We start from the raw sequence: 72,089 nt of genomic DNA, 5'->3' as shown, positions 1-72,089 counted from the left end.
TTTGCTTTGCAAATATTCTAGAGAAGGTAGCAAACTACATCATTGTCAGCTGCTGTTTGCCTTCTCCTTTGCCAAACAAAAGATTTGTTCCTGCTGATGGTGTATTCCCTGATAAAAATATGTTCTTATTCATTGTAATATTATTTAACATTTAACTGGGAAACAGACATGACATTTACATGATGGTTTTTTATATAACCTTTCTTACACTGCGCATAATCTGGTTGGTCTTGCTGGTCCAATTCATTTTCTCGTTTTATATGTTCTGCACAAGCTTGCCTGTTGATATACCATTTTGATTGCTAATACAATCAATTCTTGCTGTGTGAATCTTCAAGATACATAAAGCAGTTCATCCACCATATTTGCAGCGACAGTCTATTAAAGAACTTTGGCCTAAAACCAACTCCCTTTCATGCCAATCCATTCTGATATGGAGACACAATGTCTGGAAAAGCAACCTGACAACATGTACAACATGGGAGAACATACAAACTTCAAACACCCCAGGTCCCCCTCACTGTGAGGCACTACCATGCCGCCCAGATGAGTAATCATTTTAATGTAATTCAACTAAATAATAAATCCATCAAAAGGATGTCAATGGGCAGCAAAGTGTTGTGGAGGATCGAACTGTTTCCATATAGCTCTTAGGTCCAGAGTTCAATTCCAGCCTGTGACATATTGGTTGGTGGAGTTTGCATCTTGTTTATGTGAGTTTGCATGTTGGCTGGGTTAAACGGTGTCTTTAAACCAGTTTTGTTTGTGACTTGTGATGTTGCACAATCTTATTCAGCATGTAGTGCTTGCGGTACCTCCAGATTTCTCAGACTCTTATTGGGAGAAGCAGCTTTTTGATAATGGATGGCTGGATATCAGTGTCATGAGACTTGATGGTAATGATATTTGATGTAATTTTTACTCCTTATTTACACTTGACTCCAGCTCTTGATAGCCAATTAAACTGTGGTATCTTGGGAGCTGTCAGTTGACAGAAATCACACACATTCAATCAAGACATTATCTCACTTGCAGAGATGAGCACCAATCAGAGCAAAAGTGATTTTTGATTATAAAGTTGTTATTATTATTAAAGTTTTAAGAGGCTTACTATAAGAACAAAATAATTATCCTAGTTAAATAGAATTTAGCACAGATATATTTTTAATAAAATAGAGAAGTATATTTATTAATAATTTACATAATTTTAAAAGAGTGGCAATACTTGTGCCTACAACATTATATACCACATCCCTCTAAAGTCGTATTATCTTCAGCAGAATATTGAAGTACACAGAACTGTTTTCACACCCCATTTTAGGATTTTTACATAATCTGATTAATGTGTATGGTCTTTTGCTGAAAGAAACAAGCTACAATTAAAGCTAATAGACCTTTATTTTCATTCCCTCCCAGTGTTAGCAACATGTCAGATTTGAGGTAAATTTCTGTTTTTTAATCTATAAGTGTTTTGTACTTAGCTCTGTTTAATTACATTAATTATTGTGCTGTAGTATACAGTACACTCTGTCTGAACAGGCATCAAATGTGGCCCTTTATTGAAACTTTTGTCAGTTGTTTTGTGTGGTTGTCTTGTACAGAACAGCTTAGTTCAATTTACTGTATATTTCCACATTGTTCAACAATTTAAAATAATATTCACATCTGATGAAGGTTCCATGGCCTTTTCTTTTTTTCTTATTAAGTTTCAGCACAGAATTACTCTCTACACATTTGTAGATAACCAAGAGTGACAGGGTTGTTTATAGAGGTGACATATGAGTAGGCTGTGTCTATAACAGAAGAGCAGACACAGAAGACAAATGAGAATTAGCACAGATATGCTGATTTATAACTGCCACTGTGTTCCTTGGCAGCAAATAGACCTTTGCACAGAGCTAGCCAGTCACAACAGTGTTTCATTTATCTGCAAGGTTTATATTACTGTTTGTTGTTGTTTTCTACATTGGTGCTTTTTTGTTTACCATATACAAATACGACTGAAACAATGTACAATTTAAAAAAACAAAACAAAATTTAGACCTGTTGCATTGTTTTTTTGTAGGAATATTTTTTTCTTTTTTAACTACTTACTGTTACCATTTAAAAGGAGCAGCCTTGTAAATGCATAATAAGCTTGATAACTCATATTGAGGAAGTCTTACAGTATATAACTAAGGAAAAGCTATCCTTTTCATTAGTCCTTTTCATCTGTTTCATTAAAATGTGGTAATGTGTTTTCTAAGGAAATGTATCCAATTTTAATGTTATGTTATAATATGTTACAGTATGATAAGGTAATATAAAGTATGTGAAAAGGCTTGGTCGGTAGAAAAATATAGCATAAGAACAAAACAATGTGAGCAGTCTAAGAACAGCAATGTTACACCAAATTCCTTCAGGTCTTTATAATCTCTTTGGTTACTGTCTCAGCACAAGCAATCATGTTGTTCGGTGGGGTCCTGAGAGAATCTGAAAGGATGTCAAGACAAGTTACAACTCTGATTCTCTGAAGGCTTTTTTAAGCTAACAGCAATCAAATGGCAGGTCAAACATTGATAATATCTTGTTGGAGTTCTCAGTTGCTATGGAAATATGACTCACATTAATCCTTTTTTTTGGTTTTTGATTTAACCTATGACTGCTGAAAGCATTGCCTGACAGTTCTTATTCCATTGGATTATCCAGTGTAGTGTGCTATATTCTGCAGCTCTCTTTAACTTCAAAACAGAAAGCAGATATCAGTCAACATGAGCCTAATGCTAGCACCAAAGTAGTATCAATAAAGTACTTTATTTCCAGTGAGTCTCTTTAAATGTCTTTGTTAGCAATACACAAAAGAAACTAACCCTGTTAAACAACAAGGAAAGCAATCAATGTCTCTCAGAAAAGACATACCTGTAAAGGCAAAGGCTGAAGGTTGTTTCTTGGTATTCCATGCATTATCATGAAGAAAGGTCAAAATTATTTTTAGATTGTTGATAAACATTTTATGTACTGAAAAGCTTCCTTTGAATTACAGAAGGCTGTATGTAAAATACTGTCTTCAAGGCAAAAGCTGTAACAATAATGTTTTATCTTTTATGACCATTCTCCCAAAATATAATACTAATACAGGTACTGTATAGGAACAAGTAATAGGTTTATTCCATGCTGAAAAAAAGAAGAAAGAGAACACAACGTTTCGGCCGTGGATCCTTCTTCAGGTGTGAGCGGGTACTGTATATGGCAGGTACTGTATATACAAGTTCATACTAACTCAAACCCAAATTCAATTTTTTCCTGCTGACCGGAAGAGATACATCCTGTATGAAGGCATTATGGTAAGTGTTTTTATCATCTAATCTAATACTTCATGAAAATATAATTGTTTTGGACTCTGTCATTATGATGAATTTAACTCTGTGTAAAGTACGTTTTTCAATGTGGCTTGAAACATCTCTTGAAACATGCATTTTAGATAATGCATAAATACTCAGCAGCACATTGGAAAGGTATTCCTTTATTCAACTAATCCTCTTTCTTTCACCACATTATTTATTTTGATTAGACAATTATATTTACATTCAAACATACATGTAGTAAAGCACACACACAAAAATGCTGAAAGACAGGAAATGTTCTCGGCAGAGTTCTGGAGAAATGCAGAATATTCATACTTCATATTCTGTGCTTCACCTAAATAGAGAAATTAGATATTGAGCATAATTAAAAACCCTGATTCTGCTTAAGGCAAAAACTGTTGTTTTAAAATACAACAACAGTTAAAGGTGGTACTGTTCAGCTTTTAAAATGCACTAGTTTTAATTCATTTAAAATACTTTTTAAAAGACCATTGCAGCCCTAGAAAGAATTCAAATAAGACTAATCGAAATGATTTTATCAGGTAAGTTATACACCAATAAAAGAAATTATTTGAAAATCTTTAGTCCTGAACGAAGGAGATCATTTGTTAAAAGTATGCAAAACCCTGAAAGGTACGGAGTGAACTCAATAAATCACTTTATGCTCTGCAAGGAGACAAAAACATGAAGCACAATTAGAAGTTATCAAGAGGTGTATTTAAGACAGAAAAGGGACTTTTCTACTCTAAACATGGTGCATGCCAGGAAGAAGTTGGTAAGGCATGTTTTTGAAGAAGATTCCATGGCAGAGATTGCTAACCTTTTCTTTGTTATAGCAGTCAGAGCTATATTTTAATAGATATTTTAATAAAGGTACATACTGTAGACTACCTATCTCTTGTAATTGATGGATTCAAGATTATTAAATATTTAAACATGTCCTGTTTTAATATTTTTAGGTTAGCAAGAGACTTGAAACAGCATACTATCTACCAGTCTATTGTAATTTAGGGTATAACCTGAGACGGTTAAGTCTGATGGAGACATCCAGTTACATATTTTTAGCAGGTATTTTAAGTGAAACAGTGAATCTGCTTTCATGGCCACAGACCTTATACTTTTGTACTTCTCTTTTTCCACAAGGCTTCTGAAATCTGTGTCAAACTGATGTGACCTCAATTGGATGTCACTTTAAAGGGTAACTATGTCCACTTCTAGGGGCACAGAACTGAAGTAAAACTGCACACCATTCCACCATTCCACAGGTTACAGCTGTACAATGAGAGTGTAACAGGAGATGGTCCAGGCTCCTGTGAGACGTAGTTCAGGACCCTATGCAGACGGTTTAATATGGAAGTAAGTGGAGAAGGACAACAGGGAAGAGACGTAGAGGATCAGGACGGGTTGACAGACAGGGGGCATGACGACGGTGATCAGGTGCTCGGGGGGGCATGGCACAGGCAGACAAGTCCAAACAGTCCAAGGGCGAAAATCCGGGGAGCAGTCCAGTGTCCAGGTACCGGTGAGAACCATCCAAGACAGACAAAGGTTAAAATCCGGAACAGGATCTGGAACAGGAACAAAAGGTAAAAACCAGGCTAACGAGGCCAGGTGCTCTGAGCCCCGGTCTCAGATGGTCAGGACGCCGTGATGAAGCCTATGCATCTGGTCTCACCTGGACCCGCTGGTAGGTGGGCTTCCAGGCGTCTATCTCCCAATGCTGAGCCAGGCATAGCAGGAGCACCAGCCTTAAGATGCACAAACAGGGGACCGGAGCATGTAATGAGCTAAAATATGAAAGGGTCGGAGCGCTTTTAAGAGGAGGGATGAGGATCGTGACAAAGAGAGCTGGAGAGGAGACTGCTGTATCCACACCAAGCCTGCAGCTTTATTTTACAGCAGCACCTTTAGCACAAAGTGGAAATGCTGCATTCTTTTCTTCAGCACTTGTTGAAAAAAGAGGTTCGCTCTAGACTTGAAAGCTTTCACTGCACTGATCATATCTGTGATTGTCCTCTCTTTCCCTGTAATTCACAGATGAGGGTATTTATTTCCTCAATTACATCTGTTAGAAATGCCAAATCAATAACCATGTAGTGTCTGGCACTTTTTAGACAAAAGTGAAAGATACCCCTGCAGGACTCTTTGATTTGCAGTGTGCAGCAAAAGATTGCTATACTCAGTTTATATTTACTTCTGAATTAGCTTGAAGCTGCAATATTGCTTGAGTTGTCCACAAATTAAATGAATAGCACTAAAGACAGGTGTCATTGGACGATGAAAACCCATCACCTTGGCTCACATTGCCTGCTGGAGGATATTTTTAACAAGTGCAAAAATAAGATAAGTCTGGGACTTTGCGATTTGCATGAAACCCACTTGCCTCTCGGTCTGGCTGGTGCGCTGTTGATTGTTATTGAACTTCTTAATTGGCACACTCTTTTTGATTAAATACGTCTTTTTCACATCATTGATAAAACTTCTGGTTGTTATTTTTAGAGGCAAAAATGTCATAAATTCCTCTTCGATGGTGAGATACTTAAACACCATTTGAGTCCAGAGATTCATTACACTGAATGGAGATCACTTTGTAACTGTTCATATGACAGTTCAATTGGCATCTGTCCCATTTCTACTGCTTCTTTACATTGTCCAATTGCACAGAAATGCTTCTAGCCATGGTGCTTGCTCCAGGCTGCATGTCTGAAACAGCAGCTCTGATTCCGGGACTGTGTATAGTACTGTATGTAATCCTTGACTAAAGTCCAATTATCATTGTTCTCCTAACAATTTCACAATCTGTAAACAGCTTCATGTTGTTAAATATTGTGCTTTTTTAAAATATGTTTGTTGCTAGATTAAAAAAAAAATAGATTTGGCGAACTAGAATTTCTGTCTTTGCAAAGCAGGTTTTAGCTTGTTAACCTTTTCAGACTGCTTCCAGTGGGATAATCCCATTTGAAGTTCTTATGAATTGTAGTGAAGTGTCTCTTTACATTCCTGCTCACACCACAGATTAAATGAATACACTTGTGAACAAAAATTATTCTCCCACTTCTGATGGAAATAGTAGGTCTTTTGCTACATTATTGATGGACCTGCCTCAGTTTCAAATGGATGAAAAAGTTAACTTTACTTACAAATAACAACCCAACTAACAGATGGTGTTTGGATAAAATATCTATGATAAAACTAAACTTTGACCTTGTTTAATATCTGCTGGAATGTAATTGGAATTTATTCAGTTCAATGATTTATTAATGAATTTGGGTTAAACAGGGGTGTCATATGAAGGCTTTGATTTAATAGTCTCTGGGAGATCTCATTAGTACATTTAATATGAATGAAATTAATATACTACTTGGATATTAATGGGATTTTCAGGGTCATTATGCCAACTACTCACTGACAGGCAGCCAGGGACTTGTTGCTGTTAAGTGAAACGTTGTTGACTCCTGATCTACAGGAACCTTTGATAAATGGCTTGAGGAGATCCTCACATCATAAGTTACTGTACTATCAAACACAAAATATTGAATGTTTCCTGTTTATAACCTGATTACTTTCTTATTATGCTTGACTGTAGAAATGTATTGTTCTACATCATAGAATGTGTCACATTCAGACATAATGGTGTTCAGATTTTGAGGCAGTTATTACCAAAATCCAATTAAATACTGCAGTGCAGGTGATTCAGCTGCTTGACTTCAGAGATATCAGTTATCTCATGTGCTGTGTATGGCAATTGTGTACAGGTAAATGGTTGTAAAGCATTAGCACAGCTTCAGTCAGTGCTCCCCTATTCTTCTATTTAATAGCTTGTCTTGGTTTTATCACCAAATGGGCAAGACACCTGTTAGAGTAGTTTTAATGTGGCATATAATCAATAAACATGTTGCAAAGCTCAGAAAATGTTTGGCAAGATCTAAGTAAAAAACACCCTGGGTAATTCCAAGTGAGCAACAAGACAAGAATGAGCACTGACTGGAAAAAGGGTATGCAATGCCCTTCAAAAAAAGTTATGTTACTTTATATTTAAAACTGTTAGGCTTTCCTGTTAGGCCTTTATTTTGTGTTTGTGATCATGAAATTAATTTGGGTAATAAATAGAATATAATATATGTTGTATTTATGGTTCCTTTCATGTATTTGATCATATTAAAACAAACACAAAACCTTTTTGTGGTCAACTCAGTGATTTGTAGCAAAAGTACTGGTGAGGACTGTCTAAAATATTTGAATAAAGCATAAAACATTATTTTTCTACATAGGGAGATGAAATGTTTCTGTAAATTTCAAAATGAATTCTTCTGCAGTCATCGATAAAGATGAGTGAGGCAGTTCCAGAGGCGGAAAATGAATGTTGTTCAAGAAAGAATTGCAGACAACACCTGGAGTTCATTGAGAACCTGCCTCTTTTGGTTTATTTATTAATGAATGTTCTTAGTGGGAGGATGTAGTGGGCAGGCATGGTAGTGCAGTGGTCAGCAATGCAGCCTTGCAGCAGTGAGATCCTGGAGTGTTATGTGTGTTAGATAAAGTAGTTAGAAGGAAAACTCAAACTACTGTGTTTATAAACTAACCTAATGTGAACTCATACTTCCTGAAGCACATTCCATTTTCATTTTTTGTTACAGCTGCCACATACATTGTACATGAACCAAACTAGTGACACATAAGTAGGTTGTAGTGAGGTGGTGTGGCCTTGAACCAAGTTGGTTTACTGTTAATTGGGGAAAGCTAAAGAATGTGGCACAGCTGGTCTAAATGAGTCTTTGTCCATCAGAGGGAGTGCAGATACTCATGAGGGAAAGGAGCAGTTAGGACAGGCTTTGGGTGGAACCATTCTGTGCTAATTAAGAAGCTTATAAGACTAGATTTATAAAAAAGGGTTTCAATCTGAGTAGAATGAAAGATCCAGAGGAGGGTTGATAGATTAGTCAGATCTACAGGCTTGTGAGACTCCACAGTTCAAGAAAAGACACTCAGTGGCTTTTCACATACTGTAGGCGTGCTTGACCAGGTCTAAAGGAGATGGGTTATAATACTGAACTAGAACTGACAAGAGCATCTGAAAGAGCATGGTATGCGCTGCCAAGGTATCAGCATATGTTTTCCCCATATCTGATGGTGAGAAGTCTAGATAGCACAAGTTGAATCTCAAGTACTCCCTTTGTCTGAACTGGAGATTGACATACAGTACGTATGGTCTCACAGAGTGAGTAGTAAGGAAACCGTAAACCCCAAACTACAACAATAGGAATAACTGGAAGATGAGTCTTGGTGAAGAAACAATGCATAAGCGAGAAGGGAAGTAATGATGTTATTAAAGAGTATGTACTGTATAAAGTATTGGTGAATGCACTGGACTGGGAGACGTGGAGTAGAGTTGAATATTCCCAGGCATCCATTCTCTAATAATTTCATCAAATTCCTGTCCCATAAAGCAACAAGCACATGGTGGATGGGATCCCTGTCCAGTGGTTGATGATTTCTGGAAAGATAATTTATAGAGAAAAACAAGAAACTGGTCTCTACTGTACAGAGAGCAGGTAGTGATTAGAATATATAAGAGGTTATGGCGAAACCATGAGCTGAGTAGAAGAACTGACAGGGATGCCTAGGAGATAGAAAAGGTCAGCTCTGTCACAGGGTAAATGAAGATAAATGTCAGTGACAACTGCAAAGAAAAAGATGCTATCTGTGTCTCTGTGAGGTTCTTCAGCCAGGAACTGAATTTCAAGCAATGGTTCAACCATGAAGATCAAGGTGTTTTTATCTAGGAGATAAAACTATAAAAAGGCACAGATATTCAGAGATCCTAAATAATCCTTTCAGCATGGTAAAATCAATCATTAAGACATGAAAGGTGTGAGGTACCACCCCGATACTGTCTAGACAAGTCTTTGGCTCCTAGATGAGCCATTGGGCAATGATTAGAGAAGCTACAGTAAAACCTACAATGGCTTTGAAAGAGCTGCAACCCAAAACCCAACTGCATGGAGGGGAAAAATGTCAATGCTCAAAAAATATTCCTCCACAAAAGCTCCACAAAAGGGGCTTACTGTATATGGAATGGAAAAAAAGCATCTCAGATCCCACATTCTGTTTGCAACTTAGTACTGTAGTTAAATGAAATTGTAATCATGTGGCAAAACAGTTTGTGTTCTGTTGAGACAAAATTGGAATGTTTTGGTCTAAATACAAAGTGCTACATTTGATAATATACAAATCCAACATAATGTATCACCCAGTGAAAACCATTCCTAATGTCAAGTATGATTTCTTTCTAGTTCTGCTTCTCTTCAGCATAGACTAGGACTTTTGTCAAGACTGTTAGAAAAATAGATGGAGCAAAATACTGGCAAATCCTGGGGGAATGCCCGCTTCAGACCTAGAGCTGGGAAAAAAACTCACCTCTCAACAGGACATGATCCAAAGTGAAAAGGTTTGCAGAAGGTCAAGACTAGACTGAAATGGCTTAGGAATAAGAAAATTAGTGTCCTTGAGTGGTCCAATCAAATTGCTGACTTGAATCATATTGAGAATTTGTGAAAAGTCTTGAAACCTGCTGTCCTAGAGCGATTCTCGAGCAGCTTAGGAGAGCTGGAATAAATCTGCCATGAGCAAATGGCAAAGACTATATGCAAGGTTGATAGAGACTTACCAAAAAATTGAATTTTGACTGCTGTCAAAGCTGCTCCACCAAATGTTGAATTCGTACAGTAGGTCAGGATAGATTCTGACATTTATGGTAACTTATCTTTTCCTTAAAAATCTTTAGGTTTAAGTATTCAGGTTATAAATCAAATAATATGTTTAAAAATGTTTATGCATCATTTTGTAATTTCACAAAATGTGACACCATGGTTTTGGTCTGAGAACTTTTGTATGGCTCTGTTTGTGCATAAGATTTTAAAAAATCATAATGAAAACTGGAAAGCTAAAATGATGTTTAATCTGAAATACTTAATTTAGTTATAAATTTAACAGATTTAACAATTCAGTAAAGGGTGAATCTCTGATGAAAACTGGTAAAGCCTGGGGGCTTTGTAAGAGAAGGAAGACACTCCCTTCTATGATTCACCTTAGGAATCTGAAATAAGTAGGTATTAACAAAGGTTAATGCACAATTTGTACATTCTTAAATTAATTTCAGTAAAAAAGCATTCAGCACTTTAATTACAGTACAAAATACTTTAAGGTCAATAATACACTGACAGCCAATGCACTGATGCCAACACAGGGACGGTGTGGGTGTTTTTAAAAATTTTTGTTAGTATTCTGCACAAGCTACTGATGAGATAATGAATGACCTGGCAGATCAGAATAAAATACATTACTATAGTCTAATCTAGGTGTGATAAATGATGCATTCTTTTTGCACGGTCATAAAAAGGTATGATCTAATTTTAGCAATATATTGCTGATGACAGAAGTATAATTTAGAGATATTTTTAACATGTGACTCAAAGCATAATTCAGAGTTAATGATTACTCCCACATTCTTCACCTCAGATTTCTCAGTTTTATGACTATTTTTGTCATTTGTATGTTTTAGTTTATCTCATTTTGGTTTGGTAAATGTTCTTATTTTCTGATGCTCTAATTTTATCTTATGTTATGAAATCATTACATATCACGTGAAGAGGAATAAAAATAATGATAGTTCAGACAGGTTTAAAAGAATTGAAGACATTCAAAGCACATTATTCAATTCAGTTCAGTCTAGCACATGCATAACAGATAACATGCCTGGGTAGCTAGCAACCAATTAATTAACTGATAAGAAACCACATACAGCAATATCAACAGAAACATATTTTCATTTTGCTGTGCTTTCAAATCAACTCTTATCCAACATCCTCTTTTTATGTTTCACACCTTCTGCTTTTCTGAATATTACTTTTTTTGTTGTTTTCATTATTATGCTTTAATCTAACACATGAAGATCTTAATTTCATATAGGATATCTGAGACGAACCTGGTTCAGTTTATTTACCTTTTGGATACTTTAGCTAAACGGTGACCTAATATGAGCATACTTTCTACTTTTAATTTACATGGAGCCAAGGAGCATGTTAGTAATTTCGTTGTACATTTGTACAGAAAATGGCCCTTTTCTGATTCTCTATTCCTAATAACATTTTACATGTGAAAAATATCTGTTGTGGATCAAGAGTTCAGCTACTTGTTCAGCCATGTGTTAAAACATGAAAAAACATTAAGGCTTTGAATGTGCGACAACTGCCGAGATCTGAGAGAAAAAGAAAACATTTCAATCAAGTGTGTCGGAGAGTGTCCTTCCACACAAGAATAGGTGTATAAAAATAGGATTGGAATTGTGTGTTCAAGTACAATGACGTCTTTTTCACTGTTACATTGCTTATGTGTAGTGTATTTCACACCAAAGTAAAATAAGTATTTTGATGTTGTTAAATTTTATTTTTCACTTGTTCTTTTTAAAAAAATGAGAACATTTCTTTAAAGAAAGTTTAATTTAAAGACTGGCAGGAGCAATACGTAAACATACTGTAAGTATACAGAAACCTGCAATACATTCGTAATGTTCTGGAGGAGGATGAAAATGTAACTCATTTCTAAATCAAACTAGATTAAAAAAACGTTAGCTGTAAATCTGTAATTGGGGTGGAAAATATCTGCCGACCCATTCACTGCCCATTTCCATGTTATTTATGGACAATGTGGGCGTGAAATTAAATTTTGAGATTTTGAAGATTTTTTAAATTTTAAGATTGTGTTCTGTTGTGTTTGAAAGATTTGAAATAGAGGACAGAAGTCCAAGACAGAGTAAAACTTTCTTGCAATTAATACAGTCTAAAAAAAACAATATACTGTATACAAAATGGAAATATAATCACATTTAACACATGTGAGCCTACAGGAGGGAATTCCCTTTTTTCTCTGTAGAGCAGATGTGGTCTCCCTTAAGAAAAAAAAATACCTAAAGAAACCAATGTACCCCTAGAAAAATGCCTTTGTGCCACGGGTACATACTGTAGGAGCAATACTTCAGGTGCATTAGCCAGCAGTACTACAATTCCCTTTTAGTAATGAATGAAGGTTTAGTATGTACTGTATAATCCTATGCTCTTTGCCTTTGACTATTACAGTTGAACCCCAGTGGACTGAAACTGTTGATGACAAATGTTACTGAGCATACTGAATTTATCTACGTCATGTCTATTCAATAAAATATCAGTATACCTCTTACAAAAAGACTGTGATTTTCCTGATGAGAATTTTAAATTAATTCCAGTAAAGCAAGTCCTAAATTCAGTTTGATGCTTGGTTTAAATTATTATAACCAGTTTGGAATTAAAAGATTGCACAACCTGTATATGAAAAACCCTGGTGGGTACAATTAATGGATTGTGACCTCTAAATACAGAATACAGGAGCTACAGTATGTTTGCTTTGTACACCCTTAGCAATTAGAAAGGGTGCTAGGATCCTTATTCCTATGCCACAGGTTCTATTAATCTCACAGAATCATCAGTGCATGCACAGGCCTGCAACAGACACTAGTATTATATACTGTAAGATCCTTTTATTATTTTGTAGTGACACATTAAAAAAAAAAAAACTATAAGGGACACACATCTCATATAAGTACCCTGATGGACTCTCATTATTTAATGATGGACGGTGTGGTGCTGAAAGGGTGTGGTGACTCTGTAACTAAGGATCTGGACCTGTGGCTGGAAGGTTGCTGGTTCATATCCCACAGCCAGCAGAGGAATCCTACTCTGTTGGGCCCCTGAGCAAGGCCCTTAACCCCAACTGCTCCAGGGAAGCTGTATAAATGGCTGACCCTTCGCTCTGACCCCAAGCTTCTCTCCCTGTCTGTGTGTCTCATGGAGAGCAAGTTAGGCAATGTGAAAAGACAAATTCCTAATACAATAAATTGTATGTGGTCAATAAAGTGATCTTATCTTATGTATTACCAAACAAACTTTTTATCCAGCATTTCTGTCCTCTGTGAAGATGTTTTTGGTGGTTCTTAATCTTAATCTTTGGGGTCAGGTAGGGTGAGAGGACGATGATGCTGAAGCCTTCCTTAGCTGCTCCCTGTAGAGTCCCTGATGTCTGAGTCATCACCAGGGTCACATGCTGTAGACTGACCACCAAACGCCTCCTTCTTGCCAAAAGGTCCCTGTTCTCTCTTGACTGGGGCTTTTGAAACCTTCTTAACAACAGCTCTCAACTCCTCCGGGGGGTGGAAGTGTCTCTGTGTTGTTCTGGGTGGGGGCAGGGCTAACCGCACAAGGCTTGTTCAGGGAAATGGCTGTACACAGATGGCAATGTGTAATGATGCTTGCTCCCTCCCATCCTGTTCTTGTTCTTCCTTACTCTCACCTTGATGGAAGGTCCAGTGAAACCAGCTTGCCCCCCACATTACCCCTGAGTGGTGTGGAGATTGCCCAGCATCAGTGTTAAAAGGGCCTTTGATCAGGGCAGAAATGTAGAGGATAAGGGATGAAACTACTTCAGCATTAAGGTGTCACTGACCCATCAATGCAACTTAACACCAGGTGTGCCTCGATACCTGGTGCCCAAACACCCATCCTTTTCAACCTGTGACACAAGAGCATGAAAACACGAGAAAGGTTATAATATAAGGAAGTGAGAGGAGGCGATGTGACTCACTGTTTGGTTGAAAATATCTACGTTAATCAAGGATCTCATGCAGATGTTTAGTAGTAACTGATTGAAAAGGAATGAACAAACAGAATGTTTTGTTTCATTTGAAAATCTGAGAGTTTCACTTACTTCTGTGAACAGAAAGTACAGTATGTCAGATGTCACTTTATGCCATTATAACACCAATTTTATGTGAAGTAGATGGAGCCCTATTCATTAAAATAGCTCATTTTCAGTTATATATAATCCCAAATATTCTTAGAGCATAGGACTGTAAGTCTTTGAAGCTTCTTTGTGCAATTATCTTTTTTATAAATTTATAATATCAGCCTTTTGCAGAAGGTTGACAACTTGGTTAAAACCAGTTTCCTCTGCTCTGAGTCATTAACTCCCAATGGACACCTAAAATTAGTAACAGCTTAGTGGAATCACCTCATTATTTTTACAGCTGAATAGCTGCAGGGCAATGGCGTTCTAAATAGTTACTTTGTACTAATTAACTCTTTCTCCTTCATTGTTATTTCTAATTAAACTATTTTGGGCTAAATATTGTCAACAAATAACAAGAGTTTAGATTGGACTACTAATACTTAATCTACAGTCAAACAGCATACATAATAATATTGTATTGAGACAAGACAAATCTTCCTGCTTCAAAACATGACACTTTCAATACTTTACATAATCTCACTAAAATAGAACACTGCCTGTAGTCCCCAACTGGTTACAAAACAAATATTTGTGCAATTGTTTAATTCTCTTCAACATATTGTAGTGGCTCTGGATTGTGTGAGAGCAAAATGTAATGCAAAGTACAACTATGCAAGAATCATGATACCTGTACTTTCTATACAGTAGGTTAGGGTTTGATTTCCTACAGAACATTAATATACTGCAAAACTCAACAAAGTAATCAATTTGAGAGCAAGAACTTACACTATACTTATATAGCATGAGTGATTCTGCCCTGGAAGTAGCTAAGCATGAAAGGCATCATGAAAGGTGCTGATAAACAATATGTTCTTCTACAGTATATCTTCATTTAGCCAATATGGAAAGCAATAACAAAAGCAAGGATAACGCTTTCAGTAAAGTGTGTAGCATTTAAATCAGGTTAAAGTTATCCTTTGGCTTTATGATGCATCAGTAAGTCCTTATTTAGAATACGTTGGTAACCATATTTACAAAATGGACACTATTGAGTAGGAAAAAATAGAATGAGACCTGGTGTCTGGCAATTGTCATATATGGGCAGGTTAAAGGGGGAAAGTCTCATATATATATATAATAAACTGAGAAGAGGTTTGATTGAGAAAATAACATTCTAAGCAAAAAGAAAGAGTCAACATTTCACACTATTTCACACTCTGTAGTGAAACATGCACAGGGGGTCACATTTGGAAACTACAAGGAAATGTATTTGGGGCAGAGAACAGGAAACATATCTTTACAAAAAATGTTGTGGGTATCTGGAACAGCCCAAATTATGAAATGTCTGAAAATGGATGAAATGTTAGATTCACTTTATTGGAAAACTATCAAATGAGCCAGTTGAACTGAATGGCCTCCCACATGCAAACTGGAATTCTTACCGTATATATTACCATATTAAAAAGGCAACATTCTTACAGAATGTAAGTTTTACAAATGGTGGGTTACGATAATGGTGAAAATCAGGATTTGACCGAGCAGTTAAATAATAATAATTGCTTACACTTATATAGAGCTTTTCTGGACACTCCACTCAAAGCGCATTACAGGTAATGGGGACTCCTCTCCACCACCACCACCACCTGCACATTGTTTAGTCAATAAGCAAAATAATTATTCATAACACTCAACTTGTAAGTGATTTTCTAGCAATATACCTGAGTCGCTGGTATAATTAGAGGCATGTGAATCCTTTGTTCTCCAGCACAGCTTTGTTGAGAGGAGTATCCATATCACCCTGCAACTCACAACTGGCAACCTACTGAAGCTCAGCAGGTATGAGCCTGGTCAGTACCTGGATGAGAGACCTCCTGGGATAAACTAAGGTTGCTGCTTGAAGAGGTGTTAGTGGGGCCAGCAGAGGGTGCTTACCCTGCGGTCCATGTGGGTCCTAATGCCCCAGTATAGCGACGGGGACAAGATTACTTTGCACAGAATAGCATGATAAAAATGGAAAATTGTTTAAACAAAAATATTCAAACACACAAATACTAGGCAGACACAAAATATTGGAGGAAAGAGTTACAATTAATAAGGTGAAAAACAAGATGATAATACTAGAAACTTTAAATATCAGAGAGGAAAAGCTAAGAAAATATTCTGACTGACTGTAGAATATGAAATTCACATTAGTGCAATCCTATTGAGTACTGCTTTCTATTTTTGTTCATTTTAATTCTGCTCTTTTTAACCTGACTAATTATGCCACACTATTTCATTCTGCCTTTGCTTTGCATATTAATTAAAATCACTGAATTATATCTGGTGTCTCTGCAGCCATTAGTTAATAATGTCTATAAAACTTTTCATTTATATGTATGCATCCCAGGAGCTACTTTGATCACTTTTATTTGGTATTCAGCAGTTCCTGTATATTTATAATATAATAATAAGAGAATTAGGTTGGCTGAGTGAACAGTAACCTGTCTTTAATCCCAAAGTTGTCAGAACCCCAAAAGAACAAGTAGGAGCTCCCTTACAAAATCCACCAATTTATTTTGGATGTGGGATTGGAAAGCATAATCAGTAGTACAAACAGAGATATTCAAAAGAACTGATTGCAAACTGATTTAAAGAAATAAATGAATGTTCCTTCTCTTGTTTAGACACTTATTTCTTTGGAAATGGAAGGTGATCGTATTTTGGGACCAGTTAGAAATTTGATAAGCATGGAAATTGTAAGAAGACTGAAATAATACAACAAATATCAGTTTTGCATTACTGAATATACATTAATCATAAATCAAAGCCCCCTCCCTCTGACATTTGCCCCTCATACAAGTTGTATAATAATTTGATCAAAAATAGATCACAAAGCCTGCTCTTTTTTCTGTTAAAGTCAGATCACTGATTTTTTTTGTTTTTATTTGTGAATATTCCTTCAATTTTTCAACATTATTTGATGCTAATGCATTTAATGAATGTGTAACATCATGTCCTCAGTATGGAATTGATCAAAACTGAATTGATATTATATTGTGCAGTTTCAAAATATATTTTTTGAAAGGGAATGTTATATTATTATACAGAATTACCCCCTTCACCAAATGTACCTTTTTTTCTTTTTAAAGTAATTCATGTTGAAAATAGCCAGTTTTGTTCATGTAGAAAGGACACATTCTGGAGGAATCTTGTGGAACAAATGACATATCCTTCAGTGCTTACCAGGTATGTAAAAATTTAATGAAACAATTAGCCATTCTATAAGGCATTGTTTGACATCACAAAAGCCTTCTGAAGTACAAATGACTCCCAGAATGTGTCACTGTGGTTCACCTACTGTATGATAATATGCAATTGATTCATCGCAAGCCTCTCAATGCCTCAACACCCTTATCAGTAATTGTGCTTCTGATTATACATTGGGCCAATACCTACTGTAGCTCCAAGATGGAGTGGAGTACAGCTAAATTACCAAATGGTAGGTAAATTAACTTCAGCCATGTCCAATACAGATCAAAGGCCAACCTAATTTAAGCTGTCGAGCTCCATTGTGCTGTAGTGTGGGCTGACTTTCAGACATTTGTTGGCATAGAAAATTGAATTGACTCTTAATAGTCAGAAAACAAGTGTCCTCCATGAAAAAGCTTTCAGGCTTTAGCATGATGATATCACATCTGAAACAAAAGTCATGTTTTTTAAGCTGTTATCATCTTCACACCACTTTAGAGATCTCTGACATCGACAAATTCACAGAAGATCGAAATGAAATTCACCTCAAGATTGAAAAATATCACCAATGTTTCTTTTGGAAATTTGAATGCAATCTGAAATTTAGCCAAAGTAACATTAGCATCCTCTCATGAACAAACACAACAAGCACTGAGGCAATGCCCATCTGACATTAATTTGAGCCATTCAATACAGATACCTAATTCCAGGCTCTCAAAGCAATTCAGCTCAACCATAGCATACACCGAAGAGAAGGGAAGAAAAATCACTCATATTCCTACATGAAAAAGTACAATATCAACACCAACATGTAAGAAACTATTTCACAGGACTGCACTATTGGACAAATTGAGGAGGAATGTGCTGCAAGTAACTCAACACAATATGATAATAACCCAACATAAGATGAGAAAGCTATCTGGGTCATTAGGTAGCTAGCAACCTTCTGTAATTTGATCCAAGTATCTCAGCAAGCCAGGGCACTGGCTTCAACAACATGGCTGGGTAGCTTGTTCTGTACTGCCGCATCTCTATGGGAAAATAAGTACTCCTTGTTTTCAGTTTTAAATGTGCTTTAACTTATTTTACACTTGTCTCCTCTGATTTGTGTTTCATTGTTCATACAACTATGATAGAAGACAATCATTTTCATCCATGAAGGAATCCAAAATGGAGACAGAGATGATTCCAAAAGTAATCTAAAACTAATCATACTACATTACTAAATTGGGGGTAATGAATCGTTTAAGATCGCAGACTATTTCTACAAGTAATCATCATTAATCCTCACGATTCTGCATGTCCAGCTTTTAATTTTATTTTTTTTGTTTAATACATTCACTTCAAGATCATGCTCACAATTAGCTCGATAGTTACTGTAGTCTCCCACTTTCATAGCTAAATGCTTATTTGAAATGACTGACAAATTCACTTGGCTCACATAGTTCACAGGCTGCAGACTGAAGAATTGGATTGAAAATCATTTTCAATTGGGTCACAGGCTTCACAGAATGAGTTTAGTATGACAATTAAGTTGCAAAATTTCCAATAATGTGCAATTTAACAGTGAATGTATTGGGATATTGCAAGATGTTACCTGGTCCAGAATCTTTTTTGTTTTCTCCAGATACCTTTTTAATCCCAATTTAAGAACAGAAATTTAATTATTTTCAAAAGCATTTTAATTCTGTATATTAAAAGGTTGGGATACAAACGAGCAAATAATACCTTAATGCAGTAAGTCCCAGAGCAGTATTCCTGGAAATGTAGATGGGCCAAATGAGCTCCTGTTAGTATTTAAACACTACAAACAGTGTTACAATCCAGAGTTCAATTCTATGCAGGTATAATTATACAATGCACCTTATGTAGCTGGAGCGGAATACGTATTTTAATATACACTTTATAAATGTTCTATTTACAAAAGTGAATGAACTACATTTACAGTATATAGAGGCACACCATGTAAAATGGACTAACCATTGCTATTTAAATAAGGCTTTTGAATATATACTTTTTATTTTTCACTATTTTAACTAGAAAAAATGTCAAATTGCTTCACAAGAAACTAGTTTATTGACAAGTATTATCTTTAAATATTTGTTGCATTGCTCATTCTGTGACAATTCTCTCTTATCACCTAGCAACACAGTCCTCTAAGCCAAGTAGAGATAAAGGTTTTCTGATATTTTGAAATGTTTTTCAGGCTGATAGAAGGAGGTTGCATTGATTATTGTCTTCAGAAGCTCTGAAATGAATGAGTGCATAGCAAAAAGACACCTCATTAGTATTATATCAACAAAATACATGTTATTAGTACATTAAATGTGAGGGTTTCTATTGAGATAGACTGTCAATGAGTAAAAACTAATAATACAGATGAAAGAAATGTTGTCTTGTTCATGAAGAGGCGTTCAACAAAATGAGATCAATACAGTTAGTTTTTAGAATAGAATATAATAGGTTTATTCAGTATCAAAGATTATGAAACCTAGAACTATTCAGGTTAACTGTAATATTTTAAATAACTTAATTAACAGTAATGAAAACCCCAAGTCAGCTTTGTTAGTCTGCATTACATATATTACGTAAAATACAACTAAAGGTAGATAGTAAAGGAATTAATTGGCAAATAAAGTGTGACTGCAAAAAAGGCAAAACAGAGGAACACAAGTAAATGTATACAGCATTATGTATCCTTTATAAAAGACACCTGGGTACATAATGACCAAAAGGAAAAACAAATGATGGTCATTAAAGCTGCTAAGTATGATGAAAACAGTTTTCCATTGTTTAGCAAAACTGTCAGACGGAAAGAAAATATTTTCCAATGTCTTGTATCCATTGTTTTAAAGAGTAGCTGAAAAGAATCATATCTGAATGGTTTCTCTAATACCTACAAATAATCAAGCTTTGAAACCATAGGCGCCAGTATGTCAAGGTGTGTGTATATTTTGCTTTGAGGAGGGTAAAACTGGCACAGTGGAAGAGTTTGAAAAGAAGATTAAATTGTTTAAATATTATGACTAAAATAACAGTCTTTCCCGAAACCAGTAACTACAAGCAATTTTTAAGACATAAATGATACCACGCCTCCACCAGTCATGAAATGCTGTGTAAGGATATACAGTAGGCATATTAACAAATGACACCAAAGTTATTGGATATTCCTGAATCTTAGGCCTACAGTAGTTAAGGCTGAAACCATGCTTATTAAGAGCACCATTCAACACAAAATGTCCAATAACAGAATGCTTGTTAAAAAAAGTTAGCAATTGTTGATACATTCTCTTTGGTTTGGTGAGGTGCCTTGGTCATCTCAGACTAATATTTTGATATAGAGAAATCTATGCTTTCTTCAGATGAGTGGAAGGTTGCATTAATTCTTTGAAGAAAGTCTGAACCCTAACCACAACCTAATGCAAATCCTAAGCTAGGGTTAGGGTTAGGATTCCCACAAAACAGAAAAAATTTGAGGTGGCATGGCTGTGTTTTAGGACAGAAATTACATTTAAGAAAGGTGATATTTCAATTTTATCTCACATATTTGTTATGACCTATATACCGTATAGTATCTATACAGTATGCATTGCATTGCCCTGAAAGGGGATGTTGTCTAAAATGACCAAAAAGCAACAGTTAAAAATTAGGTGATTACGCTTTTCAGACTCTTGCATTTGGTATTGAATGCACACCCATGTTATCAAATGAAGACAAAGTTTATTGGGCATTCTTTGTCGTAAGCCTAGTTAAGCCTGTAACCATGCTCATTGAGAACAACATTCAAAATGAAATTTCCAATAACAGAACACGAGACAAAAAATTGAATTTTTCCAGTGTTGACATGCTCTCTTTGTTGTGACTAGGTTGTTTATTCATTTCAGAATAAAATTTTGACTAAACAAAATCTATTTTCCACTGAAATGAGTGGAGGATTGAGGAAACTATTTTTAAACCCTAACCTAATTCAAACCTTAGCTTGGGTTAGCATTCCCACAAAAGGTAGACAATTTCTGATGGTATGGTTGTGTTTTAGGACAGAAATTAAATGTAAGATAAGTGATATTTCATTGATATATTCAGATTTTTTTCCATATATGGCTATGTCCACTGCTTTGCCTTAAAATGGGGTGCTGTGTAAAATTCCCTGAAATGAAATGTTTGCAATGACGTGATTATACTTTTCGGTCTCTTGCATTTGATATTAAATATACAGGCATATTAATAAATGAAGCTACAAATATTGGGTATTCTGGAATCTTAGTAATAGTTAAGCCTGAATCCATGCCAATTGAGAACACTATTCAACATGAAATTTCCAATAGTAGAATGCTTGTCAAAATAAAATAAGTTAGCAATTATTGATATATTATTTTTCGTCCTGTGAGGTTGCTTGGTCATCTCAGACTAATATTTTGATATAGTGAATTCTATTTTCCCTTCAAATGAAGGTTACATAAAATCTTTGAAGAAAGTCTGAATCCTAACCACAACCTAATAATAACCTGAAGATATTTCATTGATACCTTCACATTGTTTTCTTCATACTGTATATGGCTAAAGTGGAAGTGGACTTGGAAGTGGACATACATTTTTATAAGTTTAAAAAGAACAGCTTCATATAACAAATCTAAGCAGGTGCATCTAAACAGATGCTAAAAAGGAGACAAAAGTTTATCCAAATAAACGAGAGGCTAACAGTCTGGTGGATTGAAAATTAATTCCTTCAGAATTAAATAGTTCCACAAATACAAAAATGTATGGAAGCTTATTGTACAGAAACTTATTAGCAACACAGAGGAAAACAAGACACTTTTCATGTATAAATGAGATTCTATCTCATAAAAACAAGATGTTTTTTTTCTCTGTGGCACAAATAAGCTTCCGTAATAATGCCTTCAACTTTTTTCCACGAAATGTAGTCTAAATTCCTTCGGTGACTGTTATCTTTTTCAACAAGTGGTTGTTGCAGCGAGCGAGAGATCTCAGCCCACAGTTTTCTCAGAAACTGTGCGCATTTGCTCAAGGGCCTGTTCAGTTGTCCCAACTATCATCCTCCAGTTAATGGGTGTTAATTCAACTTTATTTTCATAACAAAAGGAAAAGGAATCTAATGTTTTTTTTTCCGTCTCTCAACCAGTATGAGATTGGTTTGGCATTCTCGTCTTTTTATGCCTTGATACAAATTAAGTAAAATATCACTTGGCTGGTCGTCTTCCTTCTTTCACTCAGGAGGTATTCATCTGTGACCTCTGTCGATCAAAAATATTACAGTGGCAGAACACAGTTACATGTGACACCCAGTGAGGGCCTTGCCTCAGGACTAGTGGTTGTTATGCTTGATTGATTTAACACTCTCAATCAAGAGGTGCAAATGCTCTTGCATTCCCTATCTTTACAATTAAAGGCAAAAGCTCTACAACAAAGAACCCATGATGCTCAGGCAAGGCTTTCTGAAATCCAGGAGTCTACAGCTGCACTAACTCAATAATTGCAGGAAAAAGTTCAAACCATGCAGGAGTTACGCTAGCAGATGGTGGATTGGATAATCTAGGCTTAATCATGGCGCCCTGACCATCTGAGTCTGGGGCTCAGAGTGCCTGGCCTAATTACCTTGGTTTTATTCCCTGTCCCTGTTCCGGATCCCGTTCCGGATTTTAACCATGTCTTGGATGGTTTTGGACTTTGGACTGCGCCCTAGGATTTTCCCTTGGACTGTCTGAACTTGGATGCCTGCACCATGCCATCCGAGCACTGGATCACTGTGTTCACACCCCCCTGTCTGTCAACCCATCCTAATCCTCTTCGTCTTCTCCCTGTTGTCCTTCTCCACTTACTTCCAGATTATACTGTCTGCATAGGGTCCTGAACTACGCTTTGTGGGAGCCTGCACTGGCTCCCATTACACTTTCACGGCAACACTTGAGCGAGACCTGTCTGTAGGCAAGCAAGGAAGAGACCTTGACAGATCAAGGACTATTTTTTAAGTGGAGAGCAACAGAGGCAAATAATCACTGGGGTGTGTGATACAGATAATCCACAAGGATGGTAATTTCACTTCAAGAGTACAGAGAAAATATACAACGTTCGGATACCTACCAGCACGCCTCTGAGAAATGCCAGGTCTTACGTGTCATGCCTACCGTCTTCTTCAGTCACAAATCCTACCCAAATAACAGTGGAACAGGATTTTTATTTTATATATTTATGAATGTATCCTGTTTATTTAACAGGCCTTATTATAGTTTTGACAAAGTGTTCTTGTCAGAAGTTTTGTATGATGGAATCCTGCAGTGCCCCTAATCAGGCAACGGGATGGAAGAAATACGGAGTTAGCTTTTATTAACTGGTACATCTTATACTAAGCATCAACTAAAAATACTGAAAACTCCCTTTTATGTTGAAAACATTTACTTTTAGATCTCAAACAACATTATTGATGTGGAGAGGTACTGTACATAAGCAAGAATGCTTTGTAATAAACAGGCTGGGTTGACTGACAGGCCTGAGAGACTCAGTGAGCTATGGATGAGCTTAATAATGATTTATATAATGCTGTATTGAAGTGTGCAGGTCCTGGACAATTGGGTAATCCACTTGCTAGGCTAAATGGTAAAGAAGTATGCTGCTGAGGAACAGGAATGATTTGTTGAACAGGACTGACAGGAGGCATTATCACTGAGTGCTACAAAGCAAGTTGGATTGAAAGCTCTATAGCATAGTGAAGAGAAAAAAAAAGAACCGGGAATCATGGAGTGAGTCAGAATGAACAATCCATTCCCATGTGTAGAAGAGTTTGTGAGAAGATCAAACGGTTGAGAAAGCTTCTGGAGTCACACAATATGTGTGTGTGAGAGACAGAGACCAGAGAATCTGCATCAAGATATCTGAAGGACGAAGGAGTTCACTCAAACTTCCCCAGAAGGGGACCAGTGGTAGAGATAGAATTCCAGAGGGAGTCCAAATGTAACAGTTATGTGAAGACAGACCAATGAAAATTCCAAAAGATCATCTGTCATACTAGTTTTTAAGGCAGAGATACAAAGGTAAGGCCTAGTGTTGTTACAAACAGCTAAAGTATACTTCCCATATAAAATGCTCATAGAATGAACCATACTGAAAAAAATGGTCTCATTCACTTACTATTACCAGAAGTATATATAGGTAAAGCATATTTAAAGCTATTGATTAGCCTGTTAAATTAATTTTTTTCTGCTTAATGAACATTTGTTTCGCAAAGAAGATTCTCTACAGCTGAGGAATTTGCTCAATTGCTTCAATGTTTTGAGCCTATTATTTTAAATTGTGTTTTAGGGTGTATACTTATTAAATTAATGTGTATTATGATATAGTAATTGAGCATTCTACTGTGTACCAAAAGGTCAATAAACGGGGCAGTAACCAGAGTTAAACACAGATGGAGCCTACGTCAATCTGAGAAGCTAAGGGCAAACTGGGACTGTTTCAAGTATTCTCAGTAATTATCCACCAATCATTAGTCTTTTGCAAATCTGGAACTAGGGGATACACTGAGAGGTAGTTGGGGTGAGCTTTGAGGTGGGCTAGTAACAGAAAATTGGTACTGACAATCCCTGACTACAATATTGAACTTGTTCCTTTGGAGTGGGAGGTACAATTAAGTGGAGGCTGGTGTGACAAATGGCCAAACATGGTACTGGTATAGCAAATGGGTGACTGGTCCAAGTAGGTAGGCTTAGTATTAGAACTATGTTTGGCTAAAGATCTTTTTCATCCAATGGATTTGAAGAAAGAAACTTCGATTGAGTTCCACCTTCCTAAAGAAAAAGTACCACCATCTTAGGTTTAATCTTCAAGGCCTATAATCCTGGGCTTAATTTGTGTTGGAATTCACAAGAGCTCCGCTCCAGTACCTCACAATATGAGACTGTCCATGCTCCGTGCACAGATCCGGCACCTGTTCGTAACAAAAAACATAATACTCTTTGGAACACTCCTCACACTCTACGCACTAACGGTGTATTTTGTCATGAATCTTCATGTTTTTGTCGTTATATACAGTATGTTGGCATTATGTTTTATGCATTAGGGATTCCACAACAATCATACAGTACCAGGGAGATATAGAGAACATGTAAACTTGGTTGTTTTTTTTCTAACTATACAGTATGTATCTTCCATTTTATTGTTTTATGAGGTTTTAGCTCTCTAATTTTACATATCACAAGGAATAACAACATCCAAGAAACAGATGCTTTGCGAATCCATTTACGTTTAATAACTTTTGGCTTAACCTACTATGTTACGACGTAGCCTGCAGACTGTAACAAGGGGAGTCTTGGCCTCCATTCAGAGAGAGGAGTTAAGCAAGCAGTAGTGGCAAAGATGGAGATGGGATGGAGGTAAGATGACTGCAAACAAATGTGAGGTGTGTGCAAGAGTTACATATACAGCAAAAGTCTGGAATGACTGGGATTTAGAAAATCTGGGTGGGGCTGACTTATCTACTGTTATCCCTAATGAACTTCCATTAAGAATTTCCATTTATACAACATCCTTTATGCTACAATATCCTAGTATTATTCCAAGAATTTCCACTAGGGTGGAATTTTCTAACTGTTCTAACATAAAGCTTAAACTAGAAGTTTCAACAGTTGCTCTTTATCTTCAACATACAAATACCAGGAAGACAATTTGTGACTGATTAGGAGTGAGAGGGTTGACAGTTGTAGGACAAGGTGCATTCCTCAGGCTTTATTAACAGTATGAATTTCTGATAGTAAAGCTGCACTCATCACATATGTGTGTGTGGGAGTGTTTTGAGTTATGTCAGAAGTCTTACATATTCGACAAGGGAGCGATTCCCAATTGAGGTCACACATTGAAGTCTTACTGTTGCTGTTGAGGATGGGGATGGTAGCACTACCCTTTTAAAGTGCAATTTTGAGGGTTTCAATTTTATTGCTTTTATTCTGAGTCTCCATTCTCACATAGCAGTTGCTATTTTTACTTTACTCATTCAATACATCATTCATTCCTTTTCCGTTTTTGGAATTAGTCTCTGATAAACCATGATTTTTCTGCTTTGTCCTGGAGCATAGGGTATATAGGTGTAAGAGGAGATAAATCTCCTTAATAAGTGAGCTTTTTATGTTTGTCCTCAAATGATAAATGTAGCACAGTAAAAAAATGTCATCATTACCTTGTGCCAGTTCTTCCTCCTATTTGCTACAGTGTAGTATAAGACTAGATACTTTCCATTAGGAGAGTGGAATAGGGAACCTGTTACTACAGTAAGTCTCTTAACTTAATTAAAGGAAGGGCAGTGAAGGCAATCAAACTGATGGTCTCCTCTCTGTATTATTTTACTTATAGTATATGTCAATAAAATATTTGCTGAAAATATTAATTTCTCATAGGAATTTCTTACTTTGCTGATCTACAGTATGTGTTGTATGGCATTTCTTTAATATTATACACTGTAAGTGTGTGAAATTCTTCTCATTCACCTCCAGTGTCTGTTAATTTGGTGTGTACAGTATCCTGAAAATGCCTTCCGATAATGTTCCATTTTGCTGAATTGTAAATCATGTAAAACATGTTTTTAATGTGAATATTTTTATTCTATGCTCTAGTGTCCCAAATGAAAATCAAAACCTATTATATTTGGATTGAAATATTCACTCTTTTTGTTGAATTTTGGAATAATTACATTGTATTGCCATTTTCTTTTGTATGTTTTTCTACTTTGGATTTACAATCATGACAAAAACCTGTAAAAGAGTCTAATGAGAGAGTATCCACATTCAAACTGCTACTTTGAGAAATCTTCAGGAGTGAAGCAGGTTTTCTTTTTTTTATTGATTCAGTATGCTGTGAATTCTTCCATACCTCCATTGAAGTTTTAAACACAAAATGTGTTTAGTGAACTATCTGTGCTATGCATCTGTTGTGGAAATGCTTGGTATACATTGTTGGAATCTGCAGTTATATTATGTCGTTTGTGGATTCTAACTTTATGACTCTCAAAACACTCTACTAGATCAACCACATCAGATGTACATCCTTCAGCAATGATTATGCCCCAATTAATGCCACCATATTCAATTTAATGTCCATTTCTTCCAAAAGCTTGGTTAAAAACCAATGTATTTTGAATAATATTTTGTAACAGAAAACCAAGTGTCACCCTGTGTTGTACATGGCTCAAAAGGCATCCAAATGATTAGAGAACAGGCTTCCTGTTAGGCTGCGTCTCTCAATGTTTTTTTAAACATACTGTACATTCCTTTTTGAACAATGTTTAAAGTTCTTTTCACAGCTGCATCAAGCTTGTCAGCTTTCTAAAAATTAATGCATGTGCTCATACTGTACAGTATGTTACTTGCAAGAACTAAGGAATCTGACAACAGGCCTCAATAAATGTCATTATGTGCCTTGATCATGCAACTGACATAATCTGAGACAGACCCAGCCATGTATTTTTAACATTCACTTAAAATACACTTCAACATTTCATGATGTCCTGTGTCACTGAGAGTTAATTCTCTGTCAGATAAACTGTATCTACTAGATTAACTGGCGCCAATTATTGTGTACAGTCAATTACAACAATGCTTGTTTGTCTTTGTAAAACAAAAACAGAAAACATTTATATCTTTAGATTCATTAGTAACTACTTAAATGCTTTAAAATTATTATTATTTGATTTATTGAGGAATGCACCTACCTTTGAATGGACTTTGTACAGTATTATAAATCTTTGCTCCATTTTTTTTATTTTTTTGCATTTTTTAAGAGAACTTCCTCTCACAAGTGTCAAGCTTCGACATTTCCTTTGTATGTTATTGAGAGTTTGCAGACTATTGCAATCTTTTATCTTTTGAGTGCAGTTCAATAATAACATGTAGGTTTTGCAAAATAAATCAATCCAGTACATCTGGCAGACACTGTTGCACTAATTCACTAAATGAAATGTTTTTTCCTAATATACCTGTAGATCATATATGAATTTTTAATTGTCTTTCACTTACATTGCATCAACATATTCATTTGCACATAAAATCTATAGATTTAGTTTCTAATTGTAGAATCTATCACAGTTCCTATGCTGATTAATTAATGATTTCTGAGATTAGAGAACTTACAAGGATTCTCTGCTCTAAATCTCTAGTCCTAACTGACGGCTGATGGTTGTTTAGACTTTTTTTTTGCTTGTCATTTCTGAGTTTCAAAAATTGATTACTTCAATGAGTTCCATTTGTAAAGCGAGTTTATGGAAAGTCAATGCACTGATTTGTTTTTTCGCTGTCAAACTGTCTCATTTTTGCAATCAAGAGGAGATCCCATTTAAATCAACATTTGATTCTTTGAAAACATTCTGAAAACATACAGCATGGCTGATTAACATGTGCAGCAGTGCTTTGTGGAATTAGCCGGCGCTGGGGACTGGTTAGAACTTTTTCTGGTAACAGGTTTCTGATTGCTGGTCGTATCAAGCTCAGCCTGCATAGCTACTGTAGTTCATTAACAGACAAGTAGGAGCGCTCCTCTTTTCTGCACAGACCACTTGCAAAACAGGCAGTGTAAACTCTGAATAGAACAGTAACATGTGGACATGTCACACTTGCTGCTTTCCTCATTTCAACCTCACTCCACCATCCCACTCCACTTATCCCTGTGGAGTCCACTGTGAAGCATTCCCTTTCCACTTTCAGTATATAGTAGGCAGAGCCATTCTTATCTCCATTTCTCTCCAAAAATTGGTCTTCCTTTGATTCCATTTTCAATGTACTGTGCCAGTTTGTTGATGGTGGCCGGGGAAATGCTTGAATTCTTGGGATGCAGGTAGGATATGATTCGTATCTGATCTCCAACCAATCATTTTCTAACATCCAATTCAGGGTCGCGGAGGAGTAAAGATGATCTTAAAAACAAGAAACACTGAGCTTGAAATGCTAGTAATAAATGTTAATAATAATAAATACATTTAATAAATCTTATTAAACATTATTGACAGGATAAAGCTCTTAAGATGAATAATTTTGTTTCAAGGGGGATCTGTTAGAATATGTACTATATACAATATTTATACAACAAATAAGTGTTGTATTAAAGTGTATAATTATTACAAGAACATTGTGTTTCTAAATACATTATTAGTTTTTTTAAAAAACATACTGTACCAATTAATCTTTGTGATCTTTGTTCTTTCCTACCACAAGATGTACTGGAGGAATGTTAAACTAATGTTTTTCAGTTTATCTTAAAGTTCATGAATACATTTGAAAGGAAACGGGTATTGGGCAATTGTCACCTGTTGAAAAATGATGACCATTTAACTTTTTTGTACATTTAGCAATGGTGAGCAATGGTGAGCTCTATATGAACATCCAAGAATAAATTGTTATAGATTATTATAGGCCAGGGTGGACAGCTGAGTCTTAGATACATTCCCTTAAATTCTGTCACTAAATCTAATAGATTTAATAGATAGGCAACAGTTACTGGGTCACAGGTGTATTTCTAATGTTCACCGTAGAACAATCTTTGGACCTAATAAGTATCCCAAGTGGGATAAATATTTTTTTTATGATAATCAATATATTTTAAAAAATATAATTGAAAGTCAGTTCTGAAACTTAAGTATTTTATGTAATCACACTTTCCAAGTGCTGAGCCATTACTGGTATGAATGATAAACATTTTTAACAGTTCTCAGCCTTTGTCTTGTACCAAATAACATGTTATAAGATTTTTCCTTACCAAATCAAATTATTTATAGACAACAACTTTTGAACCAAATCCAAATCAGTTTGTATGAAAACGTGCATACAGTACTGTATGTGCTAAACTGGAGATGGCAAAGTAAAACATGGTATCATCTGCATATACAGTACTATAAATGAATGCTCATTTTTTTCTATAAAAAGACTAAGTCTTTATAACAGTAACGGACAAAGGATATGAAACTGAACCTTATGAGATACTGTATGTCTATGTAATTCAAGAAATTTGGATACATGTTCAATAATTGCACTCAGGAAAGGTATGCATTAAACCAAATCAGACAAATCTAGGTAAAAAAAAACTTTGGTAAAAGTATACTATGATCAATGAAATCTAAATGTTTTGAAAACTCAAATAAAATGACTCCAGTTAATTTACCTTTATCAGGAGAGGATTTAAGTGTCATTAGTTAATCTCTGTAGTGCTGTCATGGTTGAATAGCTTGAAACCAGACTGGAAATGTGCTAAAAATTGAACTCGTTAAAATAATCAGATATCTGGGAAAGTAATATTTACTTATTTAAATGACAAGAGTTATCACCTTTATAAAGGGGGGGTTCTGAGTCTAACACATTTCAATACAGATGGAATCTCACCAGTTGCTAGTGACAAATTAAACTAAACTGTAATAGGGCACATTAATTTATAATCAGCTCATTTAATAACATTTGGTTCTAGTCCATCTAAACTGGGTCCTTTATTAATCCTTACTTAATTCTTATTTTTTAAGTCATGAAGAAGACACAAAACCTGTATTTGCTTCATTATTTAAAACTGAAATATCATTTTTTTATGACTGGTATTCTGGTGATGAGTACTGTACATTTAGAAAAAGTATATTAAGTTTGATCAGAAGAAGAAGTGATCTCAGATACAAAATGCTGAATAAACGTGTCAGCTACTGAATGTGCAAGGGCTCAGCAATGAAACTGTCATTGACGGTTGTCTGCTGAATAAGCTTATTGCTGGATTTGTTAAAGGGGTTATTTGCAGATTTCTAGAAAATGTTTAGATTTTTAATTTTTTTAAGGCAAGACTTTAACATCTTTCAAATAGAAGGCCTTAGCATTTCTTGTTTTGGTTTTGTAAAACAAGGTTTGGACGCCTACGAATCTCCCAATCAGAAAAGTGTATTAAATTCTTCCTTTGACTTCGAATGTCCTCCAAGGTGCATGTCTGTCACAGACTATTGTGAACTTCTGCATGTGCAGAGATAGTCCCATGACTCTTTGATTGTTGGTAGTAACTGAAATCTTTTTCAATTAATATTAATTAAATCACAAATGAAAGACTTATTTTGTTATTTCTGTAATGTTGTTGCTGTTATTGCCAGTTTTGGTGGTACTTTTGGTGGGATCTTAATTTTCCAGCAGCAGTATATTGTAAAATGATTTCTGAAGCAATCTATGAGGATTCACAATTTTACAATTCTATCAGGTCTTGTCACCAGTATCCAGTGAAGTAAAGTTCCATTTTGAGTTTGAGGATTGATTCTAGTCAGTGTTTTAACTAGTTGGGTTAAAATAAAACTCTTCTGTCTGTATCTGAAATCTTGTTTAACCAGTCTCTATTACAATCCCCTGAAATTATCTAATGATTCAATTGAAACGTACCTACAGTATGTAAGACTTGTGTCAAACATTGTGTACAAGCTTGGTCACCATGCTACACAACAGATATTACTGCTCTGGAATCAGAAAAACAACATACACTTTCTGGGAATTAAAGGAATGCCCTACACTGACAATCTAAATAAACAACCACTTTAGTCTTCAGCAGAGAGCAGCGATTATTAAAGGGGACCTGATTAAAGTATTAAAAAACCTCAAAGGAACTGACAAAGTCATCCCAATGGACATCTTCAGAAAAAAAACAATAAAACAGCAACCAGTAATCAAGGACATTAAGAGGGTGCACATTTAAAACTGCAAACAGGAGGTGCTTCCTTTGCACAATGGGTTATAGGAATGTGGACTAAGCTACCAATCTATGTTGTTGAAACAAATCTTGTTGTTCTTTTGTTTTTTTATGTTGTTATGTTTTACTATGTTATAACTGCTCTTTCTAAAAACTGGCCATTGAACCTTAAACGTGACAGGTGTCCTTGCACAGTAGCTTCTACTTAGTTCACTTGTCTTACTTAAAGTAGTGGACAGGAACTTGCTGGGAAGATTCTGAAAGTACTTAGTTTTCTATGTATTGTATTAATACATCTATTAAACTCTGATTTTCGCTTCAGAACGTGTTGAATCGATAGATTTCACCCGGTCGACCAGCTGTTTAGCGCTGTAATGTATGACAGGTGGTGGATTTCTCACACTTCTCCGTCGTCACAATAGGATCCTATTTTTAACTCCGTGCAGTCAATGGCGTCTTGTTTACACTAGGGAAGGAAAATGGTTTTAATGACATCCAGCACCCACATCTGCACACAGCTCAATTCATAGTCGTGTTTAAATGCAGGAACTATTTTAGCACATTTAATAGTACATTTTAACGTACTATTAAAATCATGTAAATCAAATTTCTATAATTAAACGAACGTTGTTGATTCACATAAAATGAATGAACGGGGCACTATCTTATTTAATGTATTCGTTTGCTCCTTTTTCATTTCGGTATGTCAGGCTTTGTTTTTTGTATACTAATTGCAAAAGAGTCATTTCACATCAGCATACTTTTACACTTAAAAGTGATCGGGTCATTAAAATTTTACAAAGATTTGTCATGTCTGCTGTTACCCTATTGAACATCTTTTGCGCATGACCCGTGTGAACAGGCGCTGATAAACGTGTCACAAAGCTTTTCTCGGGCTTTTCACACTGAAGAAGTCACAGCGGCAGAAGAATGTGAAAAAGGCACCAGGTCTTTTATTTTAAACCAGAAAGCACTTTATACTTTGATACTCATGCAGTAAATATTTGGACTAAACCGGTACCTGCTTGAGAAAGGAGGTGACAAGCTTCAAGAACTTAATGGTTCGTCTGCACAAAGGAACTCGATTCTCTGTGTTCAGCACGCCGGACAGCTCCACCCGAAAGCTGAGTTGCAGGAGTTAATTAAGAGTATGAGAAGTGTCAAAGAGGTACAACGGAGGGGCATGCAGGAGATAGCGTTCGAATATTTGTTTTCAACGACTGAAGACAATCCTCTATTGTAATTTCGGATTAAGAAATGGACTTGCCAGAAATTCTTTTGGCTTTGTTTATTGTCGTGGTAGTGATTGTTTCTTTGGTATCGAACTTACTAGTGTTGTTATGTTTCATCTACAGCACCGAGATTCGCAAACAAGTCCCGGGTATTTTTATCATGAACTTGTCTTTTTGCAATTTACTTATTACTGTTTTCAACATGCCGTCCACTTTACTCGGGATTATCAAAAACCATCAGCCCTTTGGAGATTGGATCTGCCAAACTGTAAGCTTTCTGGAGACTTTCTTGACTACAAACACGATGCTAAGCATGGCTGCTTTAAGCATAGATAAATGGATTGCTGTAGTGTTTCCACTGAGTTATTCAAGTAAAATGAGATACAAGGACGCAGTAATCATGGTGTGCTACTCATGGTTTCATTCTCTTACCTTTTCTCTCATCTCGCTGCTTTTTTCTTGGGTTGACTATAACCAAATCTATGCATCTTGCACCTTACATTTAAAAGAAGAAAGAGAAAGGAGAAAGTTCACTGTATTTACCATCGTGTTCCATGCCACGAGTTTCATGCTTTCCCTACTAATACTGTGCTTCACATACTTAAAGGTTTTAAAAGTTGCAAGGTTTCACTGCAAGAGGATAGACATTATTACCATGCAGACTCTACTCTTGCTGGTAGATATTCACCCAAGGTATTTATGCAAGCTTACTTTTGGTGTATTTAGTGTGTTTTCAAAAACTTTGGCAAGCTTCAAAGCCTGATGTTAGAATCGCCCCAAAAATCATATACAATACCTCATTGTCAACTTCACTAATCGTAGCAACTATATATCTTCGTGATTAATTCATTTCAATCTACGGGACATGCAGTAATAACGCGTGTGTATATGGATGAAATACGGAAAGCTAAATTACTGTTTAACTGTATATAAAACGATTTAAAGCATTGTGTTTTTTAACCAATATCTGCACCTCTGTCTTTCCTTATTTAAATTGGACGAAGACAATATTGACTTTTTTACTGTTTAATCAAACGCTTGCCTAAAAAAAAAAGTATTTGTTCACGTTCAAACATATATAAGCAGAAATTATTTCATACTAATAACATGTTCTAAATGTTTTCAGTGTTAAACAACGTTGCCTCGTTGAACAAAAAAAGAGGAGACAGCGTGCTACTAAGAAAATCAGCATTTTTATAGGATCGTTTATTATCTGTTTCGCCCCATATATTATTACAAGGTGAGTAATCATTTCAAAGACTTGTGGCAACGGGAACAAGTTACTTTTGCTTGTGTTTCTATCAAACTAGTCTACACTGTTAAATTAATTGTGTAAGGAGTCTCCTTTTGCATAATGAGTTGATTAGACGTTCTAAAAAAAAGTAAAATAATAGAAAACGTCCACATAATCAGTAATTTTGAGGGCGCTGTTACTGCGTTATTATTAGTTAATATGTATCACCTGATAAAACATTCTAATATGATTGTATAAAATAAAGTGGACAACTGTGAGTGGAATGTATTGATATGGGCATTACCAATTGTTGATATGAATGCCCCCAAAAATATTGCCCCCAAAGTATATTTACTTGAAAGCTTTGCATAACTGTTTTTCCTTCAAGTTTTCTTTCTCAATGAAAACAAGTATTTCAGATTCAGATTACATTGTTTTAAGAATTAAATCCAATGCCTGTTCACTCAGCTTTTAACTGTTCAATTGTTTAATTATTCTGTGGATCAACTGTTTACAAGCAGTTTTAAAATCAACAAAATTTACTTTAGGGGGAGCTTATTGGAATAATTTATCTTCTGCAAAAATACACTCAGCTAGAATTCAAGGCAATATTTTCAGAGAGATTTTTGTTTGTAAGGTATTCAATTTCAATTAATACCACAGTACTTTCAAGTTAAACCAACATACAAACAGTGCCTTCAAACATGCACATATATAATGATTATAATGAAAATGTGATATTTTCTGATCAACATGAAGTGGCAGTATTTCAGTACAGGGACTTAACAAGGATTTCAAATACTGTATATGGCATGGAGTGCAAATAAGGTGTGGTACTTTCATGTATATTGTATTATAGAACTTGCTTTTCATGACTTCTTGTCACATAAAATATTCTATTTAGTGCTGCTTCTTGATCTGTGTCTATATTTCAAAGTTCTAGCAGATTAATACAGTATATCTTACATGCTTTATTAATGTAGCTTTTCTTTTATGCTTTTTCACAGACTGATAGAGCTCCTTCCATTTATAACAGTAAATCACCACTGGGGAATTGTAAGTAAGTGCCTCACATACAGCAAGGCTGCATCAGATCCATTTGTTTATTCTCTTCTGCGTCAACAGTACAAGAAGGTCTTGGTTAATATTGTCAACAGGATTCTTAAAAGAGATCTGTATCCTTCATCTGGGCACAACAGCTCTTTGGACACAGAGAATGATTACTGTCTCCAAAGAGTCAGCTAACAGAACTGTAAAAGGATAAGCTACTCAATACAGAAATATGGTGATAGAGATGGTAGTGTACATGGTCTTTGAAATAATTACAGAAATGCATTCTTCATATTTGTTATGAAACTGATTTAGAGAAAATGATGTGAAAATGCCAAAAACAAGGTGTATAACACCTTGATTCAGATTTTTTTTCGCCTAGTTAAAATGTTTAGAAGGGCAAGCATTCAGAATCCATGAGTTTTTCTTGAAGGAAAGAGTGTGTCATCTTGCACAAGCATCTGAAATGCATGTGCCATTTAAAGTTCTCAATTACAATTCTGGATGATTGCAAGATAAGCAATGTTTAAGGAAATATAAGCATTAAATATCTGTCTGGAGCAATCCATTACAATATCATTAATATACAGTAATAGGCGATTCTTATTAAGTGGTCAAAGGCTGAAGCCTTTTTGTCTTCTGCCAGTTGCGGATCACTTGAAAATGACCAATGAGGATGTAGATCAAGCACAAATACAGTACAGTGCTATAGCTAAGTGTGGTGCTGTAGCTTACAGCTTGTAGCTCGAATCTATTCAACTGCAAAGATAATACATGTATTAGTATTTTTTGTGAAAACAGTCTGCTTGTGTAGGGCAAAACTTGTTGTTTTATATCTCCAGAACATTCTGCTTATCTGACAAAACACATACTCTGGATATCCCCCTATCTATTTTCTTTACTGGATTTCAATGCACTTTGTCTTTCAGAGTCAATACTTGCAAGAAAAAGCCAAAGGCAAATATTAGTTTTTCATTGTATCAAAGCTTATGTTAGAATCGAATGTAATGCCAGATTGTTAAAACTGAAATGTATTTGTATTCTTATTATTTTGCTGAAACTTAAATGTTTATACAATGATGCTTATATGCTGTATAAAACATTAGGTTATCATGTTTGCACTGAATTGCGTGAAAACAATATCATTTATTTGCTTAAACAGTTATTATTAAGGAAAGAATTAACAGAAGAATTCAACGATTGTGTAGGAAATATTGTACTATTAATTTGTTTTGTTTTACATATATTTTGTGCCAGATTATGGTAATCTCTGTACATTTATGTACCTTTGGTTTGTCAGTGTAATTCCATTCAACTAATTTGCAACATATCCACTTTGCTGCTTTTGAGATATAACATTAAAAAATATTTGAAAGCAAAAACAACTATGACCTTGAATCATATGATGTCTTCTCGTACATTTCAAGAGGAAAACCATACAAGTACAAGTACAATAAAGCTTTGTAAATATCCTTGTACAGATGTTCACTGTTGTATTGTTACGACCTTGCTTACTGTAGTTTGTTCACATATCTGCTGTGTTTCTTTTCTCAGGACTGTGGAGGCCTTTTTTAACAGCTTACATTGTTATCATACCACCACTTCATCTCCTAAGTAAATGGAGGGCCAAAGATAACAGAGCAACTGTAAACTCAACTCTGGGTTGGTCAGAGGACACTTTGCCTATTTTGATATCTATTGTAGGGGTACCCTGGCTAAAATGATTTGCTTACAGCACAGCAGCTTTCTGCTGATTTAAAGATCCACATACAAAGGAATCCAAAGGAATTAGAGACTAGGGAAGCAGCTCCTATTTATGAAGGGACTTTTCTTCCAAAGAGAAGATACAGTATAGTATTTGTTATTATTTGAACATTGACGTTTCTTAGTTATGAGGACCTAAAACATTCTGTCCTTTATAGTATTTTATTTGGACATATCATCTTAAAAGACTCTGCATACTTTTGTTTATGTAATTGAATGTACATCTCTCTTCAAAACAAATTTATTTTAAAGTGTTTAGTTATTTGTGGACTTTTTGGTTGGTTTAATGCAGTAAACAACACTGAAAACAACATAAAATATGGAATTAATGGAATAAATCATTTTTAGCTTTTGATTTTAGTATAAATTTGCAGTCATTTGCAATTATGACCATAATTTATAAAATAAGATCAGCTGAGTAAAGACGTATTTGGGTATGTATTTGGGAATGATGCAGAAAACAAGTTAGATGTACTGTAGAGTCTTGAATATAATTAAAGTCTCTGTGGGAAATCACTGTTGATGAGCTTGGTGCAGGGTGTGTAGCCATGAGTTTATTTGCAGTAGGTTAATTCCAAATAGAGCTACTGTACAAGGTGAATTCTGAATCTTGAAAAATTGGTGAAATGGATGTCCATTTAGGTTGTCAGAGTAGTGCAGTAGATATCATTGCTGCCTCACAGCGTTAGGGCCTTGGGTTCAGTTCCGGACCTGAGGTGCTGTCTCTATGGAGTTCGCATGTTCTCACCCGTGCATGCATGGGTGCACTAGATTCCTTCCACGGTACAAAGACATTGTAAGACTGTGTCTGTGTGCACCCTGTGATTGGCATCCAGTCTAGGGTGAAACTGTCCTTGCACCTAGGCTCCTGCTCCCCCAGTGACCTGTAATGGTTAAGAAAGTGATTAGAAAATGGATGGATAAATGTCTATTTAATGCAATATGGCACCAACACAAGTTGGAAGATGATAAGGGCATCACAAGTAAACTTTGTAACAGAGTGATAATATCAAACATCTGCAGTGTGACTTACTGTACAGTAAGTGTTGGAATGAAGATTTCACAGTTGAGTGGGTGAGTGTGCATTAACTGAAAGCCACTCTTCTGGTGGTAGAATTTACAGGATAGCAGAAGCTGATATTTTCCAAATTGAAAAGCTTGGTTTGGTTTTGCCAGTTAATGTCATTCAGATCAAAGTGCCAAACTTTGCATGATTCTATTTCTTTTTGCATCCATGTCTGATCTTCAAGCAAATGTGGAATTCATCAGTGTAGGAAAGGCACAGGGGACTGAAGTGTTGAATCAAGTTACCTGAAGGAAATCACGAGGTTACACATTTGAGGGGCAGGGATAGAACCCCATGAGACGCTGCATGCAACATTCTTTCTTGCTAGCCTTGTTCAAAGTTGACAGACTGTAAGTGCTAGGACAAGGACAAGGATGAGCACTTCAAGATGCAGGTTATACCAAACAGAATTGGATGACTTATTTATCAGGAAAATCTAGGAAAACTACAGTACACGATGGCTTTAAAACATGATGTTAATGTAGATCCAGAGAGGGTGTGTCTGACGAATTTGACACATGAATAGGCAAATATTGTGCCCAATGCTTATATTTATTGACAAAGATGCCAACATGCATCATACAATAATAAAACAGTAAAATACTTTCGTGTGTTTTCTACTGCAAGGTCAAAATCTGTTGAGCACACTCCAGGGGAAACAGGATTCTTCTTAAAAGAGAATCTTGGAGAGACATACCCAGCAATTACATTACCACACTCAAGCTGTGTGGAGGTTTGGTTCCTGTTTTTCTTTCTTTGTTGTGTCTGGACTGTCAAAAGCTGTCCCGTACACGGCTCCTGGTATAATATTCTAAAAAAAAAACTATTTCAGAAAGAAAAGAAAAACATGGAATTAAATACCCATGTATTTTTAACTTTTAACCATTGTTTAAAATACATGTTAACACTACATTTCACTCCTCTTCCGTCTAGCACGTCTTGGTGTAATATGATCGGTGACCGTAATACTTGTAGTAAAGAGACATTTTTTTGAAAGAGAAGTCTGTGAACTGAAAAAAAAAAGTTTCTGCAGTAATTAAAAGCGTAGAGTGCATCCATGTGAGTGCCACATCACAATGCATATGGGATACAAACGGATCAAAATGAACTCAATTGTTTTTGCTCTTAATTTACTGGCTTCAATTGTTTGGAGTGCCCCACCTCGTTGCGAACCTGGAGACGCAATTCTTGGTAAAGTATATGTGCTTCAAAACTTAACCGGGCGCTGGTTTATTTTATTTGTAGGACTCAAGTTAAAACGAGAAAGAAGACAGGGTTGTGGGACGCGAAAAACAGATGTTACTCTCATTGTCAGAGCATAGTGCTGTAACACTTTCTAGATTTATTAATAACACATTGTATATGCCCGTGGGTGATAGACGGAATTAATTAATTCTATATGCAGGATTAGCAGTTTAATGTCTTTACAGAATCCAAATGACAAGAATACATTTAGCTTCTTATTAGAATATCAGTATCGTCGTGAGTTTTAATTACTATATTTTGTCGGCGAACAAACGCCCTTAACTAAGATTATAGAATGATTAAAAATAACTCTAGGAGATGTGATCGTGTACATTTTTATACGTCACGTACAATTAATTGTATTAACACTAAATTAATATGTAATCAGTTTCTTTTGTTATTTGTCCAGTATAAACGATTATTCAGATATACCGATAGGCCCGAATAAATTGCTTGATGAAAGGTATAGTGTAGATGCTGTGGAATAACTGAATTATTCAATTGAATTGATCATATCTCGTCGATTATGAGGAGTTAAGTAAGTGAAACTGGTGTGTGCATTAAGCAAATTTAAAATTCAGCTCATCATAGTGTGTTTAATTGTGTGAGATAAACGTAATAAAAGAACCAAGGTTGCGTTTCCTTTACTAGTGTAATCGTTTAAAACAACCATTTTAATTGCATCAATTAATAAATATGTCAAACGTGGAATAAAATGCTGTTGTAGAAGGATGTGATCCCTTCCAGTTCCATTGAGCTAGTTCTTTATATGGACCGTGTTGATTCTGCATTTATTACAACATTTCTGTTGATGTAATCACGTTCCACAGAAGTGCGATTGTGATGCACAAAGTAACGGGTACAGTCCATCCCTGGCATAGAAGTATGAAGCAAAAACCGCAGAACTTCAGCGGGAAGAAACGAACCGAGTCAAGCCACAGGAAGGAATCACAAGAATTCCTATATTAGCTAAACAAATTAGAAATCTTATAAGGACTGTCGGTATCATTTAGTTTTCTGTCTCCCTATACTGTATTCGATCAAAATGCAACGAGGAATATATTTTTCAATTTCTACAAGAGGTTAAAGTTGTGATCCCTCCCACACACACATACTGTACACCTTCATCGACTCGATTATTTTTTCCTTTTGATTTTACATGCATATTTTCAGCTGACCCCAGGACAGTCTGGGACTAAGGCTGTGAAAAAGAAGAAAGAAGAAGAAGATTTTACATGCATATTTTCAGACATTACAGAAAATTAATCAAAAAGGCGTTTTGTAACAAAGACAATTTTCTGTAAGCATGACCTAATGAACTACCCAGCTTCAAAAGGAGATTGATTTCAAAAAGTCAATCTCGCCCAGATACAGTTAATTTAAGCACTGTAGATTGAAAAACAACGGTGTGCCTGTCCTTCACGATAAATAAGGAGACTGAATTCTAAATACCCCTGAAATATTTAAGTATTGTATTCATACTACAGGCTACATTGCATTGAAAATGTTTGCATTTTACTATATTTACACTTTTGCAGTATTGCAGATGAAAACATGTTATTGGTAATTTATTTAGGTATGTAATATTATTGCATTCGAACATTTCTCTAACAGAAAACACCAACACCAGAAAGATTTTCTAAACAGGTCTGCTTCACAAAAAAGCTCTTCTGCCACCTAGTGTTTAAACTGATGTTTACACCAAGGTAATCTGTAATCATAATATTCATTATTTTATGTTTTTTAGGGCGATGCCGAATTCCAGTTGAAGAAAAACGTACGTTTTGTTTTTGGCAAGTAGTGTACCAATTTGCATAATGTATGATGTAGCCTTTAGATAGAAAATATTGTGCTTTTAAGTCATCAGACAATCTGGTAATAACAGGGCATGTTTGTGTGCATTCATTTTAACATTTCATTGGCAAAATTTTATATTTTTACATACACTTTTCACCTTTTGATAGTATAGCTGTGTTTAGATTTTTAGTAATGTGAGGCATTCTTTTGCTTTCAATATTGTGTTCCAAAAAAGATAATTACATAGTGTCAAGAATGGCCTGAATGCTAAATGAATGCTACTGTAGCCTGAATATACAGTAAGTGTGCTAAAGAATCATTATTTTATTTATAACTTTTTGCCATGTAGCTTATTGTCCATAGTATATGGTAGTGCTATAAGATGATCTCATATTCTTTCATTAATCTCTTCAATTGAGACAAAGGTAATGGAAATAACAACAAAGGTAAATTGAAATTATAGAAAAATACCAATTACAGAAACAAAAGGCAAGTAACCAAAGAATCTCACTACCTTAAATACTCTGTGGTAATGATTTGTGCAGCTAATGATCTGCAACTATAAGAAGTTATTCTGTAGCTGTTTCAGATATCATTCATCCTCAAAATCTCTAAGGGAATTGGTTTGCATTTTTTATTTCTGTGTGGATATAAGCCAAAACATTATACATTGTACGTGTACTATAGCTCAGAGGCAAAGGAAGACTGAAAAAACATCTGGGTACGTGACTCTTTGAGAGACTTAGGGTAATTGCAAGATGCAGCATGCCTTGCTATCTATAAATAACTTCAGACAACACAATGGGGGTCTTAATGGGCTTTATCTCTGAGCCATAGGGGTTTCCCTGACAAGACACATACCTTTTAATGTGTTTTTAATGTAGAGCTATGATTCACAATCTTTAAAAAACAAACCATATGTCATAATTACAGTACCTAATTAGAATATAGTATTTGGTGAAGGGCTTTAAATATACTGTATATTGTGGAATGAGTTACAACATAAAAGGAAAAGTGGGGGTGTAGGGTGACAGGTTTAGCATTACAGTACTCTCCTGGATGTTAAGCAGAAAACTATCTAGAGCATTCCACCAGTCTTCAAGAGATTGGGCTGGTGCCCTCTGACATTTTTGTCTGTGCTTTGTCAAGGCAGGCATGTTGCCATCAAATAACCCTGATTGAAACCTGATACATTGCTCATGGTATAGGCCACGATTTTAAAAAACTTACTCCTGCAGACGTTATCAAGCTAAGATAGGGAGAGGAATAAGAAAAGAAAATGAGCAGTTAGAATATTTATTTTGAAGACATTGCCTCATATTTCAACATCTGATCACATAATCTCACAGAATAATGACGAAGTCATTCATGAATACAAAAAACAGATTAATATTCTGTCTTTAATTATTATTACATCTTTTTGTGACAGTTAGTCTATGAATAAGTTGTGCTGTTGGAAAAAGAAACATGTTTTGCGAATCTGGGTGATCAAACAACAAATACAAGCTTATTTCTTACTAACTTTGTCTTTCTTCAACTTTTTATCCTTTTTATCATTGTTTCTGCCTCCCGTGTTTCCAGCACAATGTACTAACATTGTACTGGGCTACTGTGATGATATGCCTTACTCCAAAACCCTATTCCCCAATCTGCTGGACAATAAAAACAGAGAGGAGTTAGAGATGGGGACAGAATACCTTCTTCTCAGTGTCATTCACACTTTGCTTAATGGCGAGTGCACGCCTGATATAAGGATGCTGGGCTGCTCCATCATTGCTCCCCGGTGTGAAAATGGCAAGATCATGAAGCCTTGTCGGAGTACCTGTGAATCAGTGAGGAAAAACTGCATACATGCATTCGAAGGCATCAAAATGGCCTGGCCCTATTTTCTGGATTGTGATCGGTTCTTTGTTGGAGAAGAGGAAGGATGCTATGACCCTTTGGAAAATCTGAGAGGTAAGTGTTAAAAATGTTTCACATACTGTGCAAAAAAATTATCTAGAAAAGTGATTTGTTTTAATGTTTTCCAGTACATATTGTGTTGGCTAGTGGTAAGTGTTTTTTTTAAACAAAACCTATGTACAATTCATAACGTTTTTATCACTGATGTTTGTAAAAGACCAAATTAATTTGAAAATTAAAACAGCAAACATTAAAAGTTGTATTTTCTTAAATATTGTTCCTGAAAGGCATTAAAATGCAACAGATGATTTTGTTTCTAATAGTTCTCAAAAAGTTTTTGCAAGTTATCAGTAAAAAATAATTTCGTCCACTTTATTTTTGAACAACCAGTTATCAAAAAGTGAAACACTCCATACAATGCGAGTATAATGTTCATATGCTACTGCTCCTGTGACTGTGGGTACAAAATATAGTGAAACATAGACTGATTAAGGATGAACCAAAATACTATAAGTTCCTCAAGGTAGGATGGTAGTGGTCATTGGGGAAAATGAGGGTAGGGTTGACAATATCTAGGATCAACCGATACTTTGGTGTTCTCCTGTCAAATGTGCCACTTATATTTAGATGAGTACAACTCATAACCAAGAACAGCTACATTGGTATCAGGGGCATGTCCAGGGTGGATATAGTCATAGATCCTGAACTGCTGCAGAGATGCCTGGACAAACTGTGGCCTGATCAGGCTCCATACAGTAAGATGATGTCTCTTGGATAAAGGCAATAGAGCCACATGTTGTACTGTGTATATCTGTGGGAGTTTCTGACAGAGCACACCATGCACGTGATGAACTGGTCACTCTGTTCACCTAATGGGAATCCAGAACAGTACTTCTGGGGAGTATTGGATCTGTCTGTGGCTGTTGATGCCACATTTGGTTCAATTTCTTTGAAAGAACAGGCCCCATCTTTTTAACTTTCTTCTGAGTTGATTATGGGTGGTGTAACACAATGGAGGTTTTGACCTGAAGAGATTTGTTCTGCGTCTGTAGCCAGCTCTAGTCTAACCTCCTCCGTTAGGTACTGAAGGCCAGCTTAAGGATCTCCTTTAAGTTGATAGAATGTCTTCAGAAAGAAACTATAAGAAGCACTGAGTTGATTAGTGCTCCTGTTGTTTTACGAATTAAGAGTACAGTTTCTGAATAGGGGGTGCTCTTGGGTTCTCAGGTCTAGACCGCTAGACCGCTGGGTGTTCCTTGGGCTTGAATCACCAGCTTTGGGTCTGGATTTCTTCCTGATCTTCAGTCTAAGGGTTACAATGGTGAAGTTCTGAAGTGCTTCGGATAATGAAATAGCCATTCCTGGGGTTTGTCTGTATGAGAAAGAATTTCCACCGTTAGCCTTGTAAAGTTTGAGGCAGCGGTGCTGTGGAGGTCATAATAAGCTTTTTGCATCTCTCTGTACAAGAAGGGGGCTATAATGCTTGCCCAAAGGGACGGGTCCCTGTTAAGATGTTCAGCGGTTCGCTCAGTTGCCCTCGGGTAAGCTTCCATGTCACCCTGAGGAATCATCTTCTGCAGGACATGGGTTAGTTGAAACTGGAGTTGAGTGGAGCTCTCTGGCTCCAGCCCCGTAAGAATCATGTGATCCACCATCTGATAGCACAATTCCTGGGTAACCTGGACTTGTTCCTGCAGACATCTGGTTTGTGAGACTGCCAACACCTGGATGACAGAGGGCTGTGCCTGCAGGGCATCTTGAGCTCTCTGTTGTAATGAATTGGCCTCTCATTGTATGGCCACAGATTGAGAGAGAGAAGGTTCTCTTAAGGTTATCAAATCCTATCTGCCATAGTGATAACTTTTTAGACAGAGACCCACGTTGGGCACCACATGTAACATGATCAAGGTTCTGTCCTGAAAAGAACTGTTCTGTGTTGGAGGCCGGCTCTAGTCTATACCTCCTCCGTTAGAGACAGAAGGCCAGCATAGGAATTAGATAATAGAATGTCCTTGGAAAGAAACTATAAGAAGCCTTTTACTAGAGACAATAACACTTTTTCTAAAAGAGAAATAATGTGACATGAAAGAGAATGAGTTCTGGCTCTGAGGCGAAGTTCTGCAAGCTGTGGGGAAAAAGATGTCTGCTATGCCACAGTGGGAATATTAATGTGTCATAAATGTGCCAACATTATGTGCAGTCCTTTTTATTTCTGTCAGAAACGTTTTGCATCATGCATTTTGATTGAGTTTAGTAAAATTTGCATTTAATCTTAATATTTTTTTCATTGCATGGGAACTTTATGTAAAACCTCCCATAAGTTCCATGATACATTTTGGGATTATGTTTCTTCCACGGATGAACAACCCTGAGTACACTGCAGTACGACCAGCATTCATTCTATGCCCATTTTCGCTTTGTTCCCGTGTACGTGGTTTTATCTGTGTATCAAATGCTGAAAATTGAGAATAGCCTGTACAGAAGTCATATTTTATTTTGTGCTTAATTACTGAACCGTACAGTTTAGGGTAATGCAATTTACATAACATTTTAAAAAATTGCTAAAAGATCATTCTCTATCCAATTTTCATTATTGTCTGTATATTTTATAAAAAATGTATTGAATTTGATGTTTTAATTAAGAAACAATATTTTCAAACTTAATTGAATTGTTTATGAAAACTCAATTTAATAATCACCTATTGTCATGATTATAGTTCCCCCTCCTTAAGGGTGCTCCAGCCCTTTCACTTAAGACTTTATTCTCTGCACCTGTTTCCCATTCCCAGCCCATCTTAAAAGCCAGGCGCTGACGCTCACCCGGGCTCTGCATCTGATTTCCATATCATGCGAGTCCGGGACCTGGAAGCGCCTGGTCCCGTTAAGGTTTTAACCTCTGTTCCCGTTCCTGTTCCCCATCCGCCGGTTCCGACCCGGCCTTCGTGGTTTTTAATTCCTTCTTCTGATGGATCTTCTGGTTTTGGACTTTCTCGTGTGTTTTTGGATATTCCCAAAGGACTACTCTCTCGGATTGTTAGCCTCGGCCACACCTCCCCCGTGCACCAGCGCACCTTGGACACGCCCCCCTGTCTTCAGCCCCGTTTTCCTGCATGACGTTTCCCTAGTGTTTCCCCACTCCGTCGGACTGTGTCGTCCGCATAGGGTCCGGAAAGAACTGTTCGTTACACCTATAATATTAATGCTTATTAGTTTTCAATGCTTACTGGAACAGCTTCACCTAATTAGTTTATGTTCAGTTTCTGTGTAACTCTGCAACATTCTTAAGCTAATTGACAAAACACCACCTGGAAGTCAATTTAAAATCTGTTGAGTGAAAACCTACGAAAGGGACACTTGAATTTAAAACACACACCTGGGACACAAATGTTTACAAACTAATGCCTGATTCTTGTAAAACTAGGCAGGTATTAAAAATAAATTACAGGTTCAGTTAATTAACACAAGACACACGACACTCAGACCTTAAATTTATTTTCTAGATTACAAAAATCTGTATGTTGTTTTTTAATCTGTTTCCTAGAAGATATAATAGGGTATGAAATATTCATTATACTGACTAAGAAATGAATGCCAAACATATTTTAAAGAAGCATAGTGAAGATGCTAGTCAAGTTTGGGAATTAAACACCATAGAAATTCAAAACTCTTAGATCACATTTGAGACTGTGCTAACACCTTCCAGATGACATCTAATGAAGTCAGGTGCAGAATGGCATGCAGATAGCGAAAACATCAGCTACAATATAAAATAGGACATACTTGAAGGGACTATTTATGAGAAAACCTGACTTTTAGGACTCTTTATGTAGACACTATTTTCATTTTATAGACACTGCTGGAAGTCAATAAAAAGGCAAGCAGAATATAAGTATATGTGGATATACAGTAAGCTTATAATGCAAATGGAGTGAAACTAAAACTGTCAAGTAAAACCTTGTTTATTGAGAATATTGTATATAGTTTTGATCACCAAAATACAAAAATATTGCTGCTCTGGAAGCAATCCAAAGAAAAGCAAACAGATACTGTACATTTCCATCTTTACAGAAAAAAAGAAAGAGAAAAGTGGTGTTTGACAGACACTTTCCATTGGAAAGCATACCTTTAATGCACTTTTAATGACAATTTAATGCACAATGCGGGTCTTAAATGGTTAATCTACAGATTATCCTCCTAGTTTGATTTTGAAACTTTCACCTTAAAATCTTGTAAGTGGGTAACATGCTATCATCATACTTTAAACACAGCAGTATGTTACTGTTACATCCCCAATATCACGGATGTCAGAAGGGATGAACCGTGGAATGGCAGGAGAGCGAAAAAGACCCTATGCATAGCGGCAAGATGGGGGTTAGCCCGGGCTCAGCTGTTCAGGAAATGCCTTATAGAAACCTATGCCCTCAGGTAGAGGACGTGGGGCAACCTGGTGCTAGGCAGGTTTCAGGACATCCGAACCTCAGTGCTGAGCGAGGAGAAGAGCAGAAGCAGGAAATAAATAGGCTACACAACAAGACACACCCGGAAAATGTGAATAATCACAGGGAACTAGGAACAGAAGAGAAGTAGAGCACCCTACTAGGTGTACTGGGCGTGACAGTACCCCCCCTTTTAAAGGCGGCACCTGACGCCCAAAAAAGAGCTGCACAGCACTGGGGGGAGGAAAAACCTAATTTAACTGAAAGGAAACCTCCGGGAGTCCACGGCTGAGAGCTACCCCCTCCTCCGGGGTAAAAAAACATTTACTGAGTAGAGGAAGGGGGGGCAAGACTGAGCTCCGGAGGAGCAAGACAAAAAAACAACAACCGAACAAGCAAAAAGTCATGAGCAACTAAAATAAACCCTGACGGAACAGGGGAACAAATAACACATAAGGGCATGGAAGCCAGACCAGGGGGCCTGGGAGCCTGGAACACGGAAGCAGCAGGGGGCGTGGGAGCCCGGAGCCAGGGAGACCGGAACATGGAAGCAGCTGGGGGCGTGGGAGCCCGGAGCCAGGGAGACCGGAACATGGAAGCAGCAGGGGGCGTGGGAGCCAGGGACAGAGACAAAACATGCAAAATATATAAATCCTGACGGAACAGGGGAACAAACAACACGTAGAAGAAATAACCCACAACAGAGAGGGAGGGCAGGGGGCATGCCAAGAGTAAAGAAAAAAAAACTAAAGCCAGAACACAAAACAAAAAAAAAACGCTTACGGGGACTAGAGTAGGCTCAGCATTCTGTCACGGATGTCGGAAAGGACGAACCGCGGAATGGCAGGAGAGTGAAAAAGACCCTATGCATAGCGGCGAGATGGGGGTTAGCCCGGGCTCAGCTGTTCAGGAAATGCCTTATAGAAACCTATGCCCTCAGGTAGAGGACATGGGGCGACCTGGTACTAGGCAGGTTTCAGGACATCTGAACCTCAATGCTGAGCAACAGATGCTGAGCAACAGAGCAGAAGCAGGAAGTAAATAGGCTACACAACAAGACACACCAGAAAGACATGAATTATCACAGGGAACTAGGAACAGGAGAGAAGTAGAGCGTCCTCTAAGTGTACTGGGCGTGACAGAAACATCATTAAAGTCTGACAATCACTGATGTGATTCAATTTTAAGAATTCAGAATCAGATGAACAATGAAATTTATGGGAGGTTCCTTCCCCTCCCGCTTCACATATACAGAGTATTATGGATTTTGAATCCCTAATTGTTATTTTACTCATATAACAGTACAGGAATCGTTCTGGCGTGGGAGAGGTGAAGGCTGATTTCCTCCAAACCCTACACTGCTCTTTTTCAGTCCTGTAAGCCTCAAGCTGAAGACAGTACAGTTCGCATTAACTAAAGCAGTAACACAGCTCTCATTGACAGCAGCATCAAAACCACCACAGGTGCCCAGCAAACCCAGCAAGCCACAAGGAGCCGATGTTGTTCAGAAAACTAGGAACATCTAGCTGACTGCTATCCCAGGCCTAGTGGCACTCAGCCTATGGTACTATGCTACCTTGGGAATCTTAGTTATTGTTGGTATAATGGCCTGTGGTACAATGGCACTTGGGGATCTTAGATTCAGTTGGTACACTGGCTCCTGGGGACCTTATGCACAGCTGGTTAACGCCTAAACCCAGATTATAGTAGGGGTATGTGGGCTGCAGGGTCGGGGAGACCCCTGTTTCTTTTCTAACATTCCCTCTGCAATAGCAATTCTAAAATCACTTGGAAATTTAACACAGTGATCCTCATAATAATGCTGCCTGAAAAAGTTTTGCAATCACAGCTTTGAAAAAATGATGGCCACTGTAAATACTGTTTGTGATAGTATAATTTAATGATGAGAACATTAGAAACAAAATGGAAATAAATACAACAACAATGATAATAATTATAATAAGACTACTAATTATATTAAAGTATTCATATTAATAATTTACACAGGTTTTTTATATAAAGGTGTTTTTCCATAGGCAAAGTATTATATTTTTCCCAAAAATGTGGTTCATCTGTTTGGAGTAAAACTTTTATTACACTATAATATCCTTTGTCAGATTGAGTTTATAGCAATTAAAAATAAGTAAGAAAGGAAAAGTGCTTGCCAGCTATTTTCAGAGTAATTCATTGTTTCCATGACTGAAATGATATTCAGTATCAAATTAATTTCTTTACTTAATCAGTCTAAGGCACTGGGGGAGTTTAAATTAATAGATTTTCCTTAATGTCTGAAATCATGTTATATTCTCTGCAGTAAAAAAGATAGAAGGATAGTAAATTGTTGTGGAACATTATGATGCAGATGTTATAAAAGAGCTTTGAGTTAAGAAATCACTTAAAAGATGGAAAGTGTGTTTTCTGAAGTCAGCTACAGTATATATACTGTATATACTGTACAGTATATGTCAGTTAGCCTTTCAGAATACAACTTTACTAGACATAACAAGAATGACAAGCCATTCTAGTAAAAAGGGAGACAAAAAGCTGAACTAGTAGAAGTCATAATCTTACACAAATTATTTAGGCATTTTTGATTCTTCAGCATATTACCCGGCATTTTCAACTTGATGTACTGTAGACTGGTCCCATTGGTACTGTATATGAGCTATTTTGACTTTACTGATACATGAGTCTTGCAGTGGCATTTCAAAATCTATGGTGAATCCAAATTTAAATATATAAGTGTAAGAACATTACTGTGAAACAATAATTTAATTATGTATAAAACTGTTGGTAATCACTGTTCCGTTAGATTACAAAACTTGTGTATGTTGCATGTTTTTCAGAAAAACAAGAAGTTGCCCTTGCTAGCATTTCTCCTGAAGAGCCTTCAACTATCATTCAGTTTACCTACCATTCTCACTTACAAATGGAGAATGTGTTAAAAAAGACAGCAGCAAGATGTTCTGACATTTCAAGAACGTACAGTATTGGTCGAAGTTTTGAAGGGAAGGACCTTCTTGTAATTGAGTTTTCAGATAACCCAGGGCAGCATGAGTTGTGTAAGTAAATTATTTTGTGATTTTGTGAAAAATGAAAATACCTGTGCACACTAACGCAAGAACAGAATTGAGTCAACATGAAGGCCACTGAGATTCAAATAATAAAAATGTTTGTGAAAGGTTATATAGTATTTATATTTTGATACACGTGGCATACAGTATACTGTATGTGACTGATAATCTCACAACAGAGTAAAGTGTCAAAAACGGATGAATGAAATCCAAATGTTCAATCCACTCAGATTAATTTATTAGGCACGGATATACAAGCAAGCAACAGGAAACATGGATGCCCACACTCTGTAAATTAACTTGGAAGTACATTTGTGCCAGACAGGATATTGATTTAGTATGAAATGCAGCACTTGTGAGCTGCTAATTTAATGAGCAGATGAATGATGTGATCAATATCAGGCATCATGAATAAGAGTTCAAGTTCCAGTGGAAGGTCATGAGCTTCCCTTCCTCAGATTAGATTTTGTACCAAATATATATCCCATGCTCTGTCTTATCACCATATAAAGTCTTACTGTATATCAGTACAATACAACAAAAATATTCTGCTGTTTTAACACATACTGTACATTATGGTGACTTTTTCAATGATTTAAGTACAAGAGCATTCAGTTCGGAAAGATCTCTGACCTACAGTATAAGCCTAAATGATTTGGATTCTGATATAATTGTACTGGTAGGTATTTTGTCTGAAAATCTGAGGTCACGTTGTTTGAATTGTAAGAATTACAGGTGAGTCTTGACTCATTAAAAATGAAGGACTAATAATTATTTGGCAGTTTGTATCTTTAACTTTTACCCCGGTGTTTTATGCTCTTGTTCTTCACAGTGGAGCCTGAAGTGAAATACATTGCCAACATGCATGGAAATGAAGTGCTCGGAAGGCAGCTCTTGATCTACCTAGCCCAGTATTTGTGCTCAGAGTACCAGCTAGGAAATGAGAGAATCCAGACTCTAATCAATAACACCAGAATTCATCTCTTCCCCTCAATGAATCCTGATGGATATGAGTTAGCTGCTGCAGAGGTAGAGGATACCAATGAGCAGGAACAAGATGAAGTAAATATCAGTTCTCAAGATACACTACGGATCCTCTCTGACGCTCTGCTGCTTCAGCAAGGTCCCCCACTACCAGACTGTGTAACCGAATCAAGAACAAGAGAAAAAAAGATGCAACATAGCAGTTAGCACCGGTTTCCTAAACGATTTTTCAAAAGTCACCAGTGCTATTAGAATGTTAGAATAATTCTCTAATTAGAAATAAAAATAGAATAATGCTTCAGTGATGCTTCAGCTGGCAGTGGGAGTGGCCATGAGACTCACAAAATACATCGATTCAACTAACTTGTTGATTTCCTAAACCTTTCTTACCTTTAATCACTAATTTTTAACATAGTCAACTAATAAAAGTGCAACAGTAGTTTAACATTACTGCAAAATAGAGGAGTATTTTCTCTTTTTATACAAATGGCCACCACGGACAAAAAGAAAATAAATTATTAAATAACAAAGAAATTTAATAGATTTCTAAATAATTTTATAAGTTTTAAATGTATCTTCCAGGTATACATAAACATGTTTTTTTTTTCATTTTAACTCAATACTATAAATAATAAGATACCAACTATAAACATCTTTAGGTTTATAATGTTGAATTTATTATTCAAATATATCATGGAAGAACAATGTTTTATCTATTAATCACAAAGCCTGTGAATTTCTATTGTAATGTAAATCAAAATTTTGAACAGAACATGCATAATTAAATATATATTTTTAATTTCTTTAGCTTTAAGCCTCCAAAGTCATTAAAAGGAAAAACATTTTGATTTAATTTTTTCTTCACATTAACCTTACAAACACAACATTACTTCTGATTAAATGATTTGTCATATTCTAGGTTATAAATAATACAATATAGAATAAAATAATGGAGAAAAGCTTAGATTAAAGGGGAAAAGAAATGTTTAAGACAAAATATTTAACATGTCAAACACACTTGTAAAGTACAGTTACAAGACTGTACTGTATTGTATGTGCAGGGTTTTTAAAAGAAAAAGCAGAATAAGAAATGCACTGACAAACTGTTTGATGGAAAATGGTTGAAGAACAATAAACAATGAAACGCAGAGAGAGATGTATCTTGAAAGGAAGAAGGAATTTTGTTCCTCCAGTTTTTTTGAGAAGTTGTTGGTTTTAATTAAAATTCTACATTTACAATGATCATTTTACATTTTTCTTCAATTGGAGATTGGAAAGAACTCTGAGCCGTGTTGGTCTAATTACCTTAAATATGTACAGTGAAGGGTTACTTTATAATGCCTTTTAAAAAGAATTGTCCTGTTTGTAAACAATGAAATGTAAACCTTTTTTATTTCCCTTAAGGGAAAAAAAATATATGGAAAGCAGAAACTGAGAGTTAAGGAAGTCTCCAGCTAAAATTTTCAATGCTGGAGTTTTCAATGCTGGGCCTAGAGAGTACCAATCCAATACGTCAAATAGGAATCTCTAAATTACCATTCTTATTATATTTTTATTTGTTCTCGATTAGGACCACTTGGAAGTTATTGATTAATTTATTCAATCCAAAGAGCTCTGGCCATTAATCAGGTTCATGGATAATCAGGTTTGTTTTCCCAGTGAACTCTGAATGACTGAATTTAACATATTACCAGTCTAATTGATTATGAAAAAAAAAACATTCCTCAGTTTTAGATGTTGATGATTTCATCTTTACCTACAGTATAATACCTTTTAGATTAGCGCTCTCCAGGATCAGGGTTGGAGAGCCTTGATTTATAACTTTAATGATGAAACCTCAATAAGTTTTAATTAAGTTGCAAGTGTGAGAGTCTTCCTTGATTTTCAGTATTTAATAAAATAATCTTTATAAATGGCTGTTTGGTTTATTCAAAGGCACAAAGATATCATTTCCCTGTACATTTTTTAAGATTCAGGTTCCCTGCTGTGCCTGAGCATCACAAATCCTGGGATGCTGGCCTCTTCTGAGCACAGAGGGTTTTCTCTCTGTTACTATCCTCTGACAAGTCATTACAAAATCCCATTAAGCAATGAGCAATAAATCTTTTAATCTAATTGAATACTTCCAAACTAACAGTAAAATTCGAAGGGCTGATTTCACAGATACTGATTGGTTACTAGTCTTTGAATAGTGTACCTAAATGAACATTTAGGTAGTTCAAGATTAGTGCTAATCAGGCTGTGTGAAACCAGCCCTAAATGTTCCAAAAATATTGTTTTTCATTTTCATCATGTGAAATATTTAGGGTCACAGGTATAATGGCTGGACCAGTGGAAGAGCAAATGCACAGAACATCGATCTCAATAGAAATTTCCCTGACCTGACATCCATTGTTTACAGCCGGAGGAGAAACAAGGGATACCGAACGGATCACGTACCAATTCCAGATTCTTACTGGTTTAGTAAGGTATGGAGCTTTTTTTCATTTAAGTTAAATTTGAGAGAACATGTTCTGCATCCTACTGTACATTCATCCATTTGCAAGAAATTACATTGTTTAATATGTGTGTGATTGTTTATATTGTTACACATGGGGCTTTACGAAAATGGTGAAAATCAGGAATTGACCAAGCGGCTTAGTCAATAATAAAATATTCATAACCCCCTACTTGTAAGTGATTTTTCCAGAATATACCTGCAGGGTTGGTATAAATAGAGGCACGTGAATTCTTTATTCACTTTTTGTTGAAAAGAGTAACAATCCAGGCACACTTGGTTAAACAAATATTTACTAAAGATGACAAGACAAACACTTTACTACACAAAACATAGGACACACAAGTTACTCTATGCACAGTATTTATAAACAAAGTATTTCAGAGGCCTGACATCCTAATAACTCAGAAAACCCCCAGACGTCTACTAAGTATGAAAACCTTAATGCCTACAGAGGCCAAATAAGACTTAAGCCGCCTTTCTAAATGAATGCAATTCAACCTGCAATTAAATCTCTCTCTCTGTACTCCGGATGCCTCAGAATAAATGGGAGCCTGTTTCCCTATTCTATTCTATCCCTGACCTTCCTTTTCTCCTCTTCCTCTCCCCTTGTTGTATCTCCTCTATCTTCTTCTTCATCTCCCTGTGTTCTTAATGTTCTTAATGTGATCTAATATTGTGTGTTTCTGTACTGCTCATTGACAATCATATACCCATGACTTCATGACAGAAGTTATACCAAGGTACACCTTACAATTGCTTTTGCTCAAGGGACCCCCCCACATCTCAGCAAACATCTTCTCTGCTTTGAAGCTAGAAGTGTTTACTCTGCCAGGTGTGACAAACTTTATCTGAACTTCTTAGTCACCTCAAGCTGTAACAATATTAATGTTATCATTATACATTTGGTTTCTTCTGTTATTTAAATAAGATTGATCTTATTTAAGTGAAGCAGATGCAGTGCTTAGAAAAACTCTACACCCCTTTTCAAATGATCCATTGCCTTATAACCTGTACTTAAAATGTATTGAAATTGTTTTATTTTTATTCATCTATACATCCTACCTCATTACTTCCAAGTGAAAGAACATTTCTGGAAACTTTACTTAAATTTATTAATGAATTTAAAATAATTAAGAAAAAATAATTAAAAACTGAAATAGCTTGGTTGGACATGTTTCTATGCCCTAGGGTGGATTAACGAACAGGCTGGCATAGGCTGTAGCCTAGGAGCCCAGATTGATCAGGGCCCCTGACTGGCCAGAATTATTGTTACTGTAATGACTACTCCCCTGTGCATGACTTGGACGTGTCCTGTGATTGTTGGTGCTGTTCTTGAAATAATGTGCTCACCCAGGGTGGATCTTGTTGTTGTTGTAGTTGCATATGGTTGGTCTCAAAGCAAGCGTGCACATGATTTCTGTTGTTAGCTCGCAGACTGGCTGTGAATCTGATTTACTGGTTGCATTGCTGTATTTACATTACAGGCTATAGTAGTGCATATAGTGCTATAGTATAAAGTGTGGGCTCCCTGTGTACGTGTGTGTTCCCTGCGTGTGCCGCGTCATATTCCTTTGAATCGGCAGTAGGAGGCTCTTACTCTGAAAGCATCACTGAATCATTATAGTATTTTCTCATGTAGCCTAGGGGCCTCTGATCACCTTAATCTACCACTTGTAATAGCAATCCTAAATTATCTCAGGTCTATCCAGTCTCCATCAAAATCACAAACCAAGTTAAGTGTCTTCCAAATGTTGTCATTCACATAATTTCAGGATAAATTCAACAGCTCTTTTATGATCTCTCTGCTGGATAGTGTATTTTAAAATAAAGACCCAACCATGAGCAATAAGAAACTTTCAAAAGAACTTCAACGTAAAGCTTTGGAAAAGCAGCGATCAGGGGATAGGTATAAAATAATACAAAGACCTTGACTATCCTTTGGAACATGGTCAAGATCATTATTAAGAAGTGGGAGGTATACTGTATGACACCACCAAGATCATCCTGCTGAGATAAGGCTGTCCCTCGAAACTGGATGACAGAGCAAGAAGGAGACTGATCAGAGAGGTTACAAAGAGGCCAATGGCAACTTAGAAATCTCTACTGTATATGCTTTTAAGGTCGGTAGAATGTACAACTGACAACATTATCCCAAGCAGTCCACAAATCTGGCGTCTGTGGAAAGATGACAAGAAGGAAGCCAATACTCAAGTAAACCCACCTTTAATTCTTTGATTTCTATTTACATTCTATAGAGGTGTACTGTACTGTAGCAAAATGTTTTGTTCAAGCTTAGTAGAATCCCATCCCAACAGACTACCATCTGTAACTGCTACCAGACATGCTTCCACCAAGTATTAAATCAGGGCTGGAAACTTATCCAGTTATGATATTTCAGTTTTATATTATCAATAAAATGCATGAAACTCTGTGGCACTGACATAAAATGTGAGACTTCAATGATACTTTTTATAGGAACTATACTGAATTGTGTAATATTAATTTAAACAATTTAAATCCTGGAAAGGTAAACTTACTGTAGTTAATTCTGACCATAGATTAATTTGAAAGTTTTGACATTGTTAACTAAAAAAACATAGTGATTTCACACAAAATGTATTTGTATTAATAATTTATCATCACCTTCTCTAGACTCTTCTTCTGTTTTATGCACTGAGATGGAGTAGAATATGTTGAAGGTTGTCTGGATTTTGGCAAAGACTTCTACTTCTACTGTTAAAGTCCAATTACTGCCAATATAATATAGCTGATACAGTAGGCCTGGCCAAGCCAGTTTACCACCAAAATATGAACAAAATTGTAACTACTGAAAGTGGACCAAATTAATGTACCACTGCTGGGATTAAAGGTCAGAGTGCTCTGTATAAATACTAGCCTTTGCGATACTGGGGAGACTAGCTTTAGGCACTATTCAGGACACTTGAGGAAAGATCTTTAGTAGTTAAGCAAGGATTTTTTTATTATATCCATTCCCTGAGTGAAACCCTGATGCTGGATAACTCCATTAGCACATAGTGTGTTGGAATTCCTGAGAGGAAGAAAAATAGGAAAACTCCTAGGCCACTCCGCCTGAAGACAGGGTCTTTTAAAATAGATCTTTTGAATCTTTAGTTTCTATTGCTTTTAGCAGATACAAATTTACGATATTATGCTTATGTTTGCACTTGTAGAGACTTTGAGATCTAAAAATATCTTATACCGTATACTGTAAGTTTGTTTTCTGAGTTAATGTGGGCAAGTCTGGCGAGATCAGATTGTTCCTTAGTATATGTTTTCAAATGAAAAATATCATTTATTTCAATAATCTTGGACAGGGGATGATGTATTATAATTATTGTAACACAAACACATTGCCTGGAGAGATGGCCTACATTGAACCTGAGACCACAACTGGCTTGTTTTCTCCCATTGTGAGGAAACCTGTCCTACTGTATAGTATGTGCCTGTCACGATTATAGTCCCCCCTCCTTAAGGGTGCTCCAGCCCTTTCACTAAGGACTTTATTCTATGCACCTGCTCCCTATTCCCAGCCCACCTTAAAAGCCAGGCGCTGATGCTCTTCCCGGGCTCTGCATCTGATTTCCATATCGTGCGAGTCCGGGACCTGGAAGCGCCTGGTCCCGTTAAGGTTTTAAACTCTGTTCCCGTTCCCGTTCCCGTTCCTGTTCCCCGTCCGCCGGTTCCGACCCGGCCTTCGTGGTTTTTAACTTGTTCTGATGGATCTCCTGGTTTTGGACTTACTCATGTGTTTTTGGATACTCTAAGGATTACTCTTTTGGATTGTTCGCCTCGGCCACACCTTCCCCGTGCACAGCGCACCTTGGACACGCCCCCCTTCAGCCCCGTTTTCCTGCATGACGTTTCCCTAGTGTTTCCCCACTCCGTCGGACTGTGTCGTCCGCATAGGGTCCGGAAAGAACTGTTCGTTACAGAATGCAGAGCCTACACCGTTCGTTACAGAATGCAGAGACGGCACCCTGGCAGCCCGGATTCCATCGTTTTTTTTTTCTCTCCCTTTTTTTTTTCTTAGGGCTTCGGAGCCGCCCTGAAAAGGAGGGGCGTACTGTCACGATATTAGTTCCTCCTCCTTAAGGGTGCTCCAGCCCTATCACTCAAGACTTTATTCTATGCACCTGCTCCTTATTCCCAGCCCACCTTAAAAGCCAGGCGCTGATGCTCTTCCCGGGCTCTGCATCTGATTTCCATATCGTGCGAGTCCGGGACCTGGAAGCGCCTGGTCCCGTTAAGGTTTTAAACTCTGTTCCCGTTCCCGTTCCCGTTCCTGTTCCCCGTCCGCCGGTTCCGACCCGGCCTTCGTGGTTTTTAACTTGTTCTGATGGATCTCCTGGTTTTGGACTTACTCATGTGTTTTTGGATACTCTAAGGATTACTCTTTTGGATTGTTCGCCTCGGCCACACCTTCCCCGTGCACAGCGCACCTTGGACACGCCCCCCTTCAGCCCCGTTTTCCTGCATGACGTTTCCCTAGTGTTTCCCCACTCCGTCGGACTGTGTCGTCCGCATAGGGTCCGGAAAGAACTGTTCGTTACAGAATGCAGAGCCTACACCGTTCGTTACAGAATGCAGAGACGGCACCCTGGCAGCCCGGATTCCATCGTTTTTTTTTTCTCTCCCTTTTTTTTTTCTTAGGGCTTCGGAGCCGCCCTGAAAAGGAGGGGCGTACTGTCACGATATTAGTTCCTCCTCCTTAAGGGTGCTCCAGCCCTATCACTCAAGACTTTATTCTATGCACCTGCTCCTTATTCCCAGCCCACCTTAAAAGCCAGGCGCTGATGCTCTTCCCGGGCTCTGCATCTGATTTCCATATCGTGCGAGTCCGGGACCTGGAAGTGCCTGGTCCCGTTAAGGTTTTAACCTCTGTTCCCGTTTCTGTTCCCCGTCCGCCGGTTCCGACCCGGCCTTCGTGGTTTTTATCTTGTTCTGATGGATCTTCTGGTTTTGGACTTTCTCGTGTGTTTTTGGATATTCCCTAGGACTACTCTCTTGGATTGTTCGCCTTGGCCACACCTCCCCCGTGCACCAGCGCACCTTGGACACGCCCCCCTGTCTTCAGCCCCGTATTCCTGCATGACGTTTCCCTAGTGTTTCCCCACTCCGTCGGACTGGGTCGTCCGCATAGGGTCCAGAAAGAACTGTTCGTTACAGTGCCCACATGGTCTACTGCTTCAGTTTTCCCAGATGCAATAACATAATATAATATAATATAATATAATTAGTCAAAACACACTATTGCAGCTTGATACAGAGTGTCCTAAGACACATAAAAGATGGATTGATATCAATAATATGTTATTTTTATTTATAATAAATTCCATTGTAACAGTGTTGGTTGTTATCATAATGTGATATGTAACTATTGCAGTCCTGCAGGTTGAAGCCTGGAACGAAGACAAAGATTTTGTTTCAATATTGTTAATATAATATAATATTGCTTTCATTAACATCAGATTTTTGCAGTTGTTATTCAGTGCTTCCAAAAACAATATATATTCCCCTAAATGAGAATGACTTTTTCAGCTTTCCAGGCTATTTAATGTAAAAAAACTTACCAACCTAATACAGAAATGAAGAGTGATTCCTGTTACTGCCATATTGGAGTTTTACACAGAGATAAACTGTGCTATAGTGTAGTTAAGAAAACAAATGTAGGTTTCAGGAAACTGAAGGGATTGAAAAAAGGAGTGAGAAAATGGCAAAGAAAATGAACACATTTACAGAGCTGGGTGGTTTCAGAGAGGTCATTTATCCAGCAGCTGATTGCTTGATATCCTGCAACATGAACTCTTTTAAGGGGAGAGTAGCCAAGATTATTTTTTAACTTATTTTCATCACACATCATTAATATATGCCCTAATTGAATGTGGAATTTGTTCAGTCTAAATTATTTCATTCTGCAATAATTATGCAGATTAATTAACCTCAAAATGAGTACTGTAATTCAAATTATTAAAGTGCAGGAAAGGTTTTTACAGTAGTTAGGGAATTGCATACTGTGTTGCTGTTAGAAACAAAAATCTAAAAGTTGGTATGTAATAATATGCTGAGAGGGTTAAAATCATAAAAGGGTTTATGACTTTGGCAGCCCAGTTAAAGGCTATAGCAGATGTGACAAAGAAATACAACAAGAAAGGGCAGAAAAAACAAAACAATTAAGAAACTATAAATGTGTCCAGAAATATAAAGGCTGAAGTTTAAAATACAACCACAGTTCACATGGATATGTTGTTGTCAAGGGTGACATTAGGAGTACCTGGTTGGACTTTATGCGGTGCTGAGTCTGTAGGCAGCTAGTGTTTGGTATCCAAATCCTAAGGGCAAAAGGCAAAAGTCGTAGTCGAGGTAGAAGAGCCAGATCGGGTATCACAAGAGTCAGGTTGAGAGTATCCAAATCCAAAACGAGAGATGAGACGAAGTCAAAGCCGGAACAAAAACAAGGCCGGGCAGCCAGAAATCAGGTCGAGCACAAGAGAAAGCCAAAGGTAATTCTCAACAGTGAGTGGGGACTGAGTGGAGTGAGAGGGTATAAATAGGGAAGAACGTTAGGAATGACAATTGATTAATTCGGGCGAGGGTGTTGGCGGCGAGAGGTGCTCGCAGGAATGCGGTTCGTGACAGTTGTCTTGAGTACTCAGCTATGAAGTGGAGACGTGGCTAAAGACAGCAGCCAGTATGAAAATAAAATAGAAGCTCGTTTACAGATAGCTGAAAAAAATGCTTAATATAATCCGAAAGAGGAGTTGACAAATGTAAAAATTAGAGAAATAACAGACCGAGAAGAGCTGGAGGTAACAATAAGGAAGAAAAGACTACAGTGATTGGGGCACATTTCCAGAAAGGATAAAGACAGAAGAGCCAGCCAAGTTATGGAATGGAAACCTGGAGATAAAAGAAAGGAAGGCAAAGGAAATTTTGGATGGAAATAAGAATGACTTTAAACAACTTGGCATGACATGAGAAGAGGCAGAATATCTGATTAAAGACAAAGGCAAATTGAGACATTATTGCCCAATGTGCAGTGTTGCACTGGATGAACTGAGCATACCAATCAGAAAAAAATAAACTTGGGAGAAAATTACTTTGTTTTGTTCATAATTACAAGTTAGTCATGGATTGAACATAAAGATCCCCATAAAAGACTACACTAATTTGCTACCACAGGCATCTTTGGCATGATTTCTTCAGGATAAGTAAATAAAAGTGTTGTTCTTTCAACTGTTTGTTATTGTTTTAACAAAGACCTTAAGATAAGTCAACGGTAACAGTATCACATGGAGTACTGCTAATAAAGAACTAAAGTCAATAGCTTTTGAAAAGCTAATCATGATTTAGAAAGTTTGAAATGTGTGATCCTCTTAGGAGACGATATATACAGCTAAAATGGGAAAATGTGTTAGCGTATTTATTTTTGTAAACTGTAGGTAGCTCCGGAGACATATGCTGTGATGAAGTGGGTAAGATCAATTCCCTTCGTGATGTCGGCGAGTTTACATGGAGGAGAATTGGTCGTCTCCTACCCTTATGATTTTTCACGTCACCCAGAAGAAGAAAAAATGTTTTCTCCTTCCCCTGACGAACAGGTAATATGGTAAAGCTCAAAACAGATTGGATATAACAGAATTAAACACAGGATCTGAATACAAAACAAACTTGATTCTGCATATTCTTTGAATCTTTTGTGTTAAAACTGTGGTCAGAGGTAATGATATAGTATAAATGATCACAAGTGAAATTAAGCCCTCCTAAGATTCAGTAATCTGAGTAGTTTGATATGGTTTTGCTACTCAAATAGTTGGGTCTGAAAATAATAATGGATTAAGTATATCTCTTTTCATTTTTTCATTTTCTTGAAAGGTGTTCAAACTGCTGTCTCGGATCTATGCAGATGCACACCCCACCATGTCTGATAACTCCACAGACAGATGTGGTGCATCTTTTGCCAGCAAAGGGGGTATTATCAATGGAGCAATGTGGTATAGCTTTTCAGGAGGTAAATGGGCCTGCCAAAACCACAAACCTTTCATTTATAATCATTATTGAAAATTTTTGTATGAGGGTTATATGTTCAATTAAAAGGTTACAAATTCTCTCATGATTAAAAAAGAAGGTAGCTTAGGGGACTTGAAGAGGTACAGCACTTTAAACATTATCTGCTCTGACATGTGCCCCTGGCAGTGTGATAGATTTTAATGCTAATGAAACTATCTTGAACTAAGGTGTTCAGTCTGAGTTTATTTCTATGGGCATGACTCTGGCTGAATTAGACTTCCATTATATAGAGATACACAGACAGTGTGGGGCCATGGTGGTATGACTGATAGCAGTGGGGCAGACAGTCAAGGTGAGGAGAGACCTGGACAACCAAGCACTTCATCTGTGGATGAAAATGTTAATTGTACTGCAGATACATGAAATACTGTAATGATATTTCAAACATTTCACTGGCTATTGTGCATAACATAATTCATGAAGAAGTGGATTGTTGCAAAATGGGCACTTCCTGGCTACTGACATAACTGACAGGTGTTAATGATTCCAAAAGGCCGGAGTCCTCTTGAATGTGTTTAATATTATACAGAATATAGTCTGTGGGGTTTCTCATGATGAAAAATGGCCACATTGTGTGACAATAGAACAAATATCTGCATCCATGACAAAGAAACGTTCTGTTGTTCCCTCCTGCACAGAGGTTCAAAACAATATTGTCACCAGGGATAGTTTTTGGAACTATGTTCCCAGTATCCTTCATGGTAACTTCTTCTACTGTGCTGACACTGGGCTGTGAATTCCAAATGATAGTGTGATACATAGAACCAGATACTGGTAGACCAATTTGTCAAATATGTGCCATATGAAGTGTCAGTGATGTATCATGGTCTTTACATTGGTTTGTCCTGTAGCTGTGTACTAACATGGGAGCTCTTGTTGCCTTAAACCCACATGTTTCACTATAATATTTTACATAAGTTATTGCTGCTTCTGAGTTTTATTTAAACTTTTCTATCTTTAACTTAAAAAAAAAACAATTAACTACTTTTTAGCTGTGTACCTGGTGTATTGTACAATATACTATGCGTGTGTGACATTAATGCATTTTCCTATTAAACAGGAATGTCTGACTTCAATTACCTTCATACCAACTGTTTTGAGATAACAGTAGAACTGGGCTGTGACAAGTTTCCAAGTGAAGATGAACTGTACTTGGGCTGGCAGCAAAACAAAGAACCTCTCTTAAGCTATTTGGAAGCTGTGAGTCTTTTAATCTTTAAAAGCTATTTCACGACTCAACACAAAATAAGGAGACATAAGTATTTATGTACTATGGAAGAGTATTTTAGAAAAATAAAAGCTACACTGTTATCTGCCCTAAAGATACTGCACACATAAAGTATTCAATTCATTTTTATATACCACCTCTCACAACAAGGTTGCCCTAAGGCAATATTAAGGGCAGTCCCCCTAAAAATACTGCCTATTTTTGACTGACAACAGTGTCAAAAGTTCTTTGCATAAAATACTATGGTCTCAAAGCTCACAGTTCATATTGGACACCGGTAGTTGTAAACATTGTTACTGTATATTCCTTTTTCCTGATTACACCTTTACTTGAATTCAAAACTGAAATTCCTTTCCTTTTTGCTTCAGGTACATCGTGGAATAAAGGGGATAGTCAAAGACGAAACCGGTAAAGGAATCAAAGGAGCTCGTATATCAGTCAGAGGAGTACGACATGACATCTTTAGCGGTAATTATTTCATAATTATATTGTAAATCTGCTGTTGCAAAGCTTTGTTTTTTATCTACAGTAGGAGCATCTTTCTGAAATGGAGAAGGTCTGATGAAAATTAAGATCTGTATTTTTTCAAAAGATCTGCACCTTTCCATTCTGACCTGCAATGCCTAATCACAGTTTTGGTAGATGTTATCATTAATGCCTGATGTGAAATGTTAGTCTCTTTCATTCATTTCATAATTCCTTATAATTATAGAGACCAAGGATCAAAAATGCAACCCACCACAAGCACTTGATTGGAAATTTCATTAGCTGACAACCAGCAATGCCCTGTAAATTTTAATTTTATTACTGCTCTACAGTCGTTTGATTGAGCCAATCAAACGACATACAGCAAATTATTAAAACATAATACATTCATTTAATAGCGATAAAGATACAGTATAGAAACTGTTAATTCCATTCTGAAAAGAGAAGAAAATAAACACGATTTGACTGTGGAGCATTCTTCAGGTGTGTGAAGAAGGCTCCACGGCCGAAACGTTTTTCTTTTCTCCTCTTTTCAATATGGAATAAACCTTGTTCCTTTGCAGCCTACGTACAGTTTGCTGATGCAGCTAATGTACCTACTTGAACTACTTCAGTATAGAACATGATTAAGAAGAACAAAATACAGCTCTAAGTCACTACATTACCTTAACACTTAAATTACCTTAACTGTTATGTTTCCCCCCACAGACATTTTCAATAGCAAAGTCACTATAATACCTATTTCACTCTGTCAGTTTTAGGAAGTCTGGGAATGGGAGAATTCCTCTTAACTAATCCATGTATCTCAGTAACAATAATCACAATATACTTGCTTTTATACTGAGACACCCTGGTGTTCTTAACTTGGCTTAAATCTGCAGGGGCACGTCCTCAGAATAATTTGAACAGAAGCAAGTGTAAACAGTACTTCTGTGCTACTGAGAACCATTCAAGTCTTACCAAATTTACCAAGATGTGTTTTAGATCAGAATACATATACTGTACATATGGGCTCTTGTGCTTTAACACCACCAGAAATGTTTGTGGTTTTTGTAGTACAGAGAGTTTAATAAGTATTAGAGTTATTGACTTGCAATTGATTGATTAGGAAATGATTAGTGGAAGACAGATACAGTACAGAGTGTTTAGCAGCTCAGAATCACTTGGAAATTATATTCTTGTATTTAGTTTATAAGGCTCTAGTCTCCGTTTTCTGATGGTGATAAGTACTGATTAAAGTTAAGTTGTAACACTGGATGTAAAGGGTTTATGCAATCAATGAAAAATTAGAACTGTCAATGAATATAATATACATGTGTGATTTATAAAATTCTAAACACAGCTGTGTTTTAAAATAGTCATGGGATATTAAATAATGAAAAGCATTAAAAGAGTATCTAAGGTCTTCACTGACAAGAAAAGGCTTCTTGGATGTTTGTGGTGATCTATGAACTGTATAATAAATGCCGATTTGTTTACATTTTCATATAAAAAGAAATCTTACTTGTCTTGTTCCCCTTATGTTTATTTTAAGTTCTCACTGTCTTCAGTATCACATTTCATCAAGCATGAAATAAAAATAAAACTATATTTTTAATCTTTACCTTAGCTGAAGATGGGGACTACTGGAGACTGTTGACCTCTGGGACACATATCATTACTGCTTCTGCACCGGGCTACACAAAAGTAATGAAAAAGATTAACTTACCACCAAGACTGCAGAAAGCTGGACGGGTAGATTTCATACTAAAACGTGAAATTCTGGAACCAGGTATAAATGATCATTTCCCTGCTCAAGACACCTATGACCGGTTTGACCCCTTTAATCAATTTGAAAGATACACCCAACGTGAAACTGGAGAACCTGGTGAAGAGGAGGTACAGGAAAAACCTTGGTGGTGGTCTTACTTTGCCTTGTCTGGTAACGCAGCACCAACTTGGCTACTGAGGAACTATTAACCTTCTAAAGCATTTGTGTTTATTATCAACCATAGTGCCTTCCAGCTTCTTAATAAACCAGATATGGAAGCAAATAGTTTTCTTGCCAAAGTTGTAGGCAACTGAGACACTCAGACATTTTACTGTAAGTTAGCTTAGATCTGAAAGGATTTGACATGCTTTCCTGAATAATTAATTATTGCACTACAGACTTAAGCTCCAGATAGTTTCTTTTGCTTTCTCCATCCCAGAATGAATCTTTCATTCAATCAACAAATAAAATGTCCCAGGTTACTACCAAATATTTCAGTTATTCAAATTATGGAAAAGGTAAATAAAAAGGTAAATATAAATTACTGTCTGAGACTGCTGAATAAAAATAAATGCAGTTGTCCTTAGTTAAAAAAAATAGTGACAACATGAGCTATGCAGGATGTTGTATTAGGATCTGCAGTTAAGAGAAGTTAGTACTGTATGTCAAATATTTGTATCTAATACCTCTCACATTTTTTCTTCTGTGATACTGTCTACTTTGGTATTAACTTGTGCAACTGGTTTCTAGCACAAAAAAGCTCTTTAAATGGTAGGTTCATAGTATGTATATGATGACCTATTGTCCGATACACAAATACACAACTATTAATAGTAATACAAAATGTGATATTTGATATAAAACACAATAAGTATTTGGCATTTGGATGAGGAAAAGAGAAGGTAAATTTAATGTAATTGACCATAATGCTGAAAATAAAATACATTCTCAAATACTCATTAACTTCAAATAGACTGACAATAGGAGACTGATACTGAGGGTGTTATCAACAGTGATCTTTAAAAAAAAAACTCAAAATGGCTTAAAGTTTCTTTACCAATTGTTTCTTCCTGCTTTTAAGTGAAGAAAATACAAATGATAAAAACAGATTTTTTTATATATATCTTATATATACAGTATACATCATGTTGTGTATATTATCTTGTCAATGTTCAGTCTATTTAATTAGACAACATTTTATTAAAGTACTGTTAATACCATTGAATAAATATTACATGCACAGCTAGTTCAGTTACAGTGTTACTTTGGCATTAAAGAAACCTTTGATTTCTTTTATGCTTAAATACTTTAATTTTTTAATTGTTTTTTCCTTTTTTTAAAATCCACCCTTTTAACAAAACATTAATGAAAGTGTAACATTCAATTTTTTGCAAGCTTAAACTATATTATGGAGCTAACATTAAATAAAAATTGCAAATAAACTAAAATAGTTATTTATTCATACTTTTGAATAGAAAAAAAACAATACATAATTTTACATCTGTCCTTTTAATTAACACAGCATAAAATGGCCACTTTGTATTTTTACATTTCAAGACTTTTCTTAAACTTTATTTTCTTTGCACATTCTTATACAGTATATTCCTTATATTCAGTAGTTAAAATGGATATCTTTTGGAGCTTCACACGAAGAATGTTAGAAGAGAAGTTAAATGCTGTAACGTTATATCTAGGTGGTGACTTATGTGGGTGATAACATGGTTTTATGTAGAAAACTGAATTTCATAATAATGAAGGTCATAACAGTCAGCCTGAAATTTAAAGACTAATACAAAGTTTGTTTGTGTGTTTCTTTTTCAATAAAAACATTTCACTACCATTCAGTACATACATCAGCATTTGTAAAAGTCAGTTTTTGTATACTTTGTACTCAAGTGATTAAAATGTTTTGAAGACAATTGCAATAAAAAGTACATCCAGACAAAATGAATCAGTTCTTATTGCCTGTGAGCAGCTCATAAGGGTAATACTGTATACTGTTTGTATTCATAAAAACATAAAGGTCTGCTGTGTATTATAGATGCACAATTTCTTTCTCATAAAATACACTCGTTTTTCAACATAGAAATACTGTACATAAAATGTAATCCTACAAATTCAGCCTAGCTCTACTGGAAACAAGACTAGTAGCTATTATCCCATGGTAGGGCACCTGGTCTTTTAACAAAGATTGTAATTGCTTATACTTTACAGTCTTTATTGACATTTTAATCCTTCATCCATAAAAATGAATAGCACATTAAATTTGTATTCACTCATAAACGTTCGGTATTTGAATTTTTCCCTAATCCGAACATGAAGAATTTGTACCTTGTTATTCCTTATAAGAACGAAATTTCGCTAATTCCAAATTTTGAAGTTCAAAAGTGACCGAGAACTTTTTGCGAACATTTGCATTCAGCGCCACTGAACAGCTGTTTGTTACTTTGTGGGCACAAGGCATTATGGTTAAGGATGCCGTAAGGCAGCAGTGCTTTGTTTACGATCACAGTGGAAGCTTGTGCTCTCATTTTCAAAGTATTTTTTTGTGTTTGTTTTGTAGTTGCTTATCATTATGGGCCCAAGAAAGAGAAAAAGATTCTTTAACGTAATGGTCAACAACAGTATTGCGAAAGAATGAAAAATGTAAACATGATATCATTATTTTACAGCTATAGTTGGCTTATTTGAGCAGAACTGCACTGTTCACTAAGCTGGCTATAATGGTCTGTATGGTATTATACTGTATGTTTAGAGTGTTTTTTTGAGCTAACTTGTCTTCGGTTCGGAATGGGGGGGAATGTTCCCCATAACAAATAACAGAATTTTTATTTTGGATTTATGATCTCCCGCCTTCTGAACAGATTTTCAGGAGCATATTAGGTTCAGATACCAGGGTATGAGTGTACTTAATTTTGAACTTAATAAAATGGGACATCATTGGAAGGGGATGAATACTTTTGCAAGGCACTGATTCTGCAAGACCCAGAATAGAACCTTCCGATGCTAGAGTTAATCTTTAAACCAATGCTACAGAACCTTTTTTAAAGAATTCAAATGCTGCAAAAGTTGAGATAAATTTGTATGGGTGATAGATGGGTTATTTAGACCTTAAACTGTTGTCTTTGGAAATTACTTGTCTATTGTCACTAGGAAACTACTCTGAAGGTCTAACTTGCAATTAACACTAATCTGCCCAGGAAAAATGGTGTTCAGCTGGAGGTAAAATTCTAACCCCAGACTTAAACTTCCCTGCGCATAAATTCTGGCTGAACACCGTGCTGTGTGAATCTTTCTACAGTAGCACTTGGTGTTTCATTTTGTTGCAGATGGATGTGTTTCACACTTGGAATTGCTGTGATCTTACTTTCATTTCATTCATCCAGGGCCTGTGTCTCTTTCTTGGCACTTCAGCCTCAACCCTCCACAAAAACAAGTGGATTTGTTCCTAGCATGCCATTTGCTTTTTTTGTCCTGATGTCGGAAAGCCTTCCAAAAATGCAGAACAATTGTGGCATTTTTCTGCCACACTTTTAGCATTTTCCTTTCCCTCTCTCTCTTTCTAATTTACCTTTGCTTTATTTTCTCTCCAGCATTGGTTGAGTGCTCAACCCATCGCATCTAGGACCCCAGCTTATGTCTTGTTTTGTTTCTTCCTCACTCCGTTATCTCTCCACTATCCATATTTTAGCTGCCCATATTCACAAATTCCCACTCCACTCCTGAAAAAAATGGCACAGAGCCTTCTTCATGTGTTATATGTGCCTCACATATCACCTGATTACATGGTTCTTAAGCTCCAAGTTAAGTTATACTGTATATGTACTTGTATGAGTACACAGCATCACTCTTCACCAGATCTGGACCTCATTGTTCAACTCATCCTGTCCCTAGCACTCTTGCCTAAGCTACAATGATGAGCTCCCTCCATACTGTATATCACCCCCTTGTTTGGCATCCAACTGGTGCGGTCCAGCCCTCGACTTTTCCCCCAAAGCTTCCAGTCACATTTACTCTCTTCTCTTGGGTGGTTTCGCTCAAACGCTGTCCCTAGCACTTGTGGAGATTAGGAAATCCTGTGAAGCTGCTAGCTGCAAAGCAGTAGCTCTCTTCCTGTTTATGTGTGAATCTACTCTTCTGGGTTGATGCTACAGCATCTTTCTCTGCCAGACTAATTAAAATCAAAGCATTACACTCATCAGCTAGCTTCGCCATTATTAGAATTTGGCCAGACAACTGAAATGGTTTTATTTAGCTTACAGTAAGTTAAGGTGGAAGTCAAATTTTTTTCTCACCGTTTCAGTTCCCTGTGCATAAAAGCTCCCTGGTTGCATGAATCTTTTTGCCTCTCTCCGACCCATCTTCACCATTACAGCATTTTACAGTACACCTCTCCTACTCCTTAACAATCATCGGCTTTCTTCATACATATTAGAATTTGAGCAACTGAAAGATATATCGTCCCATAATTCTTAAGAGAAATATGCTGTTTCCTCACAAATACGTTAATAAATGCTTGGTTATGACTACAAATCAATGTCAGAACTAAATTCTGGATAGGAAAAATCAGGAGATCTAAACTGATGGCTTTCAACAATGTGAAACAATGTAAGAGCCCTGTTGCTGTGAAGATGTTTTAAAGAATCTGTGGATAAGCTTAAACGTAATGTAATTACTTATCACTGCTGATGTCATTTCCTCTCCTAAAACACTATAAATACTGTACGTGATCCCCTTCTCTCCCTCGTGTACGTCTTTTGCATCCCACCTCCACCCCATATCTACCTCTGCAGCTGCCCCTTGGCCACCCTGCATGGAGGTCCCAAGCCTCCTCGTCCTCTGGCCTGAAGGTTAGCTCTCAGCCAAGCAGGTTAAGCCAAATTTTCACTAAACGCTCACTCCATAATCCTCCCAGGACACTTTATTCTTTGGTGTTGTTATTCCTAGTGAAATATCTTTATGTGGACTTTTTGGGCTTTGTAAACGTTTTAGTCTCAATTTTTGTCCACACATTTTTGGAATGATAGTTGGTTTAAAAATGATATAAAAACAACATCTCGCTTTTGTTTTCCAATTTATTATTTAGAGTATACATTAGAGTTTGTTTTCTTATATTATTATTTTTTCCTCCTCCTTTTTTGTCATATTGCAGACAGTACTATCCAGTTTATCCAGTACTAAACATTTTAACCACTAAAAAAAATGATTATTGTCATTTTTCATCTGCTTCAAAAAGCTTGACATACTGCATACAGTAGGAGGAGAACTGAAAACGTAAGGATTTGCATCACCTATTAAATTAAGGGGGACTTCAGACTGACCGGGTTGTACAAACCCATAGGAGACTTTAGTTTATTCTGGCAATGAAATGCACAATATCCATCCGTTGTCTTTATCCAACTACCTGTACTTCCAATTCACTGGAGACTATCTGGGAGCTACAGTAGGCAGGGTATGCAGGGCAGACACACTAACACTACACAGATTGCGGGACATCATAATTGTCAATTTTCTTTCTAGATGATTTTCTAAATTAGGGAAGATGAACTGTTTCTTGTCATCACAACACAGGAGATAATAGCAGATTTGGGGGTACCTGCACGCATCCCGATACCTTGTCTTTAATGCATCACTGATTTACTGTAAAAGTAATTCAACACCTGGTCAATTTAAACAAGTATGAGATGATCTGTCACAGTAATTATTACTACATATTTAAACATAATTCTCAAGTAGTCCTTTTTCCTGATTCATACACATTTTAACAATTCATCAATTCAAAAACATCCTTATGTATACAATACTTTCAGTTTTGTGTTATACTTAATGTGTGGATAAGTTCCTTTTATTTTCCATCCATCCATTATCTTAGCATTTCATCTAACTGAGGGTTACCAAGCAGCCAGAGCCTAACTTGGCATGCAATAGTGCAAAGCGGGGTAAACCCTGGATCACAGGACACACACAGATACAGAAACACACACAAAGGCCAATCTTCCCAGACTACCAGTATGTCTTGGGACTGTGGGAAGAAACTGGACCACCTGGAGGAAACCCACATGAACATGCTAGGTAGGTACAGTAGGTCCCTTTTCAAACCATCAAGGCCCAAGGGGGGATGGGGGGCAAGGGCCACCGTTTTTTTTTCTTGACCACCCGACACTGGAGGTGGAGGTGA

The 72,089-nt window shown here is 36.5% G+C and overlaps 2 protein-coding genes across 4 annotated transcripts; both read left to right on the top strand.

Annotated features, from left to right (window-relative positions):
* The first annotated feature begins 32,575 nt into the window (after positions 1–32,575).
* gpr78a (G protein-coupled receptor 78a) lies at positions 32,576–37,067 on the top strand. 2 transcript variants are annotated; one of them, XM_015344788.2, is made up of 4 exons: positions 32,581–33,575; positions 33,915–34,000; positions 34,434–34,547; positions 35,549–37,067. In XM_015344788.2, the coding sequence occupies exons 1-4, from the start codon at positions 33,333–33,335 to the stop codon at positions 35,784–35,786; spliced, it is 681 nt and encodes a 226-aa protein (XP_015200274.1). In that variant the 5' UTR covers positions 32,581–33,332; the 3' UTR covers positions 35,787–37,067. The 2 variants fall into 2 exon arrangements, with proteins under 2 accessions (XP_006629678.1, XP_015200274.1); XM_006629615.3 differs by having other exon boundaries at positions 32,576–34,000.
* A 2,063-nt stretch (positions 37,068–39,130) lies between these two features.
* cpz (carboxypeptidase Z) lies at positions 39,131–67,751 on the top strand. 2 transcript variants are annotated; one of them, XM_015344991.2, is made up of 11 exons: positions 39,131–39,612; positions 41,414–41,443; positions 43,045–43,419; positions 50,648–50,863; positions 51,708–51,904; positions 54,166–54,327; positions 61,820–61,978; positions 62,253–62,388; positions 63,508–63,647; positions 64,044–64,143; positions 65,771–67,751. In XM_015344991.2, exons 1-11 carry the CDS (start codon positions 39,498–39,500, stop codon positions 66,118–66,120), a joined length of 1,980 nt encoding a protein of 659 aa, XP_015200477.1. In that variant the 5' UTR covers positions 39,131–39,497; the 3' UTR covers positions 66,121–67,751. The 2 variants fall into 2 exon arrangements, with proteins under 2 accessions (XP_015200477.1, XP_015200476.1); XM_015344990.2 differs by having other exon boundaries at positions 39,134–39,612; positions 51,708–51,937.
* Positions 67,752–72,089: the final 4,338 nt, after the last annotated feature.

The sequence above is a fragment of the Lepisosteus oculatus genome, chromosome 1 (genome assembly GCF_040954835.1).
Source record: "Lepisosteus oculatus isolate fLepOcu1 chromosome 1, fLepOcu1.hap2, whole genome shotgun sequence".
Lineage (NCBI taxonomy): Eukaryota > Metazoa > Chordata > Actinopteri > Semionotiformes > Lepisosteidae > Lepisosteus > Lepisosteus oculatus.
This window is presented reverse-complemented; position numbering and strand designations above follow the sequence as displayed.

What these genes read in the sequence shown, in the direction of transcription:
- gpr78a (XM_006629615.3), top strand. Translation starts at nt 33,333, where the DNA reads ATGGACTTGCCAGAAATTCTTTTGGCTTTGTTTATTGTCGTGGTAGTG. An exon ending in CTGGTAGATATTCACCCAAG is followed by an intron (nt 34,001 to 34,433) that starts GTATTTATGCAA and finishes AAATGTTTTCAG; the next exon opens with TGTTAAACAACGTTGCCTCG. An exon ending in GCCCCATATATTATTACAAG is followed by an intron (nt 34,548 to 35,548) that starts GTGAGTAATCAT and finishes GCTTTTTCACAG; the next exon opens with ACTGATAGAGCTCCTTCCAT.
- cpz (XM_015344990.2), top strand. Translation starts at nt 39,498, where the DNA reads ATGCATATGGGATACAAACGGATCAAAATGAACTCAATTGTTTTTGCT. An exon ending in CCCTTTGGAAAATCTGAGAG is followed by an intron (nt 43,420 to 50,647) that starts GTAAGTGTTAAA and finishes CATGTTTTTCAG; the next exon opens with AAAAACAAGAAGTTGCCCTT. An exon ending in CCCAGGGCAGCATGAGTTGT is followed by an intron (nt 50,864 to 51,707) that starts GTAAGTAAATTA and finishes TGTTCTTCACAG; the next exon opens with TGGAGCCTGAAGTGAAATAC.